The 71,761-nt window shown below is 46.1% G+C and overlaps 1 protein-coding gene and 1 long non-coding RNA gene across 3 annotated transcripts; one reads left to right on the top strand and one right to left on the bottom strand.

Moving 5' to 3' along the window:
• Positions 1-2,599: 2,599 nt before the first annotated feature.
• Positions 2,600-19,496, bottom strand: Gdf6 (growth differentiation factor 6). The gene is made up of 2 exons (XM_050119183.1): positions 18,396-19,496; positions 2,600-5,601 (listed from the first exon to the last, which is right to left on the bottom strand). The coding sequence occupies exons 1-2, from the start codon at positions 18,802-18,804 to the stop codon at positions 4,652-4,654; spliced, it is 1,359 nt and encodes a 452-aa protein (XP_049975140.1). The 5' UTR covers positions 18,805-19,496; the 3' UTR covers positions 2,600-4,651.
• On the top strand, positions 19,366-30,596 carry LOC126486748 (uncharacterized). 2 transcript variants are annotated; one of them, XR_007588187.1, is made up of 4 exons: positions 19,366-20,578; positions 21,273-21,412; positions 26,893-26,970; positions 29,084-30,596. It is a non-coding gene; the product is annotated as an uncharacterized lncRNA (long non-coding RNA). The 2 variants fall into 2 exon arrangements; XR_007588186.1 differs by having other exon boundaries at positions 19,366-21,412.
• The last annotated feature ends 41,165 nt before the right edge of the window (positions 30,597-71,761 follow it).

A 71,761-nucleotide genomic window follows, 5' to 3' on the forward strand; every position in this document is an offset into this window, starting at 1 on the left:
ACAATTACTTAGCTTTTAATATCTTTTAAAGTGTGTGTGTGTGTGTGTGGTGTGTGCATGCACAGATGGTCCTGGTGTGTGTGCGCATGTGTGTGTGAACAGATGGTCCTGGTGTGTGTGTGTGTGTGTGTGTGTGTGTGTGAGAGAGAGAGAGAGAGAGAGAGAGAGAGAGAGAGAGAGAGAGAGCGAGCACTCTGGAAGAGCAGTGCATAGTCCTGAACACTGAGTCATTCTCTCCATCCTCTAGAATGGAAGAAAAGCTGACTCATTCAGACTCATTCAACTCGTGTTAAAGAGATATTAGGCACACATTTCCTTGAATGTGATTGCTACAGCTAGATTTGTAAACAGAATTTGTGAGCACATTCATTTAGTGTACTCCTTAAGCGCCTGGGGAAGGAAGACCATACATTCAGGACCAGCCTGGACTACATGATGAGAACTTTTCCCAATGACAAAGATGAAATAAAATGCTCATAATTGATTTTTTCATTACACAAAAATTCCCCTGTGACAAGTGCCTCCATTCATCCATGTATCATCAGTGACCAACTGGTTTATACATTGAAGTTTCTAATGTGTTGCCGAGAATTCTTTATTATAATAATAATTATTATTATTCAGAGGAAATTAAATGGAGCAAGGTTTTTCTAAAAATGCAAAATCACTACTGTTAAGAACTAAGATATGTTTACATCTTTGGATAATTCAATTAGCTTCTACAAGTTAAGGCATAAGCTTTCTAATAGAGGGAAGAATGAAATCTAACTTGTGCAGAAAGGGAAAATTGGGGCGGGCATGTATAAAGTAAGGCTTGGGGCTGGAACTGGGAAGTCAGGGGACTTGGGTATTTGATAGAAATGTGAAAAATTCTCGGTTCCTTGGAAAACAACCTGCATTGACATTGATTCCATGGAGAAAAGTTTAAACACCCTTCTTCTATATAACCAATCTTCTGCAACATCCTGTTTGTAAATTGATCATTGTTTTGTTAACCAGAACCCACAAAATCACAACCAAGGCAGTGGCCACATCTCGGAAATGCCAGTGCCTGGGAATGACCTAAAGGATCACTGCTTTTGGACAGTGCAAAGCTAGCAACTCTGGGTAGTGTAACTCCTTTAGCATTCTTCAGCTGCCTTTGTCTGAGCTGTCACCATGTGCAAACCAGTTGGGGCAACGTGCTACGAGACGCAAGTGTTGCTGCAAGCATTGCTGCTAGCCCTGCGTGGCAGCTCCAGCCAGCAGCTGCCAATCACCAGTCCTTTAACACTGTGGCTAACTATGCATTCTCATGCCGGCATCTGGGCACCAGTAGACAGGAACATCCTTGGGGATGACCCCAGCTAAGACTCCAAACAGTAGTGGAGAGGGTGCCTGAACTGCCCTTCCCCTGTAATCAGATTGATGACCACCCTAATTGTCATCATAGAACCAACTGATGGAAGCAGATGCAGAGATCCATAGCTAAGCACTGGACCAAGCCCCCGAAGTCCAGTTGAAGAGCAATGATATGAGCAAAGGGGTCAAGACAGCTGACCCGAGCTAGTGGGAGCTCACAGATTCTGGACTGGCAGCAGGGGAACCTGCATAGGACTGAATTAGGCCCTCTAAATGTGGGTGAGAGTTGTGTGGACTGAGCAGTTGGTGGGACCACTGGCAGTGAGATCAGGATTTATTCCTCGGGCATGAACTGGCTCTTCGGTGCCCATTCCCTGTGAAGGGATACCTTGCTCAGCCTAGATACAGTGGGGGAGGGCTTTGGTTCTGCCTCAACTTGATGTGCCAGACTTTGTTGACTCCCCATGGGAGGCCTTATCCTCTCTGAGGACTGGATGGTGGGTGAGGTGGGAGAAGGTGGGAGGAGAAGGGGAGGGAGGAGAAATTGGGATTAATATGTAAAATAAAAAAAGATCTTTTTAAACACAAAAAATAAGTTTTAAAAAAGAGAATATCTTTGGGTTCCATGGTTCAGAAGACTGAGTTGAACAGCCACAGCTTGACCGGATGGTCAAGGCAGGCTTCTTAAGTTCTCTACAGTTCAGTTACTCTTGTACAAAGAGTTTAAAATGATACCTACTTGGTGGGGTTTCTGAGTGGTTAGGGTTAACACAGGTTCAACAGCCCTGTGTCTGACTTACGGTGAATTCTCAGACTTGAACTTGTCCACGAGTTCCCCAATGAGCAGCAAACACCAAACAGAAAAACACATTGTCTGTACTGCCTGCGATAATAGTCGATGTGGGCTGTAATCAGTAATTAAAGGAACTGAGCAGAGCAACTAACTGCACTGCATGCAACTAACTGCTGAGCATAGGCTCAGCCTGCAGGAGGTCCTGGCCTTGATCCGGAGACTGTGTGATGGGGCTTGGGTTTATCAACGGTGTTAACAGCGTGCCAGGGTTTGACCTTAATTTTATGAATAAAAAAACTATTTCAACAATTATTGAACAGTTTTGAAGAAAAATAATGCTCATACCATTGGCCTTTAAAACAATAGTGTCTTCCAATTGTCTGGTGTGAGAACAAAACACTGGGGACAATAATAGCCTTTAGATAATGATTTCTATAGATCCACACAAACCAGGCTCAGTTATTAAGGGGAAAATGAGTTTAATAAGATGGTATTAACCAGATTCTGCATCATCTAAGGAAGTATTTCATAAAAATGTTTTGGATATCAATCGACCTCTGGCAACGTTAGTGTTGTCAAATTTTGTATTATAGTGAGGTAGACAGTTCCAAAAGAAAAGCTCTCCGTTAGACAGATTTAAATTTTTATAATAATATTTAAGAAAACGATAACATTATGAAAGAATGAAATATCTGATTAATGCTTAACTTTGTACAACTCGAATATAAACTTTAAAAATATTAGAACTTATAACATTTGAGTGCATATAACGTTTTGTACATTAAGATGATTGCATGGCTTCTCTTGGCATCTGCAGTCATCTTAAATAAACAAATATATACAGCCTCAACAGAACAACAGTGCATCCAAAGCAAATGTGCATTTAAGTCAGTTCTCCTGGACAAGTCTTGTCTCTTCTCTCTCCATTATATTACCACGTATTAGCATTTCCACCCTTTCCTCGACAGTCTGCAGATCTCTGACCCAGACAAGCAACAGGATTCAGATAGGGAGAAAACAAACCAGTCGGGGCACCCCAAAACCTTCGGCAAATTTTAACACACCTTTCTCCATTTAAACTATCCCACAAACAAGGCTGAGGCCACCTACTTCTCAAAGGTAGACCTGGGTAATGTTTAAAAAATAATCCTGGTCCAGACTGAGGGAAGGAAGGAGGTCTTGACTACCTGGGAGCAGGTATCTCCTGCTTCCTTCTGGTTTCTTTCCTTGAGGCCTGTACCCCAGTTTCCACCCCAAGCTCAGTGTAACCCTTGACTCTTCACAGTATCTCATTACTATGAAAAAAAAAAAAAACCACCTAACTGGTAATTACAATCTAAAACAATTCTCTAGGGGGAGCCCTGGGCTATTGCTGGCTGGTAATCTCTCAGGAATGTCAGAAAGAGGGGAGGGGTCTTAATTTTTAGAAACTTCAGAGGCAGAGGCTCCTGGCCCTTTCATCCTTCCCTTGCTTGGGGCCTGGCCCTTTATCTCCATCCTCCTCCGGGGCCATCATCTCCCCTCCTGATGGAGCCCGCTTCTTAGGTCTTTCCTCCTCTTTCCTTCTTACCTTAATTACAGAGTTCCCACCCCTCGCCATTAAAAAAAAAAAAAAAAAGTTTCCCTTAGAAGGAGGTGCTGGAATTTTGACAAATTCTGTTTAAAGAAAATCAATGAGAAACAGACAAGACGAAGATCTTTTGGGGTGGGCTCCTTGGAGCCTTGGGTACTGCACCTCCCTGTCACCGGGTCAGAACTGGGCCTTGTGGTTTCTCATTATCCTTCACGGGGTTCCACAGGGACTAATTCCTGTCATTCCATCCATACCAACTCCTTTCCCCACCAGCAAAGGTAAAGGCATCCGGAGGCCTGAGTCCACAGCAGTGGCAGCTCCCAGTTCCCTGTGCTGGCTGAGGCCAGGACAGAGCTGATAAACTCATGGGAGAGCAGGGCGGCAGCTTGGGCCCAGGTCTCTGGGGCTCTCAAAGGGCAAGATCCCTCCCTACTCCCTGTTCCTTTAACCAACTCTCCTAATACTTCCTGCGCAGAAGTCAAGGGCGTCAGCTATGACGTAGCTGGAAAGACCCAAAGACCCCACTTTCTCTCACAGGAAGAGGCAACAAGTCCGAGATGCGGAGAAAAGCGATTGGTTCTTTCTCTCGTGTCCCCACCCCCTTCCACGGAATATTTGGGAACAGATACCCATCTCTCCTCCACCTTCCATCTCCTATCAAAATCAAGGAGACACAACAAAACCCAAAGCCATAGTAATAAAGAAAAGGAAAAGAAAACAATCCTTGTCTAGTCTTTCCAGGGTGGCCAGGCAAAGTGTAAAAAAAACCCTTAGCTGCTTCTGGGTTGGCGAGTGGAAGATTCTGGGAGGGCTGGGCTGCCTCCTCTCCCACTGCTCCTACTTCTATGATGTCCCCGACTTGTGGCCTCTTCAGGCCAGCTCCAGCTCCGTCTCTCAGCAGTCATGCCTCCCTCCATGGTCCCTGGCTCCGGCGGACGACACCGCTACCTGCAGCCGCAGGACTCCACCACCATGTCCTCGTACTGCTTGTAGACCACATTATTGCCTGCGTCGATGTACAGGATGCTAATGGGAGTCAATTTGGTAGGAACGCAGCAGCTGGGCGGGGTGGAGCCCGGGTCCATGGAGTTCATCAGCGTCTGGATGATGGCGTGGTTGGTGGGCTCCAGGTGCGAACGCAGCGGGAAGTCGCACACGCCCTCGCAGTGATAGGCCTCGTACTCTAGGGGCGCGATAATCCAGTCGTCCCAGCCTAATTCCTTGAAATTCACGTGCAGGGGCTTTCTGCTGCAGCGCAGCCTGGACTTCTTGCCGTGTCGCTTGCCGTGGCGGCTGGCGAAAGCGGTGCGTCGCCGCCGGCGGCCGGGCGAGGGCAGCCAAGGCCCGGCGTCTGGGGCACCCGAGGGCGCTGGCCATGACCCCTCGGTTCCCGCCGCCTCGGCAGAGCCCAGCTGCTCGCGCATCTCGGCGAACAGATTCTTGCGCTGGGATCTGGTGAACACCACGAGCAGGGCGCGCTCTTGGGGCGGCCGCATCCTCCGTCCGAAGCCCAGACTCCGCAGGTCCGGAGGCGGTGGCTGCTGGGGACCACTCGCTCGTGCCTCGGTATTCCCAGCGTCCAGCTCACCCCAGGCTGCCCTCAACTCCAAGCACAGCTGCTTCCATGTCTGAAGGCGCAGGCCCTGCCACACGTCGAAGACTTCCCAGCCGGTCTGAGTTGGTTCCTGACGATCCAGGGTCCTGGTGTCCAACAGCAGAGGGGACAGACAGGGAAAGAGCTGCAAGTGCAGCGGTCGGGCTGGTAGCCCCGAGGGCGCTAGGGGCGCCTGGCGATAAAGCCTCAGCTCTGCGCCCACCAGCTCTTCTTTGTCTGAGAGCGTGGACACATCAAACAAATACTTCTGTCTCTGGAGAGGAGTGTGCGAGAGATCGTCTGCGAGATTAAAAAAAAATTACAGTCAGTTTCACTTACCAGGATATCAGCCCGGTGCTCTTCCGCAGTTCCCAAGAGGAAGAGGGAAGGAGGAGGCAGGCAGCTAGGGAGTCCAGTTCGGCTGCCCAACCACCTCCAGACTCACTGCCTGGACCATACATACACTGCTTGGGGAGGAACCAGACCCAGACTGGACCCCCACCTCAGCTCAGCTGCTGCCTGGGACAAAAGTCTGTACTCCCCGTCAAGGCAGCTTCCCTGGGCTCCCCCTTAACGGGCTGTGTAACCAATAATATGTCCTTGTGGTGGCAAGTCTGGGCTGCCCTCCCCCAGCCCTACTGTGCATGGACTCTAATCATTGATGCTCAGATATTACCTCTTCCAGTGGGCTACCCCAGACCACTCTACCCAAAGCAGCCTTCCTTCCTGGGCCACTGTGGCAGGGCCTTGGCTTATCATCTTTCTGGCAGTTGAAATCATTTACAATTATCCCCTCTATGCTTGTCACAGGGTCTGTCTTTCCCAACGGCCAGACACCCTTCATCAGTCCACAGAAACGAAGACGGTAGCAAGTCCTTCCATACCACAGACCCAGAGCCCCAGGCGCTGGACTTAGAGTACACACAGGTCAATAGGTGCAAAAGTTGTAAAGCATATGGAGAAACCCTGTCTCGAAAATTCAAAAAAAAAAAAAAAAAAGTTGTAAAGCAGTGGTTTTCAATTTGCCTCTCAGGTGTCGGTGTCTGCTTATCAAATTGAATCAGTATCTAAGGACAGGACCCAAGCGTGAAGCTTTTGTGTGCTTAGTTGTGAAACTGTTTCCTTTAGATTCACAAGTGATTTACAGGCACAGTCATTCTACAAACCTGCTAGGCCATGGTCGGATTCCTACCCTCTAGGCAGTGTTGCTGGGGCATTTAGGCCAGGCAGGATGGAGACAGAAGGAAGAGTTCCTGTGTCAACTTCTTCCTTTCTTTTCCAATCTTTTTCTTCCTTTCTTCCAACAGATAAAGCGTGGGGACGGAATGATGCACGGACTAGCACGTCAGACTTACATCCCTGGAGATCTTTGGTACATGGGAAATAGGCATTCCTGGAAAGAGCAGGCCTCAGCCAGGGATACCTAGTCCAGGCCACAGCAGGCCCCACCCCTTTTCCCCACCATCCAATCAGTCCCAGGCCACAGAAGGCCCCACCCCTTTCCCCACCATCCCATCCGATATTCTGTTTTGCAATGAATCCCAAAGATTCATTCCTTGGTTACAAGTAAGAGAAAGACATTTGTGATACACACAGACAGGCGGACTTTAAATTCCAAGGCAAATTCTTTCGAAGGAAGGGAAAATTGGATTCCTTTCTTGACACATCTGTGCATGCAGCCAACATCACTTCAATGTGCAAGGCGGAAAGCTAAGCGGATCCTCCTGGGCCGCTTTCCCATAGAATGTTTACAGCCCAGCAAATCCAAGAATCCCCAAAGCCCCCCGCTCTCCCCAGAAGCTAGTAAAGTTTGCATCCGTTTCAATAGAAAAAGTATGACCCAGTCCAGCCCAGCCCTGACTGCCTGTCCAGATGTAACCTGGGGACACATACCCCAAGGATGCTGGCTCTGGAACCTGAGCCACACCAAGCCGCCACTCTGGGCTAACTGCTGGCTGGCTGCCTCTGAGGCACCGGCCTCCACCAGAGAGAGAGAGAGAGAGAGAGAGAGAGAGAGAGAGAGCGCTTTGAGAAGGGTTAGGGAGGAGGAAAGGGGGAAAGCTGCTGAAGTTGATTTATGGAAGCCAAGACCATCAAGCCAACCAGCGGGGAATCAACACATGTTCTTTTTCTTCCTAGAAAGCTGTGTCCTACAATGGTGCTTAGCCACTACCCAGATTTCTGTACTTGTCACTCTGGGCTTCACTGCCCTGCTCAGTCTGGAATGAGAAAGACACACTGCAGACACACGCCGCTCCAGCTACACACTGTGAGGGCTAACACTGTTCAGACCTTGCTTCCCATACACAAATTGATAGGGTAAGTAAATACTGCTCCCATTTCTATGGTGGAAAAAAAAATAAGACTTGGGGGGGATCGATTTTCTAAATTAAGTAATGAAGTAGGGGGCAACACTTAGATCTACTGAATTCCAAAGCTTGAGCGTTTGGCCGTGAGTCCCATTGGTACTGTGTGCCAAATACAGAATTCTAGAAGCAACCAAGAATGGTTAGGGGCTAAAGGGAAGGGGTTACAGATCAATCTGTTTGTAGAGCTTGCTGGAAATAAAACCTGACCTCCCTTGGGAAATCATTTCCGTTTGTGTGTTCATAGTTTGATACACTTGGTCGCTGGCTAGAGAACACAGGCAGGCACAGAGAATAGTGGCCTTTTCTTTCTCTCTTTTGAAACATGGAGAGGACAGCCTTCTTTTGTTACCATTTTATTGTTTCTAAGGATTAGCTAATAAATGGTTAGTCTGCACAACTGAGCCAAAACAGAGACCTGAAAACTCTTTAGATTCTTCAGCCTTGTCTGGTGACCTGCCTTACTAAACTATCCTATAAAGTCTATTCTAGGACTCAGGAAGGAACACAAAGGTCACCTTCAGACTCTGTCTGTTCCCCTTTCTTCCTGTACTAGTCTACCTCGGATGTAGGAGGTCCTCCGTCTATGTGTTGTTTTTATTAGTTAATGAATAAAGAAACTGCCTTGGCCTGTGATAGGGCAGAGTAGAGCTAGGCAGGGAAAACTAAACTGAATGCTGGGAGCAAGAAGGCGGAGTGAGGAGAAGCCACGTAGCCCTGCTGGAGACAGATGCCAGAACTTTACCCGATAAGCCACAGCCTCAGTGGCGATACACAGATTAATGGAGGTGGGTTAATTTAAGATATGAGTTATCCAGAAATACGCTTAAGCTATTGGCCAAGCAGCATTGCAAATAATATGCTTTCTGTGTGATTATTTTGGGGCTGAGCAGATGAGAACAAACAAGTAGCCTCTTACTACATACCTCATGATTGGAGGGGTGCTACCTGAATACTTAAAAGTCACCACCTAGATGCTGGCAGATTATAACCACCTGGAATTACAGCTCCAGGGACACGCAGTGCCTCTGGCCTCGGGGCACCTACACGCATATGTATCAGATGTATGGGTGATGTCATCAGATAATCGCATTCCTTGCATAAATGTGCACTGTTGGTTTCTAAGTCTATGGCACTTTCTCTCATAAAAAGAATTCTCTGCTTTAGTCTCTAAATTGGAAAATGATCAGTAATTCACCACAAGAAGCTTATGTGGGATTCCCCTCTGTATTCTGTGAATACCATTGGTTAATGAATAAAGAAACTGTCTTGAGCCCGTGATAGGGTAGAACGGAGTTGGGTGGGGAAGACTAAGCTGAATGCTGGGGGAAGAGGGTGGAGTCATGGAAAAGCCATGGAGCCGCTGCTGGAGACAGATGTGCTGAAACTTTGCTGGTGGGCCAAAACCTAATGGTGATGCACAGATTAATAGAAATGGGTTAAATTAATGTATAAGAGTTAGCCAAAAAGAAACTAGAGCTAGTGGGCCAAGCAGTGATTTAAATAATTAAGTCTCTGTGTAATTATTTCAGTTCTGGATGGCCATGATGAACAAGTGGCCCCCTCCTTACAACAAGATGCTTCCATTTGCAGCAAACTAATTTGCAACAATTCAGCTCTCACTTCAGCCAACTCTGTGTTCTAGAATATCAAATGCATAAAGCTTTCTAGATACAATGCAGAGATTGTTGCTGTTGGTCCTTTCATTTTTCTCCAGAAGATGAGTAGAAAAGAGAAGGAAGGGGAGGAGGAAGAAGAGTCAGATGTATCCGAAGGAAATCCTTCACAAGTAGCAAATTGGCAAAAATACAATAAAACAGGCAAAGCTCATCCTGGCACTTCCCATGTGGGGTGTCTGTGACAAGGTATCCGCTGTAGTCCAGTCTAGAGTAGAATTCCCCTTAGTAGTAATGTGGTTACATTATCAAGAGCTCTTAGTACAGAAGTTTTAAAAATTAAAATAGAAGGAAGATGTTAATCAAAAATATATTTCAGTCAGAATCAATATAAGAAGACAAGGCTTTTAATTTTAAAAAAAAAAAAAAGGCAGGATGGGGAGCAATTATGGGAACAGACTTTCTTAGGCAAGTGCACAAGGCTAAGGTAGGCAAAGGAAATGGATGAAAGACTCCAAAGACAGATGCTTAAATGGAAAGGAAAAGATGGAGCAGCCTGAGCTTAGATTACCAGGCAGCACACTCGACCAGTACCCACAGCTGTTTCTCCCTAAGGGGCTGCCTCCCAATCAACCCTCATAACATTGCTAAGACACTGAAACTTGTAGAGAGGAAGGGATCAAAACTATGTCTTCCCAAGACATCGCTGGTACCTCAGACAGCTTAAGTCCCTCTTGAGAACTGAAATTGGATTTGTTCCTGCCAGTGACCAGAGCCATGAGTGAAAGTGTGATTCTAAAAGGACCCGTAGGCCCTTCGCACACTGGCTTCTCATCTTCTAAATGAACCAGCACTTTGGATGGATGCTGGTCAGGCTCAGCAACCTCCTCCATCTGCCTGACAGTGTCTTCTGTGTCTTTGAGAGGCACAGAACCTGTAGCTGGTCTACAGCTCAGAAGATTCGTACTCTGTGGCCTTTCCCAATCACACATCTAAGTAGGATTAGGTCCTGGAGTGCACAGATAATCAATTGCCCATCTTTGCAAAGAATATTCCAGAACTCTTCCAGACTAAGCCTCCTCCTCGGCCCCCAGCTTATTGCAGACCCGGAAGCAGTTTTGATTGCTAACCGGACACTGCCTTTGTGCAGGGCTCATGGCACTCAGAACTTTGATGGCCTCTCAGACCCCTTCACAAGTATTCGCTCTGCTGCATTTTATATTCATTTGCAAGGATAAACTTCAGAACACCAAGACTTAGTTTAACATCTTGCAGCTTGTAACAGATCACACTAGTTCCAAGAGAAACCTCCAGTTCTTAGGACACACTCCTCTACATGGCTACGAGGAAGGAGAGAGAAGGGAAAGCCTGCCACCATTTACTTTTGGTTTTCAATGTGATCCATACTTGACTAGGCTACAATTTCCCCCAGGATGCATTGTGCTTTTCTCTATAAGATGGGAAACATCCAAGCTCAGTTTTCATGGCTGTGATGGAGTCACTTCTGAGGGGTATCAGATCCAGCACCAACCTGAAGTGTCAGAATCTGTCAAACTAGATTCTTCCAGGTGGAGTCAAGAAGTCCCTCCCTATGGTGTGTGCAGGCCTGTGGAGGTGATCTAAGCTGGGTCTAGATACAGTTACCCCCTGAGCAGTTGTGATCCCATCCTTGCAAACCCTGGCCCTTTGCTAAACATTCTCATTAAGAAAATGTTTTGGGGGCTCAGCAGTTAAGAGCACTGGCTGCTCTTCCAGTTGTCCTGAGTTCAGTTCCTAGCAACCACATGATGGCTCACAACCATCTATAATGGAATCTGAATCCCTCTTCTTGCAAGTGTAGCCTTGAGATGACTGCTTTTTCCTCTCTTTGGTACAAGTTGTGAAGTCTATTCTGTCCCAGAACAGTCATGGGTGGTAAGATAAGGATACTGCCTATGTGTACCTGAAAACAAACAGACAAACAAAATGACTCCCATGTTGAGGGAAGGGGGCATAGACATGAACACCTGGGTTGCAGCCCTGATGGTGGCATGCCGACTCTGTGAATCACTAGACTGTATCAGTATATATATACCGTTCACACTCTAACTGGCCCAACTTCTAGAGTTCAACTTGCCCTGTGTTTCAATTTTTTTTTTCCCTTCCAATCCCCAGAATGATCTGGGACCCATTCCTGAAGTCTCTTTTTGTATGGTGGATTTATGTTGATGTTGTTGTTGTTTTTCTCACATGTACCTGGGTCAGGTAGGGTCCCTGGCTAATGGTCTGGTCACCTGCCTGGAGCCTATAGAGAACGTCCAATGCTGGTACCAAGATCTGTTTCAGTAGGAAACTGTGAACCTCAGAAGGGGAGCCTTCTCTTACCTGACTGAAACTGAGCCGTTGATCCTCAGCCCAGATTTACAATGTGCTAACTCCAAACTCAGTCTTGTTCATTTCTGGGCAGAGAAGGACAAGAACCAGCCCCCTTCAGAGCACTGAGTATAGGCAATCAAAGCTTGGTTTTGTCTTGACAAATGAAACATACACTTGGGAGATGAGTGGCTAAAAACTCTTCTGGTCATAGACTTGACTAACCAAGATCAAGGACACTTACCCTGGCTTTTGTCTTTCACCTGCCTTGCTCTGGGCTCCCAACCACAGCAGCTCAGGTCTTAATTTAAGCACACACAGCAGATCAAAACCAATCTAATGGGTTTTCAGACAACCCTCCCAGCCCCCACTCCTCCTCTGTGAGCTGTAGGGGCAACCCGTGCCTCAGAAACCCAAGATGTAACTCCTTTCTGAGGACCAGAACAAAGTCGGCTTGTTGGAGGAGGCTTTTCCCACATGTGAAGGAGTGAACCCACAAAACGCCCTGAAGAAATGACACCACATCTCCTGGTAAGAGGGAGTAATGGGGGTTTGCAGGAGTCGTAAACTCCTGGTAGAATCTGGAACTGAAAATATGTCCTAGAATTTTGGGCTTCTGCTCAAAAGAAGAAAGATAAATGGATGTTCTATGCAGTTTTTCTTCCCAACTAACCCTGTAGTTGCAGGTTAAAGCCAAGGTTCAAAGAGGTCCAGGATGGTGCGCAGACTTTCAGGTTCTAATTCCCAGTTCCTAAGCCTCAGTGCTGGGCAGCGATGTTCAGTCTCTGGATTGCAACAAGTCGCTAATTTTGCTCTACCTTTCAACAATGTAGCAAAATGAGATTCTTGGTGTCAGCTGCAAGCCCCAGCAGGGCTTTTTTTTTTTTTTCTTTCTTTTCTTTTCCAGGTTTCCTCCCCACGGAGCTTTCAAGCTCCAGTCTACTGGGAAACGGACAGCAACTGGACAACCTAGCTCCCTTAGAGGCAAACCATGAGCACAGCTTCTTCTTGCCATGTTCAGTCTCCTGTCCCTATCCTCATTCTCAGCGGGCTCCAACTGGTGCTGCTGGCCCGCCTTTCTCTGCTCTTGTACTGCCCACTGGGGTCCTTAAGCCTTGCCCCGCCCCAGACGCCAGCCTCTAACTGTACAGCCCAAAGCTTCTCCCCACCAGGCAGCATCCAATCGCCTTTTAAACTCCCGCCCTCCCTCTCCGGAAAGTCGAACTGACTCTCCAACCTGAGCAATACCAATGGACCCATCTGGACAACTGGGAGCTATTCTAGTAATCAGAAGGCAATGTTTAAACCCAAACTGAACTTTAAAAACGTACAGAGTTTAGACGGGGAGTGTCAAAGGGTCTCTGCGGTGGGTCCTCACTTCCGCTTTTCATACCAAAAGATCTCCGACTCCATTTTCTTCAGTGATCCCACAAAATGATAGCTGGTGTCAAGTTATTCAATAGCAAAGGGGCCAGCAAACTAATACCTTTTATCATACTTGTAAACGCCCAGGAGTGGTTTGGATTGCCCAAGGTCATTTGGTGCAAGCGGCGGTCTGTCAGGAAGCAAAACTTCCTGTATCTGCCAAATTTCTATCATGCCCCGCCCCCCGCAACACTCATCCCTTAGAAGGCCTACTATGGAAGAGGTGTGCTTTCACCCCAGAACTCCTGGTGGGGGAAACGGATGGCACTAAGCTTCCTTTCAAAGCAAGACCGGCGTTCCCGACTCTCAGAGGATCCAGGGACAGGTGTTCTGGGCAGAAAGGATGGCTTTCGGATTCTGATCCATTTAGGAAAGGAGCAGTCCACAAAACCTACAGACAGGGTCCGTGGCTCGGAGGAATTTTGTTTTACTTAACGTGCGGAAACGAAGAAGGCTTCTGAGCACGTTTTTCTTCCCCTCCCCCACCAGCCATTTTACCCTGGGCAAAAGCTCCAAAGCCTCAAGGCTCCAGAAAGGAGGGTTACCTTTGATGCCGGCAGGCAAGCCTTTCGCGCCAAAAATCCTCCTACAACCTGCACACTAGCCACACAGATGCTAGGCCCTTTTAGCATCGTGCGTTTTCATCTTGGTGGCCCCTAAGTATCCGAAGACAGTAACGGTGCTGAGTACAAGCCTATGGCTTAGTTTGTGACCTTAAATGTACCTGAATCATTACAACCTAAAGAGGAAGACAAACTTTGGAGTTTAAGACTCCCTTGTCTTTCCCAGGGCTTTCCCCAGGGCCTCTGGGTTAATCCTGTTAGGGAAGATCCTTCAGTATGAACCACAAAGCCAGCCCTGTGCCTGGTCCTCAGCTGGCACCCCTCAGACTCACACACTTGCACGCTTAGCAAACTCTCTCCAAGGCTGTTTCTCTCTCTTTCCGGGGAAATAAAGCCTAGATTGGAACCTTCTGCCCAGCTTCCTCACTTGGCCGTCTGGTATGAATTAGTGTTTTTATAAGGGACTCAAACAAATCGAATACAAGGTCACCAAATAATTAACAGTTGCGAATTCCCTCCGTCCCCATTAAAATACTTCCCTGCTTATATTTCATTTTCCGTTTGCCAACGACAACAGGGTCCAGGCAAACGTGCTAGCGCTGCTGTGTTGATTACTGCATGCAGAAACCCACGGTTCTGCAATGGTTCTGCATCAACACAATATAGCAGGCAAACAGCAGGATGCAACGAAGCTCTAGCATGCCCCCCTAGCATGCCCCCTAGCATGCCCCCCTAGCATGCCCCCCTAGCATGCCCCCCTAGCATGCCCCCTAGCATGCCCCCCTAGCATGCCCCTCTCTCTCTGAAGTCTGTCTGTGCCTAGCACACCCCTGCTTCCTTGTAATCTTTGAACTGAAGATAACCACACAAACTAGTAAGCAACCCGAAGCAGCCACTCCTGGACTCACCTATAAAGGTATCCAGCCCCTAAAGACCCTTCTATCTCCTCTTGGGTGTTACCTGCTCTTTGCTGTCTTCTTTCTGTGAGCAGGCTTGGAACAACAGCACGCACACCACTACCAACTGTTCTCAATTCACAGTCTCTGGGAAACCTAGCTTATAGATGCATTCCTAGACTCACTTTGTTCCCTTTCCTCATCTTTGAATCCTTGAGTCTTTTTTTTTTTCTTTCTTTTTTTAGCTGGCACTTACCAAGCAATTGCATGGAAGGCTCTCTCTCTCCCCCCAGTCTCCACCTTCTCTCCTCAGTTCTAGTTGTCTGCCTTGACCAAACCCCAGGACCCTGGGACTGCTGGTCTTTGTGGTTTCATGAAGCCTAACCTGGTCCATCCTGACCCCTGTGGTCTCAGCTCCCCACCAAACACACAGATGCACCTCTCTTCTCCACTTCTCTAAAATAAACTTTGAGGTATGGCCCGTAGTTTGCGCTTCTACTCAATAAATACAAGAGAAAGCCAGGCACAATACATATTCAAACCCCTGCCTGGAATGTTCCCTGAGAACTCCTCATTGGACCTTTAAGTACTACGGAAGAAGATTAAGCCGGAAAGAAAATCCTGCTTTTATTTGTCTTTTACTACTGTATCTCATCACGGTTCCTAGAAAGCTCCTTGCCCTTACCCTATCCATATAGTGTCCTGCGTTAGCATTCAGCGCCTACATTCTGACCCCAGTCTCATGTCTAATCAGTTGTGTGACCGTGAGCAACTCCATTTCTCTAGTTCACCTCTAAAGCAACGCAGAAACGGTAGCCGAGAATTAAATGAGTTCTTTCACGTTATAGCTTTTAGCATAGGACTTGGCCCACACTGAAAGGTCAACCTATCGTGGCTACTGCTATTTACCATTCCCGGGCGTTTTCAAAGCTTTCAATAAGGCCGTCTTGGGATTAATGGAACAGGGAGGAGCACTGGGTCAGTAGAGGAGGCCCCGGTGTTTCTGTGGAACCATCGCTCTCTTTGCTCACTTGGCGCGGGGCTTGTTACTGCCCTCCCAAACTCAAACACCAGCTTCAGGTTTAACTTTTAAGTTCTCCGGTAACGAGACCTTTAACCAATTCTGTAGGAGTCTCTCTCTCTCTCTCTCTCTCTCTCTCTCTCTCTCTCTCTCTCTCTCTCTCTCTCTTCTCTCGGAGCTTATGAGCCCACTTCGAGGCTCCTCCCCTCGAGGGACCCTGGCTCCTCGGATCCCAGCCTACTACTCTGTGGCGATTTAAACCTCCTCTAGGCAAGGCGCCAAGTGAGCACGACCAGCTCCTCTCCTGGCTGGCCCTTTTCTTTTTGCCTACCCACTTGGGGGTTGGGGGAGGGGATGCCGAAGAGTTTGGCACGTTAAGAACCCCCGCGCGCGCGAGAGGAGCGGAAGTCTTCACCAGAAGCCCGGGATGCGCGGTTAGTGGGTCCCTTCCATCACGGGAGACTAGACACCGTTTGATGTGTTATGACATGAACCCTCAATTAGATCGCTGAGTTGAAACACTCCAATCAGGGGCCCAAGGCTAAGCAAGCCCCGGAAGGTCCAACCCGAGGTCACCGCCGGTGACACATCAAATCAAAATCAGTGAGAGGGAAAGTGAGGTTTTCCCTTTATCAAGCTGGGGCTGCAGCCAGCAATCCAGCCCCTCCTCCGCGCACCCCTCCAATCCCTCTCTGCCCGCCCCCCAGCTCCTTTACACCCGCCACAGGCAGCACAGCCTTCCAAGTGCCCTCGCAGTCCCCACACAGTTTCCTTCAAGCTCAGAGGACGAGGAGAGAAAGCCTTCACAGCTACCCTCACGGTGGGTCTTGGTGCACCTAACTAGGGACCTCTGACAGCCCTGTGCATGCATTCTGAGGTTAAACCCACAATCCTGCTGACCTCGCGGCGTCCGATGGCCAGGGAACAGTGTTCCTTTACTCCCTATTGCCCATTTGGTGCTGGAGGAGCCTGAGGGCTCCCAGCACGGTGCCAGGGTGTGTGGGTACCTGGGGGCAATCAAGGGCTGAAGAGTGCTCGAATCGTGCAGGTCTAAGGGCCCGAGAGACAGCCGTTCCTGCTTTCCGAAATTCCAAGGTCCTCTATAGATACCTGGGAACAGCCTCCACTGTCCCTTGGTCTTGTGCCAACTTTCAGGAACTAGTGAACCAATAAGAGTGCCTGCCTGGGGTAGGAGAGAAGACCTTGTCACTTCCCAGGAAAAGAAGAAAGTACCCAGTCTCCTGCTAGCCTAGGCCTCTAGGATTTCTTCCCTTAGAACAGTATTCTGGGACCTTCCATCGCCTCTCCTCTTAGAAACACTAGGAGGTTTACTGAGACGTTGCTGGGGGAGAAATTGCGCTCCAGCAGAGGTAGGAAGGCATTGGCGTTGAGCTGGAGAATCCAGGTACAAGACCTTGTAGCAGCAACACGAAGAAGCCACGTGTTTTCGTAAAGGTGACTTTATTATCCCTAAAATCGTCATAAAATACGGCGGCGTTAATGTGCCGTCGAGTCCTTTCAGCAGCTCATAACCCGCTGACCTCGGATTGCAGCTGCATACCTGGCAGGGACTAGAATTTTGGCTGAGAAGGAAAGCAGCTTCCAGGGACGGCTGGTGACTGGAGACCGAGTCAGGCTTGGGGCAGGTGGGCGAGGGGGACATTAGCCCACTCTGGAAAGGTTCGAGAATGTGAGGATCATCAAGGCGGATAGATGTAGCTGCCCAATTCTGGAGCTCTTGAGATTCTGGATACTTTCACTGAACCTTAGCCTGCGGGTTTAGGAACAGGCGAAGCTGAGCCTGGGGGTATGACAAGCAAGGACTGCCTAAATCTCTTAGCGCCTCTTACCTTCTAGGTACCTTCCCCCTCTGTCCACCCCTCCCTTCCTGCTTTTTCTGAATTACGTTTTCTTCTCTAGAAGCCTGTGGAACTTTCCCCAATATCTGAGGTTTAATCAGAAGACATTGGCCACGTGGTGGATCAGTGAGGAGAGCAAGAGGGGGAAGTTCGGAAGCCTATAGACCTGTGCATCCAGTCTGGCGCAGGGGGTGAGGGTTGGGTCCCCAGACGCTTAGAGAGAAGAGCAGAGTGAAGTCTGTCTGAGAAAGGTGGATCCGTGGACTCCTGTGGTACCCTAAGCCCCAAGAACCCCACGCTTTCAGCGGTCCCTGGTTGTGCCAGTCCGGTGGACTGCGGCTTAAGAACGATCAGGTGCGCGATACTACAGGAAGAAGAAAAAGAAAAAAAATGACAGGAAAAAAAAAAAAAAAACGGTGCCAGAAGGGACTAGATGCCTATGGGACTGATGTCCCTCACAACCTGCACAGGGCTCCAGAAGAACTCGCAGGATTGCTGGATTAAGGCACTGCCTGTCACTGGTCCTAGACTCCCCCGCTCCCTGGACTCTGCCGCGCTTTTCCTTGGGAGACAGGAGGCTCCACGCTTTCTAACGCCCTCACAGATGCCCTAGGGCCAGCATCCCTCATGGGTTTTTACCACTCGGTCCCTCAGTCCTTTCTCTGCCCCTTCTCCATCTCCCATCATTTGCCCACCAGTTCCCTCCCTCTACCCTTCCTCCTCTAGCTACCAGACCAGCAACCACCACGCTGCTATCGGCAACAGACGAGAAAACACGGATGGAAAAGGAGAAAAGTGAGAGCGTAAGGGGAGGACTGCAGACTGGAGCAAATCCGCAGCTGCACTCGGAATTTTGGACTTGCGAAAATAAAAAAAAGGGGAGGTGTCCAAAATGGGTTGGGAATTCACAAAAGCAGCCTCTTGCCAGAGCCCGGGCAGCGCTCTGGCTGAGGAGCTCCAGCGGGAGAGGAGTCCGGCGCTTTCTTTGCCACTTACCCAGTCCTCTGTCTACAAAGCTAGTGATCGTATTAGCTGACTTGGAAGACTGGAAAAAACTGGCATTGATGCCCAACTTCTCGGCAATGGAGTAAGTCCTGTAGATTGACAGCATGTACTCGTGGGGCACCACGCGCGGGACCCTGCCCGGAGGCTCCTGCCCCTGAGACTGTGCAGGCGGCCGCAGCCTGAGTTCGCTCTGCCTCGGCTGGTGCTCCTGGGGCGTCTGTCCCTCCGCACTCTCTTGTGGTGTCCTCGGCATCTTCCCTTCTTTGCCGCTCCTCACGCCCTTGGTGGAGTCCAGTTCGGTGGAGGAGGACGAGGAGATGGAAGCCTGTTGGAAACCCGGCAAATCCCAGAAGAAGCTGATGAGGAAGATCGCCAAGAGCAGGACCCTAGGAGAGTCCATGGTGAGCCAGTGACTGAGTTTCCCGGAGAGGCAGCGGCGACAGCGGCAGCGGCGGCGGAGGCGGCGGCGCCGGGCGCGAAAGGCACAGAGCAGCTGGACAGCGGCGGAGGCCGCGTTCCTCCTGCAGACTCCGAGTGCGGGGAGCCGGGCAGCAGCTACACAAACCGAGGCCCTGCCACGCCCCCTCCCGCCCCTCGCCGGGAGGGGGGGGGAAGAAAGGAGGGAGAGCGGCACGGCGGGGAGGGGGAGGGCGGCGGGTAGAGCGGGCAGGAGGTGTGGAGTAGGGGGCGGTGGTGGGCTGGGGCGACGGCGTGGCGCAGCGCCCCCTCGGAAGGCGTGCGAGCTGCTCCCAGCGAGCGCCCGGCGGAGTCGGGAGCGCTGGCAGGGAGAGCGGGGACCAAGCACCGCTGTCCCTCGGCTGGAGAGCCAGAGCCCGCACGCAACACCAGGGGCCGTCTGGCAAGGGCGGGGAAGCCCACCCTCCGCAACGCTGCCCCGCCGCACGCCATTCCCGCCAGCTGCCTGTACTTTCCTGGGAGTCAGCGGCCCGGGGACCCGGGAACACGGGAAGCTGTAGTGGCAGTGGCCAGAGCTGGCTCGGAGCTGGTGCTTCTGCCGCCGGCTGCGCGCTGGCTCGCAGTAGTGGTACCTTCTCCGCTCCGCTTCAACTTCAACCCCCAAGTCGGCGTTAGCACAGCCAAGGGCTCAACCTTGAGCCCGGGAGGGCAGGCGCAGGGGCCAATCCTTCACAGCCCCATTCTCTCGATAGGGTGCCGCCTTCCACAACGCCCCGCGTCTATTCCCGACCTTGGAGGTCAGGCAAAGGCCACCAGTCTTCAGAGTTTGGAGCGGTGCTCGGAGATGCTCGCTCCCCTGCAGGCCCCAGCCTCTTCTCTTGCAGACCCCAACGTCTGGTGCAGCTGCTGCTTTTCTCTTTCCTGTGATCCCCGGCTTCTCGGGGCCCCCTGGGAGCTTGCTTCCCTCTTCTTCTGGACCCGTACTTCCCCTTCCGTTTTCCTGCTGTTTCCAGGACTTCCTTCTTCCTCAAGTTCCTTCTCATCATTCCTATTAGATACCTCTTCCCCCCTGCCCCCCACAACGTCGCTGGCCTGCCTGTGTTTCTTCTTGTGGCCTCCCAAGTCTCTGTTTCCCACCCTCTCTTCCCCCACCAGACCCCTCCCTTCGCAGCTCAACCCCAATCTGTTTCTTTTCAGTTCAGCCTCACCCCATCACGAGTTTCCTTTATCTGTCCCCAGATTCCCAGTGTCTTCCCCGCCCACCGCCCCGCCGGTTCCCGGAGCCTGGACGCTGCTACACTTGGCAGCTCAGGGCTGCTTCTCTCACACAGCACTCTGGACAGAAGTTGTCCGTAGTCCCTATGGGGTGCTCAAACACCAGCCTTAAACGTCCCGCTGCAAATCATCCCACTTCCAGGGATTTAAAAATGAGGAAAGAAAGAAAAAGACTCAAAGATAAGTGAATTTTCCAAGGCCACTCAGCCAAGGGTAGACCCAGGGAGGAGTGACTTGGCCACTTTGTGTTCTGGTTTGATCTGAGGTGGCTGTTTCTCTGTGGGTTCTCGGCCCAGTCCTGCCACCTTGCCTTCCCCTCCACCCTTCTTTGGGATCCTGAAGGCCTGAAAGCAAGGGGGGGCAGTTCTGCTTTCCCCTCACTTTATTCCGACTTCCTTAAGGTCAGAGACATGCCTCTCACCCTGGACACCTGCCGCCACGCCTCAATATGGCAAAACGTCCACAGGGAACCTTTGCGCCAGGTATGGCTCCATGATGTTTGCAGACAGTTTTCGCTTCATCTTCATAACAAGCCTGAGATAGAGGCTGTGTTGTCTCTATTTTACAGGCAGGGAAACTGAGGCCCAAGATCACACTGCTCCAGAGTCTGTACGGGTCATTGCTAGACTTTTGAGAAAGGCTGCTTTCCTCTTGCTAGCCAACCCATTGTATGTCGGCTAGGGTTAGTCAGCTCATGCCTGTCTGTCTTGGGTGAGAAGGTGCTTACTTTAGCCCCATCCTTCCTCTTGCTGAGATTCAGATGATGTATTATCATATACCAGCTTAAGGGCATGACAGGAGTGGAACAGAAATTTTAAACAATATTAGGCAGATATTTAGCCACTCTCAAAACGACCTGGCTGCTCATGCGCCTTCATTTTTGGTGCACACATCCTTGTCAGCGCACTGTTATCCAGAGAGGGTATCCTTGGCACTTAACATAAATACCAAACGCATCTCCTTCCTTCCTCTTCCCCTCTCTGCATCTTTCCTTCCGTCCAGCTGCACCCCTGGGTGCTTATGCTGCCTGTTGGTCAGCATTGCCCCTTGCTCCTGCACCCTGACCATGAAGTGACATCCAGGACAGTGGATGGCATCCTCCTGGGGTTTGTCTGCATCCTTTCCCTCTGGGAAATGACCACTTGTGCTTTATGGGGTCACTATTTTCTTTTCTAGTACTGCAGGGTCTGCGAATGACGAGCCATGAGAAGCTTCTTGTTTAGTAACCATGTTTCTTGCCTGTGAAGGCAGCCTGCATCTCCACTCATTTTGCCCACAGCACCGCCACTGCGAGTAACCAGCAAACAGGACGCAAGGTAATGCAAGACAGAAATCCCATTGCCTGTGGCTTACAGCTTTTCAAATGACTAGACAGTCCATGGGGAAAGGCAAAAGACAGGGACCACAAAGGACATGGGTGGGCTCCTGTGGGCAGGATTACCCCAGGGCGGATGTTACTCTCTTTCATTGTTACCAGCCTTGGATCTGTGTGAAGAAAGTTTTGCCAAAAAGGCCATGGTGCTCATTTCACAGGTGAGACAAATCAACACCAAGGGCTGGAGATCACAGGCAAGTCAGAAATAGAACCAGGAGCCAAGCCATTCAGACTCCTAAGACAACGTTTCCTATAGTTAAAACCTCCTACGTCCAGCATACTTTAAACAGAAATTCACCTGGTGTTAACAAGGCTTCAGTAAGGCCATTGCTCCAGGCCCCCTCCCTGGTGCGTGTGCATGTGTGTGTGTGTGTGTATGTGCGTATGCACGTGTGCATGTGTGCGTGTGTGTGTGTTGTGATAGCAACACTGTGAGGAGAAAACTTGCCAGCTTTGCCTTTAGGTTTCCTCATTATACACTGAGTCTTTAAAATATTGCTGTGGAATTTTGAGTTTCCAGCCTAGTCTTAGATTCTCTGGTCACTTCTTCGGCACTTCCCTCTGGGAGGAAGATTTTGAAACAGTGAGGATTTTTTGACCTGCATGGACCAAGAGGTTCTGGTGAAGGCTTGGTCCTGATAGCCTTCATACCAGCATATGCACCACCTGCAGACATCTACGGTGTCTCCTGCCCCCCTGTGGTCGCTTGGAAAATTGCTACTCACAGGCAAGACTGCTTGATAAGGACTACTGACCCCAATTAATATCTTTTAAAGACATTGTTTAAAGGATTGGGAGATCACACTTAAAGTGTACATAGAATTTGGCAACATTAATAGATTATATAGATATAATATATATACACACAGAAATACAGTATCAAAATCAGATGAAATTGTCACATTTATTCCCATCTTAAATTTGTGCTCTTACAGTTCTTAAATGATTTTTTTCACATTGAACCAGGGAAAAAATTTTCTCTTAAGTGAAGAAAAGAGCCTTTTCCCAGTGGGGATGGCAAGGGTGATAAAAGCTTCTAATCCCAGCACTCAAGGAGGCAGAGGCAGAGGCTTCTCTGAGAATTTGAGGCCAGCCCAGTCTATGTAGCAAGTTCCAAGCCAGCCAGGACTACATGATGAGACCCTGACCCAAAACAAACCAAAACACCCTTCCCTTTAATTATTTAATATTTTGAAGTATTATTTGAAAGGAATTTGTTTTTAAAAGGCACCTGACCTATTAGTATGGTAGTGTAAGTCCTACCCTGTAGAAAGGAACCCTCCATGACTGCATGAATGGACTCGCTTCCTTGAGGCACCGCCCTCGTAAAGACAGGATTAAAATATAAACACTCTCTGGCAGGATCTGAACTCATGTTTTACTATCACAAACTTCTGTCAACCTAGCTAGAGTTAGTATCCTGTAAATGACCCTAAAGAAATGAGATTTAATATGGGTAAGTCTGGATTACAAGAAGGTAATTACTCAGATGGCCATAGAGGGCAGTGGATTTAAAACTGGATGCCTTTGTGTTCCCGGAGCTCCCGAGCACTGGGATTAACAGGCAGTTCTGGGACTCCGTGTTCTCTTGAGTGTGAACATTTCTGCCTTACTCTGTTTGACATTCTCATAAAATCCCATCTTAGACAAGTTCTCTTTAAAAAGTAGAAAGTAGCCAGGCGGAGGTGGTGCACGCCTTTATTACCAGCACTCGGGAGGCAGAGTCAGGGGGATCCCTTTGAGTTCAAGGCCAACTTGGTCTACAGAATGAGGTCCAGGACAAGCTCCAAAGCTACAGCAAAACCCTGTCTCGAACCTCCCCCCCCCCAAAAAAAGAAAGAAAAAGTAGAAAAGAGTTGAGAAATGACTCAGCAATTAAGAGCACTTCCTGAGGCTGGATGGTAGTGGCACACATTTACTCCCAGCACTTGAGAGGCAGCTGTGGTCAGGTCGGCTTTGAACTTGAAGGCGGGGGGGGGGGGGGGGGGGGNGGGGAGTGGAAAACAGGTGTCTCCTATGCTCTGTGATGGAAATGGAGCGACTCAAAAGATTGAGCTCAGCCACTTCTTGGCTATTGAAACTCAAAACATTCCCACTTTACTATGGTAGTCCAAAAAATAAAGTTTAAACAATTCCTAACAAGCTTTGTCAACCCTGATGGAGGAGAAAAAAAATGTATGTCCTCAGTCCTTTGTGCACAGGAAATCAAAATACATCAGGAGCACATATAGGGATGCCGTAATGAAACCGCTCAGTGCAATCCATACATAAAATCAAAGATCAGATTGAGCAATGAGCGTGAATCCACACCGATGCAAGCACAGTAATAATAGTTAGGTAGCCAAGTATTTTGTTTTTTTTTTTTTTTTAAATACCTAATCGTTCTCTGTTAACTTTAGCCACCCTTGATCTTTATACTTTTGCTCTGAAATTACATCTAAAATTCTTATCATTGATCTAGTTTTCCTTGTCCTCTTAAAATGTGGCTTTTTGGTAACTAACTTCTGTAAAAGGCTAAATTTGTTTGACACAGGGAGTTTTACTGTATTTCCCTGTGAATTTGTGGCAACACTCTCTTTCTGTAATGATTCAACATGTTTTATGTCTGTCCAAATATTCTAGATTAAAACCACATTGCCGCTGGCTAATAGGTATGGGGATACTTGAGTCGGGTAGATGGAGCACCTTCTCAAATGAGCATGCAGGGTTCTTAGGAAAGTCAAAGTGACTAAGTTCTAGGAATGGTTTGATTCTTGCCAAATCTTGCATCGAAAAATTACAAATACATAGGAAGTTATCTTTCCTGTTTAGGATCAGATTTAGTCTGAGAAATTACTACCAACTTTGTAAACATTAAAATAGAAGCAATAAAGATGTGAAATTCCACACAGGGGATCTACAATGTTTGGATAATTACAAGCACATGGCTACTTTACATGAGATTGCTGTTAAAACGTCTATTTACTAGGGCTCTGGGAAACCAGACCTTCTCGGGTTAAGGTTTATTTACATGGCTGAGAATACGACATTGACTATCAGTTCCTCACAACTATTTTTGTTTCAGAACTCTGAGCAGCATTAGCTGAGTGAGGAGAGCCCATATCCTTTATGCTGTCTTGTCTCTTAACACACTGGGCTTTAATGGGGTGGGGAGGACCCACAGAGCAACTCACTCTTGAAAGTGTGAAATGCTTCCTCTAACAACAACAACAACAACATCCAACCAAACAAACTAAAAAGCATATATTTTATGCTGCTATTTAGACCAGAATCCTGCACTGACAAATTTTAATATACCCTATTTATCACAAATGGTTGATGTAGTATTTTAAATGCATCCACTTTTCTGTTTGTTTTGGTTTGGCTTTTTAGACCATCTCCCTGTTCTGAAACTCAGTATGTAAACCAGGCTGGCCTCAAACTCTATTCTATTGCTTCTGCCTCCCAAATCCTGGGATTAAACCTCTTCACCAAAGGCCCGCCCACCTGCCCTTTAAATAGTACTTCAATGTATCTGTTCCCAGAGTCATTAAAAATAAACTCAGAAGTGTCACAGATTCATTAACAATAAGATAAGCACCTTAATTCTAAAAAAAATGGTTGAAATTTTATATGAAATGAATAAAACATATGATTTAGGCATTTGAAAAGTAAGTGCAAGCCTTACCTCAACTCAAAAACCCTTCTACTCACGACTTTGCTTCTCAGATGCTAAGATTATGAAATATCACAGTTAAAAACTGTAATAAATTGGTCTCGAAAACAAAGTACAGAGATGGGAAGAAGGCTACTGGCTGCCAGCAGCTGCAGGAGGGAGAACATGGAATTAGTGTTTAATGGGCACAAAACTCCAATTTGGGAAGATGAAAAAGTTCTGGAAGTGGGTGGTGGTGGTGTCTGACGTTACAACATCCTCCATGGTGCATGACTGGGCACTTTAAAATGCTTGTGACAGCCAAATTGAAATTATATCTAACCTTAGGCAGAGAGAGCGAGAGCGAGAGCGAGAGCGAGAGCGAGAGCGAGAGCGAGAGCGAGAGCGAGAGCGAGAGAGAGAGAGAGAGAGAGAGAGAGAGAGACAGAAAGACACACAGAGAGATCACATTCTAGCTGGGAAGTAGGGATATACCCATCATCTTGGCACTGGGAAACTGAGGCAGGCATTTTCTAGTCAAGGCAAGAAGGCTAGCTTGGGCTTCATAGTGAGTCACCATCTCTAATAAACAGAAAGTATGAAGGTTTAATAGAACCCAGCTCAAGAAACACCCACTTGCCAAAGAACAAACATGACTTAGGAAAAGGGATTCAAAGCTGATTGCTTTTCTAGTTTCAACTCTGTTGTGAATTTTTCAATTTTGGTGGTGGATAAGTGTATCTAAGTATATTTGATAGAAAAAGGGTAAAATCCAATGTGAAATGCCATGGCTTCCATCTTGAATGATGATGCTAACCATATGTTAGCATAGTTTAACCGTAGTCTTTGAAGATGGTCAGTTTTAGTATGTGATGTGTAAAAGGAGACTATGCTTTAATTTCCCAGCTTACCAGACACACATAATCACACAAAAACTAAATTAATTGCAACGTTTGGCCAATGGCTCAGGCGTATTTCTAGCTATCTCTTACATCTTAAATTAACCCATTCCTATTAATCTAAGTATCACCATGAGGCTGTGGCCTATCAGCAAGGTTCCTGCGTCTTTCTCCTTTGGCAGCTACATGGCATCTGCCTGACTGTGCCCTCTTTCTCCCTGCATTCAGTTTGGTTTTCCTGCCTAGCTCCAATCTGCACTGCCATAGGCCAAAGCACCTTCTTGATTAATCAATGGTAATAAAACATTCACAGCACACAGAGGGGAATCCCACATCGATGATGTTTCTCATTTGCATCATTAATTTAACAATAAAATTTAAAGTAAACTAATACAAAATAAGCAGAAATGTCCACTTGTTAAAATAATGTGCTGAAAAGTCAGAAGTGTTTGATTTCTTCGTTGACCATTTGGGCTCTGTCCTCACAACAGACCGTTAATACCCGTGGCTTTCTACCTGATTAAAGCTCCCACATTGAAGTCTAGAGCTTAGGACCCATGGTCCTTTGTTGTTTACCTTTCCAATTGAGTATACCCTTGTGCGTCTTCACTTTCTGATCAAATTAAGAATTCCAATGGCAATGTGCAACTTTAAGTGTTCCCCACTGGGTCAAACAAATATCACACAGAAATCTACATCCTCTATATTTATAATGGTTAAGATTTACATGCAATACACAGTTTTAGGTGTGCCCCTCGGGGCAGGGCACACGTGTTGTGCTTATCAACCCACATGATCTTCCCGATATCCATACCACTCTCTCTTGCCTTCTTCATCCCGTGTGGCAAACAGCATGACTCACCCATAATTTCTTCTTTCTCTTCTTAGCAACCTTGGTTGTTTTGCATGTTTGTACAGGACTATGTTTGCCAAAAACCTTGCCCAACTGTCAAGGCAAAGATGAAGGTAAGTCTGGATAGATGTCAGGAAGCATCTACCGCCTTGTGTTCCTTTCATCCGTCCTGGAGAGATTCCTGCTTCTAATCTCAGCCGGTTTTCACGGAGCACACCAGTCACTGGGGTGGAATGTGGGGCTGCCCCAGTCCTCAGAAACAGGCTCAAGCCCGGCTGCATACAATGGTTATCTCTCAGCCTGAAATCTAAGGAGACAACCCTGGTTCTGGGCCTACGTGGTTGCAGGGTTGGTCAGCCCACCAGCTCTCCCTCATCCTCAACAACAGCGTGAGCTCCCCACCACTGCCCTGGCAAGTTCGCCATACATAGCAAGGAGCAAGGGGTGGGCCCGCTCTCCTGCTCTCTGGACCTCAGGGCCAGCTTACCCACCCCACAGCTCTCCCACCTGCCACCGAGGGGGACTTCTTTCTTTCTTTCTTTCTTTCTTTCTTTCTTTCTTTCTTTCTTTCTTTCTTTCTTTCTTTCTTTCTTTCTTTCTTCCTTTTTTGTATTATTTATTTATTTATTAAAGATTTCTGTCTCTTCCCCACCACCACCTCCCATTTCCCTCCCCCTCCCCCAATCAAGTCCCCCTCCCTCGTCAGCCCAAAGAGCAATCAGGGTTCCCTGCCTTGTGGGAAGTCCAAGGACCACCCACCTCCATCCAGGTCTAGTAAGGTGAGCATTCAAACTGCCTAGGCTCCCACAAAGCCAGTACATGCAGTAGAATCAAAAACCCATTGCCATTGTTTTTGAGTTCTCAGTAGTCCTCATTGTCCGGGAGGGGGGGGATTCTTTTCTTTATTCATGCCACCTTATGGCAGATGAAGGNTTTTTTTTTTTTTTTTTTGTCTCATGTGTTCTCCAAACTCCAAACCCCTTCATATAGATTCATGCCTTTTCCTAAAAACCACATTTGTCCCACTGAAGTATGAGTTTCACAGGACAAATTTTTTTTTTCGAAAGAACCACAGAAAAGAAAACCTTAGGAGAATAGGATTTAGAGAAATTCCTAACCACAGGGACAAGGAGCAGCGCAGATCAGAGAAAGGCCTAAGACACCATGGGGTTCAGTTGGACCCAAGCAGGCCAATCAGGATGGCGGTCAGGCTCCCATTCTGGTTTCATCTCCATAGATGCTTTGCGTATTGCAGGCTTGCTGGCCTCAAATCTTCACTTACCATATGGACCAATGTTGTCCCTGTCTCATTCACAAGCTACAGTGAGAATTAAAGGCGGAGATGTATACGAAAGACACATAGAACACCAACCGGTGCATAGAAGCAGCTCGTGGCCTATTATTTGAAGTGTAGATGTGAACCCCAGAGTCAGGCCATACACAGAACCTCCTAGTTAGAGCTGGGATGATGGCCCCAGGCCTCGGGGTCCTGTTCAGCCCAGGAGCAGGATGGGTGCCCTTGTTGAAGTTCATAATAAATGTGTCCAGGAGGACCGGACATGCCAGGAGAAGGCGTGAGCTCTTGAAAGATGCTCTCTCTAGCTGCTGCCTAGCTGGGCAGAGTTAATTATTTAATAACTAATTTTGCCATTGTGGCAAACATTCTAGGTCTTTCTGTGGGTTGGGTTAGATGGTGGATCTATCATTAATGGTGTAGGGCTGTGTAATGACTAACAGCTTTGACATGGAAGGGAAGAGGAAGGATACTGTGTGCTTTGTATGCAAACAAATGTTCTCTTGAAAACTGTTAAGTCAGACTTCATACACGTGTGTTATGTTTGGAGTGCCCCCCCCATTTTTTGAGACAGGGTCTCTCACTGTAGACCTTGTTGTCCTGGAACTCACTGTGCAGATCAAGCTGGCCTCAAACTCGCAGAGATCCCCCTGCCTCTGCCTGTCCCTGCCACCTCCTTCCCCAGAGCTAGGATTAGAGGTCTGTGCCATCATGCCTGGCTTTGTGAAATTCTTACCAATAGATATAGATAATTAGTTTTAATGATTTCTTTAGAATGACGGTCCCAACATTTTTTTAGCTTACATATAGCTAGAAATTAAGAAGCTGGCAAACACTGATTTCTTTGAAATAAACACTTCCACCAGCAGAGTCCTTTTTGTTTTGTTTTGCTTTGTTTTGTTTCATTTGTTTTTTTTTTTTTTTTGAGACAGGGTTCCAGCAAAGTCCTTTTCTTTCTACCCAGCCTCTCACCTAGCTCAGCCAATGGTGTGATTCCAGGGAGAGAAGACCATTGGCGGCCCTCACCAGAGCTTTCAAATGTCCACAGGACAGGTTGCGCTGACCACATGATGGATAACTGAAAAAATATTAGCGGCATCAGCTTAAATGAAAGGGGGATTAAAGGCTGGAGCCGGCACCTCCAAGGACAGCGCTCACCCAGAGAAGCCTATTAGACAAGCTGCTATTTCCTTAAAGGTTGCCTGCAAAATGTGCAGACCGACAGAATGTTTACAGAAGCCTAGGACTCCACCAGCTAAGGTTTACCTTTAGCAAATCGCCCTGATGACGATAATCGCTACAGCCCCGTGGTTATCTTTCTTCCGTGGCTGGAGATGAAAGAGAAGCAACCACAGAGGCCAATTAATTCAAGCTGCCGTTCTCCCCCACAAAGAGCGGGGAGACATCTTCATGGAAACTGTGCCATGTGAGGTTTTTTTTTCTTAATTCCAGACTCTTTTATAACTCAAATATGTAGACAGAAGATTCACCTTGGTATTTCCAGCTTGTGCTCATCCGTTTGCTATGTTTCAAATGCATTGGTCTAGAAGAGCTCAGTTCAGATGCGAGCGCTCCAGGGCAGCTGACTTGCTTGAGACTCAGGTTGCTGGACAACTATAATGAATTTAGTGAACGAAATCTGCGGGAGTCCTTACAGAGCGCCATGGAGAACTTGTGAGTCATTGGCCAACTGTCTGGGTACTGGTGACTCCTCTTTAATATTTAATCCTCGCAAGTCTGGACTTCGGCGGGAAACGATCATTTACCCCTTTCTGGCATTTGGGGATTTCTTGGAGGAGGATCTCCCCGAGCCTCCTCTTACTCCATCATTGTGCTCCTCCCTGCGTTTCTTCCAGTGGTCTTCTCACTTGGTGACCTTGCCTGAGATGTAACTGGCATCCCCTTGGCCCCTGCTTTCCCCTAGCGTACAGGCTGACATGTCGGACAAACTGCATTGCAGGTGGAGGGAAGCGAGGCAGCCGGGTCTCACTGGTCAGCTCACACACAGTATTAGAGGTCTTCGTTTTCAAACAGTCCTCTTTGAGGCACTTCCATGATCACACTGGCCAGCTCTACTCTCTAACCCAGTCTCTGTTTCCCGATTCCATTCCCACCCTTCCCTCCCGAGAAACTCTTTTTGTTTTAATTGTGAGTTTTTATTACATGAATCGCATCAGTTCTCGGTTTCTTCCCCTACCGGTATCACGGAGACACAAAACACATGGCAATGCCTTTTAGAATGGTAGAGTCGACCGCCATGGCCAGCCTACCCTTACTGAATATGGACTCTTGCAAATGTGCTAAAATTGAAAGCTTATGGTTTCCCTTTGAATCAGGCTAAATTCCTGGAAAAGACACATTAACCTTGATATAAAATATGCTATCCAGCTGGGAATATAGCTCAATAGAAGAGTGTGTGTCATGTGCACAAGGCCATGGGTTGGATTTGCAGCATCAACAAGACAAAAAAGAAATTTGAATATTAAGAAATATGATGTCTAATCTGTGGGAGCCAAATCCGGACACAGCCAGATGCTCTAGGGGTTTGTTTCTAACAGCACATGCTCTCTTCTCATTCTTATGGATATTTAATAAATATCCTAATCTCAGAAGCTAGTTGTAAAACCATGAAATGTTTCAAACGTGTCTCAAGAGCTTTCCGAGCGAGGAAACATGTGCTTCAACCCACAGGCCTCTTTGGCACTCTCCTGTCTGTTTGACAGTGATGTGTTAGCCGGGTACCAGCGGCACCACCACCGCTACGGGATGAGGTTGGGGCAATCACCTGTGTTCCTTCATCATGGCAGAAGAAAACCTCGTAAACCAGCAGCTGTGGCTGAGCCCATACACTCCCTGTTACATTCCCCCGTTCCAAGTTCTTCAGGGAAGAGCCCGCCCTGTCTGGTGCATGTGCACAGGTTCTCTGAGCAGAACACCTTGACAAATGCCACCATTCTTGAACTGTTCTGGCTGAGTAACTCAGCAAGGACAGGAAAGATTCAAAGGCTAACCCCATTATGCAGCTCCCTCAATCCCACACTGAGAAGTCCTTTCTGAAGACAATGGATTTCAATGGTCCATGCTCTAAGTCATAGGTGAACAATTATGTTCTTGGAGCTCATCAAGTAATTAGGACCAGGGGATGTAGCATACTTGCCTTGTAAGGCCCTGGGTTGAATCCTCAGCACACAACACACCCATACAAAAAGATCAAATACTCTTTGGAGTGGAGTATCCACTTTCTCTAGTTCTCCGGCCACACCTGCTTCCCACCTTTGGCTGAATGGTTCAAGAATCCGAGACTTACTGAACACAAGGGAGTCCGCCTCCCCCCTCTCTCTTATGTTTTACTATCCACCAAGGATGTTGTGTATTTGGTTTAGTGTTTGTGCTCAGGCACTGGTCTAAACTCTGCCCTTTCAAACAGGATGTCAGGGTCAAGAGGGGCTCCCAGACTCACATATACACTGGGCCAAAATAAACTACCTGCCTTTGCCTTTATATGAGCTTTCTACAAGCCCTTGGGGGTCCTCTCTGCCCAGGAACTTTAGTTAAGTGCATCTCAACCTGTCAGAAAGAACTTAATTAGAATGGAAAGACTGTGAGTCTTATTTCTTTTTGTTCAAGAAATTGCTTTAGCCCTGATTTCTGGCCTCTTCTCAAACAACTCACTAAAGGGAGTGGCAAGAATATCTTTGCTCAGACACAGGGAGCTTGCTGTTACTCAGTGTGCCATCTCAGTGACAAGCAGCCCTAGAGAAATGACTTAAAGGAGGAAGGTTTATTTTAGCTCATGGTTTCAGAGGTTTCGGTCCTTGTCCATTCCCTCCATCACTGACAGCCTATGGGGAATCAGAACATCCTGTGGGCAGGCCAGCATGGGACAGACAACAAAGCAGTTCATTTCATGCCGGCCAGGAAGCAGAAACAGGATGAGAAGGGATTAGGACAAGATTGTCCTCCTAAGCCACCTACTTTCTTCAACCAATAACTTGTTCAGTATGTTTGTTTTATAAAGGATCAAACCACCAACAGCCCGAGTGCTCTAATGGTCCAGTTATCTCTTGCTGATTGACGCCACCAGCTACAAACCACACTTTCAACACATGAGCTTTTGGGGAATGGGATGAACCTCTTCACAGGCCATAGCAGTTACCCATTGCTCAAGGCCAACGGATGACTGTATTTACATACAGAGGCCTATCCATTTGCCTCTTCTAGGAAAGACATGGTCCTCAGAGACAGATCACAGATGCTAAGAGAAAACTGTCTCGGTCAATAAAACACAGTCGTCATGAAACTTGAGATTTCTTCTTACCCTACTACATTAAAACCAAACCACAGGGGCTGGAGAATTGGGTCAGTGGCTAAGAGCACTTGCTGTTCTTGGAAAGGACCCAGGTTCGATTCCCAGCAACCACATGGAAGCTCTCCATCTCCTCAGGCCAGGCATGAGGTACACAGACACGCATGTAGGCAAAGCACTCATACACACAACATAATAAAATAAATCTAAAAACCCTGTGCGTTTGTAAGTGGATTTCTCTACTATGTCTTTATTTTTCTCCCCATTTTTCCTGAGGGGTCAACTGAAACCCACATTAGGTCTTTGAAGGAGAAGTTTTAAGAAACAATTGTTAGGTTCAACTAGAGATGCTAACATGGGATAAGGTGTGTATGTCCAATATTTAATACTTTGGGAATCTTCTGGTTTTCTCCCCTTCGTCTTGACCTCCAATGTATTCCTACTGCTTGTTGGCTCAGTGTCAATTATTCCCTTTGATGACAAATCTCTCTCTCTCTCTCTCTCTCTCTCTCTCTCTCTCTCTCTCTCTCTCTCTCTCTCCTGTGTGTGTGTGTGTGTGTGTGTGTGTGTATGATCATGGATCAGAGGGTAGGGCTTGTATCTATTTTCCATTCTATCACTTCTTCCCGACCACAGGGAGTGTCTAGTGGTCATGCAATACCTTCTATCCTCCTTCAGTGCTGGTCTAGACGTTTAGAGGCTGTAGGAAAAGAGACAGTAAAGTCAAGGAAGACCTTTTGCCAACATTTTTCTAAATGGCCTCGAGGAAGATGGCCTCTTTTCTCTGTAATGAATCAGTTGACCAGGTGTCAGGGAAGAGCTGTCAGCAGCCTTGAGCGCTGCCTCTGAAGAAGGTTGGTGTCCCAAAGGAGAGGACAAGGACACCTCCTGTGGAGAAGGGGACTCTCAATGCACCCAATCCCTGCTGCCTATGGATCTTCCCTACCCCTTGTCTCTGAGCAGTTTTGGTTGGACTTCAGTCACATGGAATAAAAATACTCTTGACCCCAAGATTCTGTTTCCAGTTTCTGGGATTACCCTGGTTTGCGCGTATGGCATTGCCAGTCAGATAGGATGTTTTGTTTGCAGAACTGTTGAAGGGCAGCAATGTCGTCATCCTTCTGAAGTGACTCGGCTCTCTCTCTCCTTGTCTCAGCCTCACTATTGACACCCCAGTCCTTATCTCTTGGCACAGCCGCCTTTATGTATAGTCACCTCCCTCAAGACCAGGAGTCACACCAACGTGAGGATCATATCCAGTTCATCCCCCAGCAGGACGTATCTGCTCACAGTGGCAAGAACCAGTGTTAATTAAATGGCAATGGGCAAACAGCCTGAACTGTGGATTTTAAAGAATGTGGTTTGAATGAAAGCAGATGAAAATGAACATGGGAAAGCCCATGGGGCCTCAACTCTACACAAGAAACCACAAGCAACTGTGGAAAGCTGAGAGCAGGAGAAATGTCGTCTCCAGCAGGAGCACACCAATTGGGTATCCAATACCAGTGCTCAGCCCTGAAAACATACATATCCGTAACATTATATAGGATAACATAACATTATATAAGAGATATATATATATCACCAATTAAGGGAAAACAAGACATGAATTTGAAAGAGAGCAAGGAAAGGAATAGAGGAGGGATTGCAGGGAGAAAAGGAAAGGGGCAAACAATGTATTCTGCATTATAATTTCAAAAAAATAAAAGAAGTAATAAAAATAATTTTTAAAATGTGGTTGTGGTTTCCGCAAGATGACTCATCATGGAAATGCGTTCGTAGCCAAGCGGGACGACCTGAATGGCATGTCAGGGCCACTTGGGGAAGGGAGAGAGCTGACACATGCCAGGTATCCTATGACATTCACAAGTGACACATGCCGGGTATCCTAGGACTTCCACAGACATGTGATGGTGCAACCTGCCCCCAAACACGATAAAAGCTAAAAACTAAACCAGGCATTGTAACACTCATCTTAATCCCAGCCTTCAAGGAGGCAGACGCAGGCTGGCCTCTGCGAGTTTGAGGCCTTACACAGTGAGTTTAAGGATAGCCAGGGTTGTGGAGTGAGACCCTGTATCAAAAAAAAATATTAATTCATTTAAAAATGTGATGTTATTTTCAAAACAACCACTACCAATATTTTCTCATGAATATCCTGCTGAGACCTGATTTGATAGCTCTGCGCGTCTCATTTATGATAAACTTGATCTATTTACAAAATAAGAAAAGCTGTAGTGCAAAGACACACTCGCACGCACACACACACAGTCATATTCATATTGTAGTTTTTCACTTTCTTAATAGGTGCTTTCTCTATAGCCTGATTCTGGCTGTGGCCAAATTCACAAAGAGGAAACCTTCCCAAAACAAGACTCCAGACCAAGACACAGTTGTCCTTAAGAGAGGCTCTGGGAATGGGATTGGTCAGGGAGAAATCTTGTTGAGAAACTCTTGACATGTGCAATTTAAGGTAGGAACGATTCATTTAGTTTGTGTTCCAGAGAGTTCAGTCCATAGTGGCTTGGTCACATGTCCTTGGGCAGCAAGGCCTTCAAGGCTGCTGGAACATTGAGGTGCAAAGAGAGAGGGGACTGTGGATCAGGTGTAACGCCAAAGATGCCCCCTCTACCACCACCAAGTGACTAATTTCCCGAAGCTCAGTCCTAACTCCAGAAGTTCCCACCGCTTTTTCTCAGGTGGGAACCAAAGGCTAGCACACAGCCTGTGGGAAACTGTGGCCTGAGGGTGGCATTGTTTGCGGCGCTTCAGAGGATGGAGATTCAACCCGTGTTTCTGAGGTAATTCTTGAGCCAGAGTTCAAAAACAGCGTCTGGTTTAACTTGTCTGACTCCCTCACAGAAGGCTTGGTGTTTCTTCTGCTTAGAACCTGCTCTTACACCCTGAAAACTCTGCTCCTTAGAAAGTATTTAAACCAAACTTGCGAGGGTTCTGAGGCAGCTCCCTGATAACGACCTGAATGTACTGCAAAGGGCCAAGTACTTCATGTCTGGATTAAAACATTTGGCTTTATTTCAGGATGCCAGACCTGTCAGGTTTTTTGACATTGAGCAGACCTGCCGCCATGATCCCAGAAGCAAGGGAGCAGCGCCCTCTGGCGTTCAGACAGCAACAAGACCGTTTCGCCGCCCGAAGCAACTGAAGGCGCTGGTTTTTCAGGCTGCTCTGCAAAGAGCAAGCCTCCGGCACAGAACTGAGTCAGCTGGTCAGAAGAAATTGGAAATAATTCCCTTCAATTTAGATGGCTGAATTTGCAAACCGTGTATCTGTCTTCTGGATGTGCCCAGGCCCCTTAGGCTGTGATATGCTGTAGTCGACGCAGTGGAGCGCCCTCTGGAGGGGAATGTATCCACAGTATATACTATTATATATTGCGTGTAAGTTATTTATATATCACATATCTTATCATATATTATATATCACATATCATAACATATACTATTATAAATTATATAATAGAAATATGTAATAGATAATTTTTTTTCATTCTAGTGAAAAATTTACTTCAACTCTTGAAGTCCAAGGACTCAGAAGAGCCACGACCCTTCTCTAACAGAGCCAGAGTTTCTCACCACTCTGGAGAACGAGTCCTGGGGCAGGTGTCTGGCGAGGAAGACACAGAAAGCAGTTGTGTCTGGTAAAGGATGAGTTTGGTTACTTCTGCTTCATTGCACACCACTTCAAGATACAGGAAAAAAGGTGAGGGTGGGGGTTTAAAGAGATGGCTCAGCAGTTAAGAGCACTGGCTGCTCTTCCAGAGGACCCAGGTTCAACTGCCAGCACCCACATGGCAGCTCACAAGTGTCTGTAGCTCCAGTTGCAGCGGATCTGACACTCTCACTCAGACATACGTACAGGCAAGACACCAAGGCGCATGCACACACACACACACACACACACACACACACAGACAGACAAAATTCTAGTGGACAATTACGTAGTTATTTTAGGGAACCTAAACAACTGGGGAGCAAGTGCTTGCACCAGGCATCGAGAAGGTCACTCACTTAGCACTGCACCCTTGGCCTTTGGCCAAGCACATGCTTCTCCTCAGGACTTAGAATCTGCATCAGCAGAAGCTGTGTGCTCAGCCGAGAGTCTGTGAAGTGAGGAAGCAGCCATTCTTCACAGTGAGGAAGAGGGACCCCATGCCCCGAGGACAATGGGGGAAAACTGTTTCATAGGAACTGAATAACTGGCCTCGGGACTTCCTATTTGCTAAAATAGAGAGGAAAACATGGTTTGCTATCCAGCTGTTAAGGACACAACTACACTGTAGCTTCAAAAGAGAAGTGGACTTGTTTTGCTGAGGGATAAACATCAGTGTGTCCAGTAACACCCCTTGAGGCTGTTACCTACCACCTCCAGAAGGCCAACGGCAAAGGATGCTTTAACTATGCTAGGCAAACGCTCTACAGCTAAGCTACACCCAGAGGTACAGAAGATACAAAAGAAAAGACAGAGACACAGGATAGAGTCAGGAGGGCATCCATTAATCATGAGATTCACCACATGTTTATTTCACAAAAGCTTTAAATGCTTCAGTCCTGATGTGGGATACCCCTCTGTATGCTGTGAATAACATTGGTTAATAAAGAAACTGTCTTGGGCCTGTGATAGGGTAGAGCAGAGCTAGGCAGGGAAAACTAAGGTGAATGCTGGGAGAAAGGAGGCAGATGGTTGAACTGATGGTTAAAAACCGTCACACAAAAGGAGTTCATAGTCAAGCAAGCTCATAAAAATGTGGAAAACGCCCTAAGGTCCACCTTAGCCTTCCCTCCCTGGGTTTCCTCCTGAGTTCTGCGGCATTCATTAGCATAGCAGGAGCCCAGCCAACAGATGGTGCCTTACATGTCAACCACGATGCCAAATGCTGAACGTGCATACTGGATTTTGAAGTGGGTACAGATATTGTATCCCAAATACATTTTCAGCACTGTGAAGGGGAAAAAAAACCCACCTTGACTAAAAGTACTTGGGAAGAAAGGTGTTTATTTGGCTTAAACTTCCAGGCTACCAACCATCATCGTGGGAGGTCAGGACAGGCACTTAAGGAGAAATGGAGGCTGAAGCTTTGGAGAACGCTACTTCCTAGCCACTCCCAGGCGCAGGCTTGGCAACCTTTCTTATGTTGCCCAAACTGAACTAAAGCTCTACTTTCCCAGGTGTCTCCAGTTAATAACCAAGACTACCCACCACGTATTATTTATGAATTTCAATTAGCAAATAGTCTTTAGCATTTATTGGGTACCGAATGCCATTCAAGAGCTCCTTCCTATAACACGTTGGAGCCTCATAGTTACCGTATGCGGCTTGTCGTGTTGTATGAGGACCGGGAGCAAGGGAAGTGGGGTTAAACTATGTTTGTTCTACAGAGTTCGTGATTGAGAAAGGGGATGAAAATCCAGAAACGGCAACATCAAGAGGCTTCCCATCCAACAGACTAAGGCAGGATGGTAGAGTTCTTCCCCAAGGACTGTTAGCCTTACCTGTGCCTGCAGCTACTGCCACAGACTCCAACTGGAGATGGATGGAGGAGATGGCGGCCAGCACCGATTTTCTTCACTTCTCTGAAACGGGACAGTAACATCCCTATGCAAGGCTCTCTAAGCTGAGTCCCCAGCCCCAGACATGTCTCAGCTTCTCCTTCTCACCTTCACTTCACAGATTAAAACCAGCAGTGACTCTGTGACCTTCCCATACCTTAGCTGCTTGCCTCCTTCCTAGTCGGACCTCTAGGTGGAGCAGTGATACTCCAGAGGCTTCTGTCTGCAGTGATACTCCAGAGGCTTCTGTCTGCAGTGATACTCCAGAGGCTTCTGTCTGCAGTGATACTCCAGAGGCTTCTGTCTCCTCTGACACTTGGAGGCCTGTTTCTCCCATGACCCTCAGATCTCCCTCCCTGTGCAGATGGCTTCCAGGTGTTATTCTTCATAGAGACCATACCCCAAAAGGTCCCTAAAGAAGAATCTCCTTTCTCTATCACTCACTGGTCTAACGACAGACGGTAATTCTGTTTAGTATTCCTCTTCATTGCTGGGTTTTCCCATCACAATGCCAATAATTTGAAAAGAAATGACATACTTTTCTTTTTAATTAACATATTATTTGTATAAAATAATGGGTTTCTTTATATTTCCATACACACATGCAATATACATCAATTATATTCAGCCTACCATTGTCTCTTGCCCCTGCCCTGTTTTTCTCCCCCAAGCAGTCTCCCTTCTATGTAGCCTACTCTCTTTCTTTCAAGATTTTGTTTTCTCATATGAGAAAAATATGTGATATTTATTTTTCTGAGTATGATATTTTCCTTAGCATGATGCTCTTCAGCTCCATGTGTGCTTTTCTGCAGATGACATGATTTCATTCTTTGCAGCTGAGTAATACCCTTTTGTGTGTGCATACTACATTTTCTTTTCTTCTAATAAAAAGTTGTGGTTTTTTAAAAAAGCATTCAGAATGTCAACAAAAGAGAGGCAATTTATTTTTGCAATTACAAGGTGGTATTCAGGTCACAAAAGGGTTGTTTGCGGATAAACTATACCAGAGAATACTAAGAGGGAAGAGACTCCCAACTCTACATGTAGCTAACACATGTTGTACACTAACAACCCAAATAGATTTCCATGCCATTTCCCAGGCAAGGTTAGCCAGTGGCTACTGAAAACAGCACCAGGACAGTGTCACCTAAAGACACACGTGGAATGTGTTAACTATACAGAACCAGACTCTACAGGCTGGAGAAACAAACCTTACATAACCTTGTACTTTGGCTTTGCAGAGAGAGAGAGAGAGAGAGAGAGAGAGAGAGAGAGAGAGAGAGAGAGAGATATGTTTATAAGAGGATTAAATTCTTTATGGAAAAGGGGAAGACTGCAGGAAGCTATTCAACACCATCATCTTGTTCATCTTCATCTTTCTCAGGCCCTCTTTCCCCTTCTTTCTTTTCTGATCGTTTCCACCTTGGCATTTGCTTAGTTTCTACACCAGGTTTCCCATTAGCTCTGTAGGCAGCAACGTGATTTCTGTATTCTTCCTTCAGCTGAGCAGCTGCTTATCAGCCACTGCAGGAGGCTGCTTCTCCTGCCCTTCTGATGACTGAAACTATGGTTAATTTAATTGTCACCATGATGGTGGCTAGAATGACTTAGGAGACAGGCCTCTGAGGACACCTAGGAAGGTCATCTAGGGCATGATGGAGGTAGGTCTTGTATCTTATCTGTTGCTTTCATTGGTTAATAATAAAGAAACTGCCTCGGCCCTCATAGGACAGAAAATTAGGTAGGTGGAGTAAACAGAAGAGAATGCTGGGAAAAAGAAGCTGAATAGGGGAGTCGCCATGGTTCTCCCACTCCAGACAGATGCAGGTTAAGATCCTCCCTGGTAAGCCACCTCGTGGGCTACACAGAATATTAGAAATGGGTTAGAACAATATGTAAGAGCTAGCCAATAAGAGGCTACAGATAACGGGCCAGGCAGTGTTTAAAAAAATACAGTTTCCATGTAATTATTTCGGGGCATAAGCTAGCCATGCGGGCGGCTGTGTGCCGGGGACGCAGCCCTGCCGCTCCTAATGCAACAAGGGCAGATTAGGCTCTGGTTGAACCTGTGAGGCATTTATCTTGATTGATCCATTGAGATGGGAAGAGACGCTGTAACTGTGGGCAGCACCATTCCCTGGGCTTGGGTCATGGAGTGAACAAAGAGGAGAAAGTGGGCTGAGCACCAGAACACACCACGCTCTGCTTCCCAGCAGTGGGTGCAGTGTAGCCTGCTGCCTCGAGATTCTGCAGCCAGGACTTCCCGGCCCCATGAGGGACTGTGTCCTCAAACCATACAGCAGAATTAACCGTTTCTCCCTTCAAGTTGCTTCTGCCACAGTATTTTGTCACAGCAGAAAGGAAAAGTAACTACAGCTTACAATCCTTGGCTTGTTCTTCATCCGGGAAAGAAAACACTTGTTTAAAGAAGAAGAAACTAATACCCAGAGAGTTGAAGCCAATGGTCCACGGCCATAGAAGAAGCAACAGAGCCAAGATTTAAACCTAAGCTGTCAGGCTTGGAAACCCGTGTTCTTCAACGCTCTTCAGTACCACCTCCCTCAATAACTTCTCTCAGCTACAGCGATAGGAGAGAACACGAGAGCCTCGTCCAGGTCTGCTACGAAACCCCAAAGTTCAGGCTGTCACCAGCATGCTCCGCTCCCCAGGCAGTCAACAGAAAAGTCAACCTAACATTTTTCCTCCTGACCTCACTTTCCCATAAGAAATGAGTGTGTCAAGGGGAAAGATTCATGGCTAGAGGGAGGTAAGCAGTCTAATCCAGAGAGGGTATCTGCAGTAAAGTACAGAGGACAGGCAAGTGAGCCCCCCATTTAAACATTTAAGGGATCTCCATGAGTAAGAAGAAAAACATAGTCCAGAGCTAAGATTTAAGACCAGAGACTGCCGGCTCACAGGCTGGTAAATTTTTCTCGCACTAGGTTCCATATGGCAACAGCAAACAGAACCTCCGAGTTCTTTCATTTCTTTGGAGACCATAAAAGTCTACATTTGCAAAAATCAATATGTGTTTCCCTTCCTGCCATTCCACATGATAGACAAGCGCAACCCCCAGCCCTCCAATAGAAATTACACCGTTAGTGTAGATGGCCCCAGAAATCTGCGCATAGCAATGTCTAAAGCCATCAGGAAGTTTAATTTCAACATGCTCTTGTGTCCTGAACTAGACACTCATGGGAATGCACGTACAGATGGTTCCTGGGAAGCCTCAGGGACATCCAAGGCAAGGCCTGAAAGCGATTAGCGCGATATATTCCAGGAGAAATGTTTTGCATGGCCCTGCTGGAAGAGACTGTCATGAAACCCTGGTGAGACCTGCAGGCCTCCAGCCATGCACACCTGGCAGTGGCACCTGGGCAGCAGGCTGGGCAGCATAGTCACCCCAGGGGGAAGCGATGCGCGTCTCCTGTCTTTCAGGCAGGAGGAGAAACCCCCTTACAAGGCAGTGTGCGCAGGGATTCTGCACCCCAGATATGCCTTTGCAGGGAAGAGAGGCAGCCATGAAGACCATGAAAAGAGGGAGAGACGGAAGAAGGAAGGGAAAGAGAAAAGAGACAGGGTCCGTGAGAATGAGAAAGAGAGAAGAAGAGTTGTTTTGTATGCGTGCTTTGCTTCCATTCTTAAAGAAGTTGCCCAAAGTAAGGAAAAAGAGATGTTTAAGATACACTCCATTAAAGCTGAGCTCAGTCCTGGTCTCCATTCATGCACACACTGAAGAATTATCAGACCGCCCACTAGGAACTGTAGGAGCTGGAGAAATTAGCAAAACACCCTGTCCTGTGATGTTTATATGCTGAGGGTAATAGAAAACAATCAAAATAACAACAATACAAAGATATCACACACTCCAATGTTCAGTGGGTCTGTGTATCGTAAGTTAAGATAAACACACAAACACACATTGGGGGTGGAGAGCATTAGGGAACAGAAGGGTGTGCATTTAAGGACAGGAATTTGAGCAGAGCCCCAGATGGAATAAGTCTCTGGCAGAAACAACTTCTGTGGCTGAAGGGAATGTGAGCATAAAGGTTTTGGGGTGGAAATGCATTGGTTTGGGGAGGGGGGGAAATGCCCAGACACCTGAAAGTGTGTCATGCCATTCAGGAAATACAAAGGCAAAGTCACGACAGTCATGTCATTGACTCTAACATCCACACCCCACTTACTTCTTCTTACTAATGCCATCAGCACCGCACTCACGCAGTGTCTAGTGTGTAGGTAAGGTGGGGTGCCTGTGTCCCACGCATGCGTGCAGCAAATGGATGGCTTTGCAGTTGGGTAGTGGTGATCAGCTTGTGGGCATGCACAGGCAGAATGTGGCAGCCTAACACCACAGATGCACTGTTCATTAAAACACACACACACACACACACACACACATATATATATATACACACACACACATATATATGTATATATGTGGCTTGTCTTATATGCAATATAAAGTTAAAGTGACTATGAAAATGGCGGGGCAAGTTTATGCCTTTATATAATATGGAACTGTTTTTAATTAATTCCCAGCAATGCATTGAAGAGCAAGTACGACAAATATTTGCAAAGCAGTTCATGGCAGCCAATGGGCACAGCAAGATCAGTTACTCCATCAAAAGTACAGGAGCATGAAATCAATTCTGAGACATCCACAGGTAGCCATCGAATGTGCTGGTCTCACAGCCCTGACCCTACACAGTTACCGTGCATGCATTGTAAATTACTCACATCCTCAAAGGCAGGGCTGGTGCTGTGCTACTCAGAACAACCCAATGGGAGAAGTTAAGTCTCAAGGAAGAGCGTTTGGAGCTTTGGAGGGCCACAAATATACCAAGATGTGTTGTTGTTTTGGTATTTGTTATGTTTTGTTTTGCTTTATCCCTAAGAGCATATTTATCTGTAAAGAATGCACAGTCTAATCAGGGAACCCCACTGTCTATCCTTTCCTGTCTTGAATGGCTTCTGGAAACAGTGGCATGCCTGTAACTGATGCATTAAATGCACCAAGGATGAAAGAATGAATGGTGAAGGTACCAGGGGCAGGAATTATTGAAACAGACACATGAGTCTGAAAGCCAGGCACACAAGAGTGCTCAGGGAAAGACTATGAAGGAAGAGGGGGGCATTGTTCTTGCAGAAGAAGCAAGAAAGGAAGCGCATGAGGTGGGCTTCACAGAGTGCGGAGACTCCCGACCTAAGGACAATGAGGGGCTTTGATACAGAGGCAGTACAGCCCGGGGAAACACAAGAAACTTCTGCTGCAAGTTGGCTATTTCATTTCCAGCTCTGCTACTAATTGGTTTATGATTCTTGGAAACTCACACAGCCTCTCATTTTTCTAAACTGCAGGAAAGGAATTCTAACACTAACTCTATGCATGTTAATAGAAATGTCAACAAATTCTGTAAAATCATGCCACTGTAGCAATGGAATCATGTGACCCTAAGTGTGAAGAGAGACAGTGAGGCCAGACTGAGAGGAGAAGTCCCAGAGACTATGGCTACATGGGGGCGATGATAACCTTGTCCAAAGAGATGACAGTGAGAAACCCTAGCCAAGAGGACTGAGGCGGGAGGGAACGATTAGCAAGCAGACATCACGTCTTGGTTTGCTTCCTACTGGGATAAACACCATGACCAAAAGCAACTCGGGGAGACAATGTTTTAGTTCATCTCATATCTTGTAGTCAGTCATCATCTGTGGAAGTCAGGGAAGGATCTCAAGGAAGAAACCTTGAGGCTGAAATTAAAGCAGCGACCATGGAGGAACAATACGGACTGACCTGTGCTCTATGGCTCCTTCAGTTTGCCGTTTTTAATATACCACAAAGGACCACCTGCCCAAGGCTGGAGGCACCATCCCACATGGGCTGGACACCCCACCCCATGCGGGCTGGACTCCCCACATTAATTATTAATGAAGAAAACACCCCCAAAGACTTGCCCACAGGCCACTCTGATGGTAGCATTTTCTCAACTGAGGTTCTCTCTCCTCAGGTAACTCTAGATTGCGTCAAGTTGACAAACTAACCCACACATAAAAATTCCCTTTCAGAACTTCTCCCTGTTTGAAAAGATTCCAAAGCTGTGCTTAGAGGAGGAGGCTGTGTTCAGAGCATTTCTGCCCTGGCTGGTTTTGTGTCAACTTGACACAAGCTGAAGTCATCTGAGAGGAGGGAACCTCAAATAGGAAAACATCTCCATAAGATCATGCTGCAGGCAAGCCTGTAGGGCATTTTCTTAATTAGTGACTGATGAGGGAGGGCCCAGCCCTGTGTGAGTGAAACCATCCCGGGGCTGGTGGTCCTGTGGTCTATAAAAAGCAGACGAAACAAGCCTTGGAGAGCACCCGTCCATGGCCTCTGCCTCAGCCCTTGCCTCTAGGTTCCAGACCTCATTGCATTTGATGACAAGCTGTTATCACCTGCACAGGTGGCTGACCTGAGACAGAAGATGGTCGTAGCTTAGAGAAGGAGAATGCAACACAGTTGGTTTTTCTCTGGATGGAGCCCAGACCCTTTGTTTCCGGAGCTGTGCTGAAACGGAATTGGGGATTTCCAGGTGAGGATGGTTAGGAACAGGATCCAGAGAGAAGAGGGTATGTTTTATTTTAATTCGTTTTGTTACACACGTATTTTGTTCCCCTCCCCAACTTCTCCCTGATCCCTCAGACCCCTGCCCACCCAACCTTATCCTCTCCCCCAGCATCTTATAATAACAGAAACGAAACAAACCTCACAAAGTCAAAAACCAAAACAAAGAAACTAAAAGGAAAAAAAAATAAAACAGAACAAAATAGATGAAATAAAAGGCCCACGAAACAATGTTTATTTTGTGTTGGCCATCTCCGCCTGGGAATGGGCCTGGGAGGGACAGGGACACCACAATGGACCAGAGGGTCACAGTGGGGAAAGGACAGTGAGGGGCTGGGGCAGAAGACATGCTACTAAATGACAGTGAAAAGTGCCGAAGTCATTATGATTTTTTAAGATGGAGTCTCGGTAAGTTGCCTGGGCTGCCCTCTTGGTTCTAGCCTCCTCAACCTGTTGAGTCGCTAGGACTACAAGATCACGGCACAGTCCGGCTAAGGTTGGTCGTTTGAAAGAACCGGTGGCAATAAGAAAGTTTTGACAGACCATGTGCTAACAGTCTTGTTTTGACTGTGGAAAGATCTGTGATGAGTTACAAGGCAATGTCATCATCACAACACATAGGATTTATTTCCAAACGAGTAGGAAGACGGAGAAGATGGAAGAGGAGGTGGAGGAAGAGAAGGAGGAGGAAAAACAACAGTGGGGAAGGAGGGAAAGAGAGAAGAGGAGGAGGGGAGAAGGGGAATAAATGAAACCAATGGAATCATCACTTAGCAGAGTCTGCTTCATTCAAACATACTAGCACATCGGTAACAGTGCTTGGAAACTGACGGGACTGCTGCACTCAGGTTCCCCACAGTAGAACATAATCTGGGGAGAGACACAAATGTAGCCGTCCTAAAACAGGCTTTCAGCATCAGGGTCCTTGCAAGGGTCATTTAGTGGCTAGCGTTTGTACCCCACTGGTTGGGTATTTTCAGGAGGTTGTAAGGTTGGGTTTTTTTTTTATCTTCCTTCCTTCCTTCCTTCTTCCTTCCTTCCTTCCTTCCTTCCTTCCTTCCTTCCTCCTTCCTTCGTTCCCTCCCTCCCCCCTTCCCCCTCCCTCCCTCCTTCCCCCTCCTTCCTTTTTTCCATTGCTTTTGTAAAATGTTTGGTCACAGCAATAGGACACAAGGAGTAGTGGTGTTGCTGTGATGAACCTGATCATTTGATTTTTAAAACGGTTTGTAGAAGGACTGTGGAAGAATTTAGGTCTAAACCTAGAGAAACCCAGAATGCTGTAAGCAGAACTTAATAAATAAGGCATTTGGTTGGGAGGTTAGAAGCCCACAATGTCAAGAAAAAATATGTATACTAAAGACCCAGTTTCAGAGAGGAAGAAAGGGCACTATAAGAGACTAGGTTAGGGGTCATTCATGTTATCTTCTGGCCAATAATCTAGCTGCATTAGACTGTTCTGAAAGCTTTAGCAAGGCTGGTCTCAAAATTAGCAGTCTAATGTTATGTGGAGAGAATTTCAAAACAGGATAATACTTAGGTTGTGTCATGGTTTCTGTTCACTGCTCTCATCTAGAACTACAGATAAATAGATGATGCATAGATGATAGATAGAGAGATAGATAGATGGTAGATAGATGATAGACAGATGATGGATAGATAGATAGACAGATGATGATGATGATAGATAGATAGACAGATAGATGATAGATAGATAAATAGATAGATAGATGATAGATAGTAGATAGAGAGATAGTAGATAGATAGTAGATGATAGATAGATAGATAGATAGATAGATAGATAGATAGATAGATGAGAGAGAGAGAGAGAGAGAGAGAGAGAGAGAGAGAGAGAGAGAGCACACAATGGACAGAGCAGAAAGATATGAAAAGTGTGGTATGGAAAGGAAAGAAGAATGAATGAGTTTAAAGTTCCAAATGAATAGCAGTAACTGCAGCTGCAGTTGTTGAAGGGAATCAACCCATCAAAGAGAATTAGTCTTCTGCTCAGGGACCATTACAAAGATGCCCTAGGGCAACACCCATCCATAGGATCCTTTGTGAAAATGCAAAACCATTGCACAGCAAGCGCCTAAACTGAAAACTGTCCACATGACACTGGCTTTGTGAGCATGAACATTTAAGATCAAGGGGGTCATGGAACTTTGTGCCAGGGCTCTAGAAAGCCACCAACAAGTGCTGGGCAATGTGTGTCAGGGTCAGATACGCCTTAAGGAGGCTCTGGAAGGCCAATATGGGAGCTGAGAAGATAAAGTCTGCATTTCCTTGGGAACTGCAGGATGTTAAAGAAGTCAGGACTGTGAGCTGCTGGGGGAAGCCTGGAGAGGGAGAGCTACCCAAGGCCATTGGATGATTCCATCGTGTGCTCCAGATGTAAGGCAAGAGGCTGCAAAATTTATGTTTTCCTTGAGTAGATTTGGTTTTGATCAACCCAGTCTTTCCTTGTTGTCTTCCATTCCTCCCCATCGGAATGGGGTCATTTATTCTGTGTCATTATGCATTGAAAGCATGTGACTTTTTGGGTTTATTTTATAGGAATTCACATTTAAGAGAGTTCCTTAAATCTCAAAGATTTCATATTTTTGAATCAGGTTTGGACTGTTAAATAATATAGAAATCTAATTCATTTTACAGTATGGGATAAATGAGATTTTGACCCCTAAGGTTACCATGCTATAATTGCAGGGTGATATTTTTTGGCATCAGGTCAGCAAGGCGGAGACTTGTGATGGTTAATCTTAATGCGAACTTGATGGGATTTAGACTCCTGATGGAATCGCAAGTCTGGCTTTTGTCTAGAAGAGAGTATTCAGAAATGCTCAACCGATATACACCCTGAGTGTAGGCAGCATCATTGGGTGGGCTGGGGTCCTGTACTGACTACAAAGAGGAACAGAGGAAGAACACAAACACTCATCTCTCCCTTCTTGATCGCGGATCCACTGGGACTAGCTGCCTTCTCCTCCTGCTGCTGGGAGACTGTCCCCACAAACTGGGACCCCAACTGAACCCTTCCTTGAGGTGCTTCCTGTCATGCGGTTCATCATAGCAGCGAGAAAACAGCTAATACACTGGCCTAGACAAGTTGTTCCGCACTTCTGTTTGTGTCCTGAATGTTGGCACGCGCTGGTCCGTTTTAAAAATCATTACAATGAAATATATGATGCAGGCTAATTTGATAATAAAGAAGTTGATCAAATTCACAGTTTTGGAGGCTCTAAGTCCAAAGAGCACAGTGCAGGCCAGAGCCCCACAGCAGGTTGCAGAGCGTTGTGGGAGGAAGTACCACATCTCCCGCAAGAAAGCAGAGAAAGGATGTGACCGAAAGTAGCACCCGCTAGGAAGAACAGTGCCTCTAGTGAGAGGGTAACCCACTCGACCCCATCTCAACATCACTACCGGGGTGCTAAGCATGTAGCACAGGCACTTCCAGGGAGACAGCCAACATCCACACCATGGTAGCAATAAAGGTGAACTAAATTCCCATCCATTTATCCCCATATCATTGAGACTTAGCAAAAAATAAAAAAAAAAAAGGAGGGGCTGGTGAGACGGCTTAGTGGGTAACACCTGCCTCTTAGGATTAATGACCTGAGTTTAACCTCCAGAATCCCCTGTGGGAGGAAAGAACTGACTTCCGAAAGTTATCCCGACTCACACACGTGCACGGTGACAGGTGCCACTCACACGTGACAGGTGCACACTGTCTCTCATACACCACACACACACACACACACACACACACACCACACACACCAGACACACACACACACACACACACCACACACACCAGACACACACACACACACACCACAGCTTTAAAAAAGAAAATAAAGGAAGAGGAGACAGGTTTGCGCTAGAAAGGAGTTTGTGGCATTGGAAAATAAGGGCTAGGACAACTACTTCCCAATGTGGAGGAAAACTTAAGGAACGACCAAGTGGACTGGAACATTTTAAATCACCAGAGCAAAGAATGTGACTACAGCAGAAACAAAAGATGGGTGAAGCGGGAGGGAGCAGAATGAGTTTCCCTGGTATCTGCTGCCCCTGACAGACCCAGTAAACATGGCTGACTTCAGCATCCTCGCTCCCCGCAGGGTTTTAAAAGCCTGTGCTGGACTATATAGCTCAGGGGCCAGCTTTGCATAACACACATACTCCACAGACATTAATATGCTTGCTCGGGTAGTCAAACAAATACACAAGTCATTGAAGGGATTTTTTTTTCCCTTTACAAAAGCTATTTAGCCGAAGGGGAAGCCAGTTTCATGTCTAACTGGAATTTGTTGAATGTTCATCTTTACCTGGCCCAGAGCTGTGCCAGTGCGAAACCAGGGGGAGAGTAATTCTCTGTCTATTCGGTGGTTTAAAGGCAGTCACGTCAAATCAGCAAGTATCATTTTCATAGGGACTCAATTCACTCTCACCAAGTAATTCTAGAGTCAGGAATCTTTCCAAAGAATTCCTGCTGAGCTATACTGGGATAAAAACCTGGCCCATGGTGGATATAAGATGGCAATTTTATTTAAACAGTCGAAGATCCTTGGGTCTCTTCTGGCTGACTCTAATTTTCTCCTTGTCTATATACTTTGGACACATTTTCACCTCACTCAAAGAGAGTTTTGCTGCTTAATCTGCTTAATCGTCTTTCCCCTTGACACCTTGCCCCTTCTAGAGAATGTTGTTGGAACATGGGATGACTTGCGCAGTGGTTGACGCATTTCATAGAAAAGTTATCACCTATAATTCCTGCCACACGTCCCTGAAGTTGGTGCACCGGCCAAATCCTGTACCCCTCCAATTCTACCATTTCCCAGAGGTCAACGTCAGCTGATAAATCTTTGTGCTTTGAGTTTTTCGACTGCAAAGGGCTTTAGCATCACGGCCCCCATATTTCTTTGCCCAGAGTGACTCGTGACTTTAAGAAGCTAAGTGACAGAGGCTAACATCAATTTATTGTCCTGCCTGTGTTATTTCTCTGGCAATCATGGGCCAATAAAAATGCATGGCAGCAAATTTTAACTTGTTTTACAAAGTATTTCTAGTTTAAGTCTATGACCATGCATCAGCCATGCACCAGCGAAACGAACCTATCATGAGACCTCGCCATCAAGGTCACTCCGAAATAGATTGTAGTTTACGCTGTTAACAGAGGAAAACACAGATTGCTATATTCAGCCCCCCCCCCCAAATAAACAGGTGTGTACTGCACACCAGGCTTGGTGAGTCATGATGGAGGCTGTTTTTTCCTCAGTGAGAGAAGGCGCTTATTATGACTATGCATTTTAAGACTATGGGAAAGGCATTTCCACGACCTTGGACATTGACAAAGGGACCCACAGGCAGTGTCTGAGCAGAGAACCTCTCCCTGTTTCTATTCTCTAGGGTCAGCTCAGAAAATCCAGGATTGTGAATTTTCTCACTACCAGCCTCTTGGCCAAAGTTAAAAAAAACAAAGAAGAAGAAGAAGTCCATGTCCCTGGGAAGGAACGACATTCACGATAAGGCATATCCTATCAGCTATGCCAGCCTGGACCTCAGCCCTTGGGGAAACTCATCCTGAAGCCTCCCTCCAGCAGGGCTCTGGGCTTTTCTCCTTTGCTGCCAAATAACTTGAAATCGAAACTGTGTCTGCTGCCTGAATTGTTCACCTCACTTTCTTGCCCTTCCAGTCCCTCTACAGCACCTCCCGTTGTGGGATCTGATCACGTCCCTTTTCTGGTTCCCATGGGTGTAACCATGTCAAGCCCATCAAATTCCTACGGTAAATCATTCATTTCTGCATCTGTAATGGAAAGTTTGCATGTGTTAAGTGGAATCTAGCACACAATAACCACCCAAACCACATCCTACTACCTCATAATCTAAATAGTTTGTAAACATCTTTTTTTCTTCTATTGAAAATAGTTTTTTTTCTTCTGTAATATATCCTGATTATAAGATTAGACTATCTTTCTATTCCTCTCAGTTCTTCCTCCCCTCCCATCAAGATCCACCCCATTTCTGTCTCTCTTTAGAAAATGAACAAGCTTTAAGGAGATAATAATAAAAAATAAAATAAGATAAAACAAAAACTAACACATCTGAAGGAAAAGAGACCAAGAGAAGGCACAGGAGACAGATATGATGTAAGGACTCACTTTGTTCACAAATGCAGGAATCCCATAAAAATAGCGAACTGGAATCCATAGAATGTACCCAAAGGACTTGTAGGGTAAAATAGAGAGAAATGTTTCTTAAATGAATAAAAATAAGAAGATAAAATTAGAAAGAAAAATAAAAGCATCCTGACATCATGTTGTTGAAGACATCATACTGTCCTTTCTCTAGAGTGTATTTTTGATTCTTTTTAATAAAAAATCAATTGTTTATACATGTGTGGATTTACTGTTTGGACTTTCTATTTAATTCCATTGATTGACATGTCTGTTTCTGTGCCAACACCATGTTGCTTTTATTACTGTACCTCTGTTGTACAATTTGAGGTCAAGAACGGTGATATCTCTAGCAGTTTTTTTATTATTCAGGAATTTAGCTATCCTGTTTTTTGTTTTTGTTTGTTTGTTTGTTTTGGTTAGTGTGTGTGTGTGTGTGTGTGTGTGTGTTTCCATGTGAAGGTTATAATTGTCCTTTCAAGATTTGTAAAGAATTGTGTTGAATTGTTGATGGCTATTGCACCAAATCTATCGATGGCCGTTTTCACTGTGTTAATCCTACCAATATAAGCATGGGGGCTCTTTCCATCTTCTGATACCTTCTTCCATGTCTTACCGTTTTTATCATCAAGTTTTCCACTTGCTTGGTGAAAGTCCCCAGCGTACACCACCTGAGGCTGTTGCGAAAGATGTAAACAGCTTTTCTTACTGGGTCAGTGTCCTAGCAGCAGCAAGACCTGGGTGTGGCTCAGCTCGGCCTCCATCTGGCCACGAAGCAATTAGAGATTTCTCACTCTGTTTGTGTCATCCACAAAAGAGTTGTGTTAAAGTTGTATACAATTCTGTTAGGTGCCCCCGATACCAGGTCATCGTCCCAAGCTCACCCTCTTCTCCCTCTCTCTCTCTCTCTCTCTCTCTCTCTCTCTCTCTCTCTCTCTCTCTCTCCTCCTTCTGCTCCAGCTACATTGCCACCATCATGTCCCTTCCGACCCCAAAGCCTTCTTCTCACCCTCATCATTCTTTTGTGTTTTGGAGTTTCTTCTCATGGTTCCTCTCTTCGGACACTTGTACCTAGGCAGTCTGTCTGCGTAGCAATACCACCATCCTTCTTCAGCCTCCGACCTCTCCCTGCTTTGATCCTTCAGGCACTTTGCTCCTGCTCTCTTTTCCAGGTGGAGGTTAGCTCCTTGAGGAGAGGGATTCCTTGGTTCTCTCTCAGTTGAATTAAAACAAGATAACAATTGCCTAAGTTCATGGCAAGTGAAGGGCAGTCCTGGGAAGTGACATTATCACCTATGTTCTTTCTTCTACTTGATACCTCTCCTGAGAGGTTTAAACCTTTGTTTAAACAAATGGACATCCAACTAAAAGTTCTGTAATGAATAAAGTGAATCAAAGCAGAAATTTTAATTTGTTCACCTAAGTAAGCTCTTTTATTTCCCTGATTTGAAATTTTATTTGTCAGGTTCCTTTTCAAGGGAAGTGAAACAAGAGCAGTTGTGATGGTAAAAGCACAGTCCTTTCAAGCACTTGTGAATACCAGGGGCTGCACACTCTGTAACAGCTGTGAGGTTAAGGTCATTGCCACAATTTGCAAAGTAGCCACATCAACACTTTCTTCAGTGAACTTGTTCTTTGAATTCTTTCAACTTGATTTTAACCATTTGTAAATTTACTCTTTTCAAAATCAAAGGGATTTTAGATAGTCTCTGCCACCCAGCTCTCTGCTGTCCAGCTCTCAAGGGAAGAGGCCTTGTTCTTGGGCACACTCTGTCTGTGGTGTGTCCTCTGAGTGTGAGGATTACAGTATCACAGAGTTCTTGTTCAAACTGTGCTCATAGAGGCCCGCTGGGAGCCTGCCTGGGCAGTGTGTTGCCAGAGTAGAGACTTTTACGCAATCACTCATGTTCGAGTCTTCTCCATTCTTCTGAGTCTGCAGTCAGTTCCATTGCCAGGTGAGTCATCAACCATTGTGATCCACGTGCTCAGAGTCATTTAAGGACAAATCCAGAGACAAGTATCCCGAGTGGGGACACTTGGAGGGAGACAGCTGTGACTCTTTGACTAATAGCCAGGGCTATCATGCCCATATGAGTGTTTCTAGTGGGTAGTACTGTCAATCAAAACAGAACAGTTCAAACCATTTGGTGTATATAGGCAGAGAAGAAGCTCTTGATCCAAGTTCAGTTTGGGGAATGTTACATGGAAATGCCTATTGGGAACCCACATGGAGGTGTTGAGTAGTAGCAGACTGATCAGTGTGGAGCCCATGTGAGGGGTTCACTCTGAAGATATGAGCCAAAGAGTTAGCAGAACTACCTGGCCTCAGGTTCAGATACAACCTGTGTGCTGGTCCTCTCAGTCCTGTTTCTGCAGTGGCAGCCCCGCTCTTCAAATGGCTCAGTCTTACAGCCATTCTCTACCCTACCATGCACTAGGTCTATCAGACACCCTCTTATCTTTGCCTTCACGATAATTCCACAATCTGGCCCCTGTGGTGGTTTGAATGAGGACGTATTCCATAGGCCCACGCGTTTGAATACGTGGTCTCCAGTTGGTGGAACTGTTTAGGAAGGATTAGGAGGTGTGGCCTTGTTGGAGGAGGTGTGTCACCAGGGGCGAGTTTAAGGATTTCTAAAGACTCGTGCTGTTCTTCCTGTGCTCTCTGTCTCTGTCAAGACGTGAGCTCTCAGCGGTTCTGCCACCATGTCTTGGCTCCCCCATCCAACTCTCTGAAATAGCAAGTCCAATTAAATGCTTTCTTTTATACATTACCATAGTGTTTTATCATAATAGAAAAGTAGCTAAGACAGGCTTTTTCTCAACACTTTAACTCTTGCTAACCTTCTATCACTATCAGTATTCACATAAACTTTATAAGGGAGACTGAGATGGAATGCAGAAGCTGGTGCATACAGGGCAAGCACGCTACCACAGGATACACCTCTCTCTGTACCTCACTAAACTCTCAGAACAACATCTAACTGATCCACCATTTCTGTCCCTCTCCCCGAATGACAGCATGATCCTCATCAATATTTTTAATGGAAGTGAGATCACATTGCTCCAAAGTTCACCGTTCTCTAATCATTCTCTCTCTCTCAAAAGACAAGAGAAGTCCCTTAGCAAAACCTTGAAGGATTTTTTTTTATTTTTATAAGATTTTTGTAACAATTATCACAATCTTAGAGACTTAGAACTACAGCCATTTATTCTCTCATGGTTCTGAAGGACAGATGTCTAGAAGTGAGGTGTGCACAGTACCATTAAAGATTTGGGAGCTCCAGAAAGTGGGCAGCGTATGCTTTGTTCTCCCTGGGGCCTCCCTGGGGCCTGCTGGTGTTTCTAGTTTGTGGCCACATCTCTCTGGTTTCCATCATCTCTTCTATGTATCTGTCCATAAAAGGGCATTTATAATTACATTCGAGGCCCACCTACATATCCAGCACGAGCTCCCCAAGATCCCTGGTTGAACTCCTTCTGACATGTAAATTCCACAGAACAAAATATACTTAGGTTTTAGGAATTAAAACATAAATATGTGTATTTGGGCATAGTTGCTATTTATTCCCCATCAGCTTCTCCATGTCTGTCTCTAACACAATTCTGGCCTTTTCTCTTTGGATGTTACTCTTGAGCTCTCCTTTCCACACTCATTGGCTTTTTTCCAGTCTTGTCTAACCCAATTTCATTCCTACCATGTAGGCTTGAATATTCTAATTCCTCTGCTGGGATGGGATATAAATATATATATATATCCTTGATTACTTTAGATCCACAGCTCTGTAGGCTTAGAGCTCCACTTGGGTATATATGCCCCTATTTCAGAAGGGTTCATCGTATTAGTGTAGAAGAGAAGTTGATCAAACATCAATCTTGGGAATACTTTTAAAACCACTTGGGAGGCAGAGGCAGGCAGTTCTCTGTGAGTTTGAGGCCAGCCTGGTCTAGAAGAGCTAGTTCCAGGACAGGAACCAAAAGTCTCCTTCTTCTCTTCCTTCTCATTCTCCTTCTTCTTCTTTTACCTGCTAACCAAGGTATGCAGCATTGCTCTCTGCAACTTGATTCTTGCATGTTAGTGGACTTCCTGGAAGAGCAATTTTATGGTGCTAATGATTTCCTTCCTTTTCCCCTCTCATTTCTCAGATCTCTACTCAAACCAGTCTGAATTATTACAATGGAGCAAGGAACTTTGTGAGCTGGAGGACAAGCGGACAAACAGAGGCTCAGAAATATGAGTGTGGTGGTTTGAAAGAAAACGACCCCCAAAGGAAGTGGCACTATTAGAAGGTGTGACTTTGTTGGAGTAGGTGTGGCCTTGTTGGAGGAAGTGTGTCACTGTGGAGGCGTGCTTTGAGGTCTCATATATGCTCAAGTTAAACCCAGTGCAACAACAGTTCACTTCCTGTTTCTTGCCCACCAAGATGTATTAGCTCTCAGCTCCAGCGCCGTGTCTGTCTACACACCACCATGCCCCTCCCACCATGATGAAGAGGAACTGAACCCCTGAAACTGTAAGCCACCCCATTATATGTTTGCCTTTATAAGATTTGCTGTGGTCATGTTTTCTCCTCAAAGCAATAGAAACACTAAGAGAGTGAGCTAGTTCTCATGTCTGCTTTTCCCTCTTTTCTCTTAACAAATGCTCTCTTAAGTACCTGCCACAGGAATTCCAATGTCCATCTCTCTGTAAACTTGCCCAAACTGATGATGTTGGTCTTCTCTGGGCCACCAGATTACTTTCCGGCCTATGTGCTGGGCACCCCTCCCCCTTGGAGCCATCCACACATTGGTTAATTTGCTTCTCAAACTTGTGTTGGGTAGGAAGTCTCTGAGATACATAATTGCATGAGAAATCTTGCTATCTGCCCTCCTGATATTTATGGGACATAGGGAGAGTTGGAAGGTATAAGAACTTGACACACCCAATACCCAACCTTACCGTCTCTTCTCAGACTCCTCTTTCCTTTTCCAACTCAAGAACTTCCCTGGCCACAAACTAGACATTTATAACTTTGAAAGCTCCTCTTGTTTGCTTCATCATTCTCAGTTCATCTTTATTATTGCCCTTGAAAGTTGTTGTCTTGAAATGAGTTTAATTACAGTCCCTAAACTCCCATCCTTACCTGTATTTCCTTCAGGTGGGTTTTGTGTGTGTGTGTTTAAAGATTCCCATCCTGCCCTGTACAAGGATGACTGTGGGCAAAGAGCTGCACTTTGTGCTTCGTTGGCATTCGCTTCCTCCTATCTTTGATACCCTCCTCTCATCAGAGTTCTCATCTGGGGGGGGGGGGGTTTACAGTTACCAAGACTTCAAAAAGTCTGACATTTTGATTGTCCAGAAGTCCCAGCAAGCCATTAAGACAGGTTTGCTGAGGCCAGGCCAAAGGGAGAGAAAGAGAGATCTTTGCTGCTTCGAAAGATGCTGATGGAGCTATTCAGAAAGGGACTCTAAGGATTCTAGTTTAAACAAACTCTAATAACAAAACCCTCCAGCCAAAAGCGAAAGCCGATCTTCCACACGAGCGGTGCCAGCAATACCACCTTCGCTCCTTCGGCGCTGCTGCTGACGCGAAGTGACGCATCTCCCACTCAGCCTGCGAGAGAGCGAATCAGTTCCCTTTGAATTCAATCTTGATTCAAATACTTGTCTCTCCAGGGAGAGACAAGAGCAGTATTTCAGAAACGGGAGCGCCCAAATGCCAAGTTTCTGTTCTTTTACTGTTCAAGTTTTGGCCCTACAAATTCGGTCTCAGTTCCATGTTTTTTGCTAAGCTGGTTTGTCTGGCAAAAAACGTAATGATGAATACAAAAACCCTGAGGTCAGTCTCACTTTACTCAAGAAACTACAGCCGGGAAGCTCAGCTTTCCGCGGCCAAGAAACCTTGGAAGCCACTGATCTGCGGATGACAACAGGAGGCAGAGATATGGGCCAGATAACTTTTTCTTTACCAACACACGAATCTAGGACTTTGCCCTCTTCAAATCGCAAAGCACAAAAGGCGCTTTGTGGATGACTAGGTGATCAGGCGGAGGAGGAGAGGGCAGTCCAGGTGACCCACAGGCAGGTCCAAGTCTGCTCTGGAGCGGTCACTAGGCGGTATGACAGTCCTTTCCCCTTTATCAGTTTTTACTCTCTGTCTCATACAGGCAGTAACCCCCTGAGAGAACAGAACAGCAAGAGAAAATGGGGTGCAGGAGGTACAGGCTGAGTCTAGGAAGAATTGATAACAGGCTCTGAAGTCAGTCTGGAAGAATCTATGTTGACTTCTAGAGACCCGGTTCCACTGTCCCCCTCACTGGTCTCCAGGCCACCTCTCCTTACACCAGGGTGTCACGCCTGAAGTATGTAAAATGAGCCCCCTTTCATCATAGGCGGTCACTCCTTTAAAATAGAAATGAAGGCGTCAACACGTTAAGAGGATTCTGTTTTGCCGCGGGAAACTTGAAGGTCGGGGTAAGCGGTTTTGTGCTGTGTGACCCTGTGAAACTTTAGTAGCAGCAGGTGTTAATTAGGGGCCCAATAAGTGCCTGCTCTGTGAGCCTGGCTCCAGAGTCATGACAGTGGTGTGGAATGAGACTTTGTGTAACTCTGTGGCCACAGGCACACGGAGAGGCCGAGCGCCCGCTCTGAGGTCACACTGCTGCTGATCAGCGGCAGAACAGGGATTCAGCTCAGGCGATTGACTAAGGAATTCCCACACCGACCCAGTCTGTCCCCTGAGGAAATGGACACAGATAGCCAAGTGGTCTGGACAGCGCCAGCACATTCTCCTGGGTGAAGCGCTTCAAGTGAAGGCTACTGGGAACGACGAGAAGGACACGAGGGGAGGGCAGAGATCACAGCCACGCCAGGACACAGGTGCCATCACAGCCAAGCCATCACAGAGACCTGGAGGCACCGCCGCATTGCGCCGCCAATGGCCATGCTCGCTCAGGTGGGAAACAGAAACATGAGCCACCACCAGCCTCAGCATGGAGAGGTCCAGTTGCCGCTGCTCTGTGTACATCTGTCTGTCCGCCAAGTGGTGATCCAGTGACGCGCAGTTTGGATTCAGTTCCCGGACAGGAGGACAAACAGCTTGATGATCGTAGCGCCCGCAAGATTCGTCCTGTCTGTTCAGTCAGCCAACTCTTTCAGAGATCAGCATGGGTTTCTCGCTGTTCTGGGGACAGGAAAACCCATGAACAAGGCACAGCAGATGCCCCGTCCAGTGAGGCCTCTTGTGGGTGTGTGGAAGGCCATCTGTCCTCTCCTTGTGCCACATGGTAGAGAGCAAAGAGACAAGAAACACGCTGTCTTGTGGTTTTTACATGTGCTAATCCAGCGGTTCTCAATCTGTGGGTCGTGACCCCCATGGGGAGTCACATATCAGGTGTCTGGCATATCAGATGTTTTCAATACAAATTATAACATAGAAAATTTACAGTTATAAAGTAAAAACGAAGTAATTTTGTGGTAGGGGGGTCATCGCAATATGAGTGACTGCCTTTAAGGGTCTCAGCCTTAGGACAGTTGAGAAGCACCATGTTAATCCTTTCACAGGGCTCAGGACCTAATTTCCTCCCTGAAGCCTGTCTCCAATTACCAATGCAACAGGTTAGGGTTGCCACTGATAAATTTGTGAGGCAGAAACACCTGTATGAGAGGCCATCCTGTAAGTCTTCACCAGACCGGGAAAACAATGGAGAGAGATAGCCGGTGCAGATCTGGGTCAAACTCAGAGCACCTCCCCCCAGCTCAGCATCTCTCCCTCCTCCCCAGTCTGCAGAACCCAAAACCCCTTTTCCCACTGCTCAGCACCTCCCCAAGCCTGCAGAATCCAGAACCCCTTCCCCACTGCTCAGCACCTCCCCAAGCCTACAGCCACCATGTGAAACTGCTTCCTTCCTCCTCTCTATTCCCAAATGCCCAGCTTAATGTTGCCATGCCGTCCATGGACAGTTTAATCTGTTTTGTTGCCAACTGTACCCCAATATCACATTGCCTGAAGTGAAGTGCCCAGGTGGAGCTGTGGAGTTCAGACCATCCCATGATGCCACAGAAGAAGATCTGCTTGCATCTCCTCCCACAAAGACCTCTGAACTTCACGCAGTGTTTCTATGGAGCTGTCCCGAGGACTGGCAATGGACGTGGTGAGCTATGGCTACTCCCACTCCAAAGGGGCATCCCGAGTAGACATCATTCTGGAGAAAGGTTAACATAAAGGCTTTTCAAACTATCAGAGAGAGTAAGCATACTTTTCTTTTACACGTCTTAATTTTAATTCAAGCACAATGGCAAAACTTAAAGAAACCCAAGCATTTGTCGAATAAAAGTCTCTTTCTGTTTAAACAAGGGTCCTCCCAAAGCCTGTTCACTCTTGAATCTCATCTTCAGTCCTTGAGAATACATAGATGTTTTTCTCTTAGGACAACTGAACTATGGAGCTGAGTTTAAGTCCATCCAGACCAAGAACAAGTTCCAAATCGAAGTGTCAAGGACTGACGCTTCTTAAGTCCACCACGTCATAATTTAAAACACTTGTTCTTCAGCGAGTCCATGTTCTCCCCCATTGCCCAGATCTGCAGATAACAGCTTCAGCAAAAGTACGGGTCAGCCAGCTAGGCAGTGGATTAGGACTCAATATCCAAGATAATAAAATTCAGCATCAAAATTTCAGTGTGACTTGGCAAGAAAAGACACTTTGAAAGGGGGAGGAAAAAAAAATGAAAGAGTTTCTGCCCTGAGGTGATTGTCCCTTCTGGTGGTCATCTGTTTGTTAACCCAACACTTGATCCTGCACATGGTCTCTGGTGGCCTTCACCTGCCCAGCCAGTTCCGGCAGGAAACCCCAACCCTGGATACATCCCACCTGATGTGTGCCCTTTGTAAGAAGTTCCAGTCACCAAGCAATCAAGTTTTAAGCAATCGAGTCCTGCTGTTTTCAAGACAAGGGCATTAAGACCCAAGCCTTGTGCTAGAGTGTGATCCAAGACTTATTCTTCGGCATCCAAACTGCTCCCAGATTTTCCTGGCCGTGGAGCATGGGGACGCAGAAAAGCTACTTTCTGAGAGGTAGGGATGTAGTGTCGTTTACATGGTGGCGAAGGGGCAACACCTCGTGTGCTGGAAGACTTATTTGGGGAGTTTCTGACAGCAAGCTCAAACCCAAACCTGTCACGGATGATGATTGTTACAAGGAGGAGGGATTTCCAAGGCACAAGTTAGAGAGGAGCTTGTGTTCCAGGAAGATGAACGTTGTTCTGAGGCAGAAAGACGGTGAAAAAGTAAAGAGAGTGAGCTTAGAGTCGCCAATTCCAGATATCTCAGCGGCAAAGATCTGAGAAAGGAAAGGCCATCGGGGCTCAGAGAGGTTTGGGTTTCTTAAATATAGGAAATATAAGTTTATCAGTAATGATGCTATGACCCTTATTAACTAGGAGCATCAATCAGGCATATCTACCTTTTGACACTGTGACAAGCAGCCATTTCTCTTTTTCTACAAAGTTCATGCTCAAGAACAATCAAATTAGGGCCGGGGTTGGTGGTGCACACCATTAATCATAGCACTTAGAAGGCAGAGGAAAATGGCGCACGCTTTTAATCCCAGCACTCCAGAAGCAGAGGCAGGTGGATCTCTGTGAGTTCAAGTCCCAGGACAGTTAGAGTTGCTACACAGTGAAATCCTGTCTCGAAAAAAAACAAAAATAAATAATAAATAAATAATAAAAATAAAACATGCAAACAGTTACAACAAACACTTTAAGCACGTTTGCACTTCTGTGTTGGGACACTTTCAAAGTGATTCTGGGTGAGGCGAGTCATGGAGTAGACTTGCCTGGGAGATGATTCTAGAGGTGAATGTCTGAGTCTCTGTATGAGAATCTTCAGAGTGGGTGTGGGTGCTGTGAAAAACACTTCTCAAGTGGCCCTTATGCTTGTTCTTAGTGAAGTAAAAAAGTTTACTACCTGATTATTTTCTATTTTATCTTTATAGTACAATGGTTTCTCGGTATCACTACTTTTTTAGAAACTGTGTTCTAGTTAACTAATAAACAATTCGTTGAAATCGATTTCCTTTATTGTATCTTCAAGGCCTAAGATTCCATCTTTCAGCTCTTGTATTCTGTTGTTTAAGTTTGCATTTGTAGTTCCTGATCATTTACCCGGATTTTCCATTTCTTGATTTCCCTCAGTTTGTGTGTGTGTGTGTGTTTTTTAATTGCCTCGGTTTTGGTTTTCAAGTCTTTAACCATTTTTTTCCACCTCCTTGATTGCTTTTTTTTTTTTTTTTTTTGGTTTTTTTTAAGGGATTTGTTGATTTCTTCTAATTTTCTGGTTGTCGTTTCCTCCATTTCTTTAAGGGAATTTTTTTCATTTACTCTTTAAGGTCCTCAATCATCTTCATAAAGTTATTTTTAATGTCATTTACTTCTGCTTCATCTGTGTTGCTATTCAGGCGTTTCTGTTTGAACCACTGGTTTCTGTGGTGCTGTCTTGCTCTTTATGTTGTTGAGTGTATTTTTACCCTGTGGTCTACCCATCTCTTCCTCCAATCAGAACAAGTAGGACCTGTATTTCAGGGGTCCCTTTTCCTCTAAATGGTGTAGTTGGGGGCTGTGGTTCTGCTGATTGCTTCCTTATGAATAGGCAGAGGAGAGCCTTTGGTGATCATTACTCCAGGCACCTCCAGGCCCAAGGCTCAGCTGGTCACTCCTCCTGGTGTTGGAGGAGCTGTGGCTGAGGCTCCAGTGGTCAGATGACTTCTGGAGGCCTCTGCTGTTGTCCCGGCCCACAGTGTTGCTGCTCACGCTTCTCCTCTTGGCCTTCTGGCCAATATTGAGTTTTTAAGGCACCTTTGTTGAAGAGATTGTCTTTTATCCATGTATGTTTTTGACATACACTAGATGCTTGTAACCACACGATTGAGTTCTACATCCTCTACTCTTGCGACAGTGTCATAATTTGTATTACTATGACTCTGCAGTATATTTATTTTGAAATCAGTTACTATGACACCTCTATGCAGACATTACTCTGGCTAGTTTGGATTAGTTTGGCTATTCGGGGCCTTTTATACATCACACGAACTTCTGTGAGAGGGGGATTAGTGATTAAAGACCACTCATATATCAAAAATGATTAGAAATAAAAATGGAAAAAAGAACGTCAAAAGTGTTATAAAGTCAACTACTTAGGGTGGATGTGGACATAGTAAATAAACAAGGTATTAAAAAGGCAGAAAAAGAGAAACGTGCGGGAGAAGCAAGGATAAGTCTAATAAAGGAAAAGGATGTGTGGGAAGAATGCCATGGTGAGAAAGAAAAAAAGCAAGAAATGGAAAACGTAAACAAAGAAAATAAAGACTTCCCAATGTGGTGGTTGGAATGGCCCCAGTAGGCTCACATATTTGAATACTTGGTTCCCAATTAGTGGAACTGTTTGGAAAAGAATTGGTATGGTTTTGTTGGAGGAGGTGTGGCCTTGTCAGAGAAGGTGTGTGTGGGGGGATTTACTTTGAGGTATCAAAATTCCAAGCCAAGCCCAGTCTTGCTCTCTCTCCCTGCCTGCAACTTAAGGGTCATTTGTGAACTCTCAGCGACTGCTCCATCACCTGCCTGCATGCTGCCGTGATCCCTGCCATGGTGATAATGGACTCAGCCTAATACTACTTTAAATTGTAGAAAAGGAAAACACAGGATAAAAAAGAAAAAAAAATATCTAAAAAGGGGGAAACAAAAAGAGTTACAAAATAACAAGTTACAAAACCAAAACTAGGTAAATCCATCAAAGAGAATAAAAATGAAAAAAAAAAACACAATAAAGTAAAAATGCTGCCAAAAATGTAGAAAAATGGAGTTCATAAATGTGGAAAGATAAGAAATGGGATAAAGTGTCAGAGCAGCCTCTTTCTCAGTTTTTGAAATGTGGAGACTTCCATTGCTACTCATGAGGAGGGGGTAGGTCAGTCACCTTGTGGGCTCCCATCATCTATGGTTTGTGCCTGTGATCAGCCAGGGTTGCGTAAGTCTGTGATGTCTGCCAGAGCTGTCTTCACGTTAGCGGCATCTCTTGTGTCCCAGGAGCTTCTGCTGACCAGACTTAGCTTTGTGTTCTCAGAACTGGGCAGGTTTCCTCACCCTCCTGATGCTCTCCAGATCATAGTCTCTGAGGTGGCTAATTTTCTAGCTTGGGGATGGTGCCCAAATGTGTTGGGAGTGTGGGAAGCAGCCAGGGCACTGAGATCTTACGGAACACGTGGCCTGCCACTCTATTTTTAGGGTCATCTTGGTGTTAATCACTATGTGGGAGTCCCTATGCTCTATAGCACCCAATGGCAAGGAGATGGCTCCAGAGGTCGTTCCACTGCTGGCCTCATACTCAGCGTGGTGGGACCGCAGTAGTCTCCATTGACGAGACTGGCTCCCTGGAACCTAGCACAGGTTATACACTTCATTGCCTGAGCTGGGCCTCCTACAGTCGCCTATCAGGATGGCACCCAACCATGGCCCTCCAAGTCACATACAGGGTCAAATTGGGATCCTTCTTCACTGATGATGCATCACAAGAAAAACTATGGGCTCACCAAAAGCCACCGTTGGATTTGAGGTTTGGCTGAGACTTCTGGTCTCCGTGCAGGAGCTGCAGGGCTCATCCTCTGGACAAGAAGTCCACTTTTTGATCTTGACCAACAGCAGAGTGGGCAGAGCTCTGGCCCACTTGACTTTCCTTACTATTTCTCAGCACTTTTCTATTGGTCCAACACTGCCTCTGTGAATCTCCCGAGCCTCTGACTCACTCTCTGGATTGAAGAGTCTGTTCTTTCTCCACCTGAATCTTCTCCTTAGTCAACTTACACACAAGCAGTTTCTTATCAGCTGTCTTACCTACGGGCATCCATTATATTTGCTTTAAAACATATTTTCAGCAAAAATGAATATTCATTGCACTATGTTTCTAGGTGTTATTTGAGAATATATATTTTTTAAAAGTAAATGATACTCTATCTGCTGTTCTCCCATTGTTAGATGATAATATCATCTGCAGTAAATACCCTTGGACACAATCCTTGCAATTCTATATCTACATCTATCCACCAATCAAATTATAAATACATTGCATTAGTAACTTTTCAACATCTACGATAAAATTCCATGGCCAAGGCAGCTCATATACTGAAGAGTTTATTTGGGCCTTATGGTTGCAGCGGGATAAGAGGCCATCACCACCAAGGTGGGCAAGTGTGGAGGCAGCCAGGCTTCACAGCTGAAGCTGGAGGCTGAGAGCTAAGCTCTCATCTTGAACTACAAGTGGGAGGCAAAGAGAGCAAAGTTGGGATGGGCATCAAAGGCCACCCCCAGGGATGCATTACCTCCGATAAACCACACTCCCTGATTTGATTTTATGTTCATAGATTGATGTGGGAGTGATTTCTTAATAATAAAGAAACTGCCTCGGCCCTCATAGGACAGAAAATTAGGTAGGCGGAGTAGACAGAAGAGAATGCTGGGAAAAAGAAGCTTAGTGAGGAGTCGCCATGATTCTCCCGCTCCAGACAGACGCAGGTTAAGATCCTCCCTGGTAAGCCAGCTCGTGGGCTACACAGAATATTAGAAATGGGTTAGAACAATATGTAAGAGCTAACCAATAAGAAACTGGAACTAGCCGGGCCAGGCAGTGTTTGAAAGAATACAGTTTCCGTGTAATTATTTCTGGGCATAAGCTAGCCATGCGGGCGGCTGGGTGCGGGGGACGCAGCCCTACCGCTCCTATTTCAACAATAGATGTTCTGCTTGAACTTATGTCTGTGCACTGTGTACATGTCTGGTGCCCTGAGAGGGCAGCAGAGGGAACTGAGTCCCCTAGAACTTGAGTGACAAACAGCTGTGAGCCACCATGTGGGTGTTGGGAATCAAATCCTGGGTCCTCTAGCATAGCAGCCAGGACTCCTAACCACTGAGTCACTTATCCGGCACCCCATATGTTCTTCTAAAGATTTTTTGCATCGTATTCACAAATTACTTTTGAATAAGATCTTATTGATCTGTGTAGCTACCAAAATCTATCAATACGGGAGCAGTTGTAGTCACTGCATGTTTTTAAAATGTATTGTGTAGCTTTGATTTATTCACTAATTATACATGTCCCACTTAGTAAGTTTATCTTAATGCCAGCCTGATAAAAGCCCCAAGTGTCCTTTAATAAGTTACCCAAAGAGGAAAGACCATTGTGTGTGTTATCATCTTGTCCTACTTCTGGCCCCAGCCCAGCAGCTCCTCCCTCAGGGAGATACCATCATCCATCTCCCTTCCTCCAGTGAGCAAGTTCCACATGCCTGTTCCATGTGCCTTTGGCACAGCCTTAACATGGCATAAGCCCTGCAGAGAGGCAAGTTCCTGTTTTTTGGTACCAGCCCCTTGGGAGTCATCTGCATCTCCCTGGCATTGGCAAAGACAACTGAGTCCAGCTTCACCAGCTACATATTCCTATTGGGAACTTTTGTCTCATGGAAACAAAATGCCGGCACAGGGATAGCTGAGAAATCACTGGGTCAGGAGGGTCCAGTTGCTCTGAGGTTGGTCATGTGCGTCAGCTCTGTTCCAGCGCAGGACAGCAGCTGGATGCACAACCTCTGCCCTGGCCCCCCCATGGTACGCTGAGGAGCCGCCCCTCACAGGTGAATATGGTGCCTTCATGGCTCAATAACTTAGCAGGCACGATTCAGCAAAGGATCCTAACCTGAAGAGATGATCCTGGGATTTTACCTAGGCTCAACAGAACATCAAGACTTCTCAGACCAGAATGACGGGATAGGAAAGATAGGTAAACAATGGAAACATTTTGAAATGATGAAATTTGAAAAAAAAAAAATTCGATGAAATTTGATGGAATTTGATGAAAAATTTGGAAAGGAATGTTGATGGCCTCTGGATGTTGGATCAAGGAACAGATTCTTCTGAAGTCTCAAGTACTGATGGCACTCTGGATTTAGCTCTGCAAGGCTCATTTGGACCTTCCAGCCTCCACAACTCTAAACTCAGCACAGATTTTTACTTACATTGCGTAGTGTCCACTGAATGTCACTCCCCTTCAGTCCCCAGCTCTGGGCCCCCATAACCATCCCTACTTAACATGAAGAAGTTCTTGCTCTGAACTGGGATTCTCTGCTTTATGGACCTTTTTCTCCCCACACGCAGTGAATTCAATGAGGAAAAAGACAGCCTGTGACCCATCCCTGGGCCTCAGCACATAGTACCACATATGAATAACAGCAACTGTGTGAACAACTTAAAACCTATTTGTACACAAGCGTGTCTAAAGTTGGAAATGGTTTATTGGAAAGAAAATTTGAAAAGATAAAGAAACATTGATATTAGGCTCTTTTTCTCTAGACAATGAAAACCACACTTTAAGAAAAAAAGTATAATTAGCTAAAAGAAAAACCCTGCTCTGATTTATGGTAGGATTTTTAAAAAGCTGACTAGACATGCACTATGTTAGTTAAATCCCTTGTATGGAACTGAAAGTAGTATGTGAAATTCTAAAGGGAATTAAAAGTGTCCATCCCTGGGACAGTGGGCGTGGCCGTGTTTCTCACACATCAGTGTTTCTGTAGACACTCCAGTGGCTGCCTGCACAATTGTGATGGTCTGCTAGAAACCAGCTCGATTTGGGCTGATGTGGCACATGCGTTAGAAATACTCAAGTCTATAGGCTCCCCCTCCCTCACACAACAAGGAAACTTAAATGATTTCACCCCCTTCCCACCAACCACATTCCAGGTCTAAATTGTTTTAAGCTTTTGGACTTGATCCCATAATAGTTCCATCATACAAGTGCAAGGGATATTCTCCGCAGTTCTGTTTGTAACAGGACTGGATGGGAAACAACCCAACTGTCAATCAACAGTCAAGTGGTTGCATAAATTATGGTCCATCTATAACCCAGAGGGCTATGCATTCCTTCAAAAGAATGAGGTTGTTTTATTCATAGTTCTTGCTTTTTAATAATATTTCACTGCTCAAAACTCTCCTGGGATTCCAGTTGCGTTTATAGAGACTCTAAAACCCTTTCCCTAATCTAAAATGCCTTGTGCCTCCTTTCCTGACCACAGGACCACTCTCCCCTCCCCCATCTGGATTCAGAATCCTGGCTTTCTATTTTGCCGACTCCTTAGCAGCTACCCCGATCATTCCTGTCCTAGGTCCTTTGCGCTCGATGCTCTCTCAGAATATTTCGCCTAGATAAGCGTTTCTCTGCCTTAATCATACGTTAAAACCACCTGTACCCAAGGCTGCATCCCAAGCAGTCAACTCCGTCTTTGAAGTGGTCTCCGGATTGGTCATCTGGGGCTTGTTTGTTCGGTTGGTTGTAAGTTCCTTGCTGATTTCCCTGTGTGGCCTAGCTTGAGAACCAGGCTGACTGCTGTTGGTGGCACCCTCCAGCACTGAAGGCATAGTCAAGCCATCTCATCAGAGAAAGTACGCACTATACCCTACTTTTAAAACTAAAGATTCCAATTATCAGGTGAGGTTTAAAAACTAAATCAGAAGCAGAAGGCAGTAGAAGCTAGAGTTAAACGTGTAGCTGTAAAGGTGATTTAAACAGCACATTGTGAAAGCCCTTAAAATTCAACTAAAAGCAGGCCAAGAACTAGAAAGCTTTTCAAAAGAAAATGGAGAAATGGCCGGCAGGTACACAAAAAGGTGCTTAAGACACCCAATGATTAGAGCAATGGAGAGAGTACCATGTAGAGACACCTTACATAACTGTTAGGGTGGCTGTTATGAAACACACGAGAGATGGTGAGTGTTGGTGAGGGTGTGGAGAAGTGGAGACGCTTTGTACGCTGTGATGGAGATGTAGATTGGTGCAGCCATTATGGAAAACCATGTGGATGTTTCTCAAGAAAATATTTTGAGTAGAACTACCATATGATATAGCAATTTGCCTTCTGGGTATGTGCCCAAAGGAAGCAGAATCACTATCTCATAAAGATGTCTACTTCCCTGTGCTCCGTGTAGCATAGTTCTCAAAGTAGAAAGGATGCAGAAAGAATTGGTGTTTGATTAAAGATGCATGGCTAGTGAAATCATGATGTGCATTGCAATGGAACAAGATACTGCCATTTGCAACAAGAGAAACAAACTTGGAAGACATTGTGTTTAGTGAAATCAGCCAGACACAGAAGAAAAGTCTGTGTAGTCTCATTTATACGTGGAATCTTAATAAACGAATGCGCAGGAACAGAGGGTAGATGGTAGCAGGGCGGGAGGGGAGGTAACAGGGAGGAGCATGTCAAAGATGTGCAGTTCTGTGGGATTAATTGGCCTAGAACTCTGATGCATAAGACTGGGCTAGTGTGGGTCTAACGGGATGCCAACTTGACAGGCTCTAGATTCCCCCTGGAGACAGACCTCCGGACATGACTAAAAGGGAGTTTCTAGGCTGTGTTAACTGAGGCTGGAAGATACTCTCCAAGTGTAAGTGGTACTTTTCTCTAAGTTGGGATCCTGGACTGAACAAAACGTAGAAAGCGAAGGCAGACAAGATGGTTCAGCGGGAAAGCCTTTGTCACGTAAAACCAGTGACTTGACTTTGATTCCTGGAACCCAAAAGGGAAAGGAGGGAACTGGCTCTCCATGGACCTCCACATGTGTTCCTGCACACACATCATACACAGGTCTGCAATTTAGTTATAACTAGGACATAAGTTTTCAAGACGGGTAAGTGTAGATGCACAGTAATCTGCTGCCTCAAGCTCCCACCGTTGTGTTTTCTCTACTATGAGGGACTGCACTCTCAAACGGGGAGCAAAAATAAGTCAGGAAATCCTGAAGTTTGTCCTGTCAGGTACTTTTGTCCCAGAATGAGAAAGGTAACTAACATATATACGCTGTCTTAGTGAGGGTTCCTATGGCTGAGAAGAGACACCATGACCACAGCAACTCTTACAAAGGAAAACATTTCACTGGGGCTGGCTTACGGTGTCAGTCCATTACCATCATGGCAGGGATCATGGCAGCATGCAGCCATGCTGGAGTTGAGAGTGCTGCACCTTGCAGGCAACAGGAAGTTGACTGAATGTCACACTAAGAGAAGCTTGAGCAAAAGAGACCTCAAAGCCTGCCCCCACAGTGACACACTTCCTTCACCAATATACCCCTCTGAATAGTGCCACTTTCTTTGGGGGCCATTTTCTTTCAAATCACCACATTTCACTCCCTGGCCCCCAAAGGCTTATAGCCATTTCATAATGCAAAAAATAAATAAATAAATAAATAAATAAATAAATAAATAAATAAATGCATTCAGTCCGACTTCACACCATAGTTGATAACAGTCTCAAATTTGTTTCAAAATCCAAAGTTCAAACTCTTTTTTGAGATGCATGGTAATTTCTTAACTGTAATCCCCTTGTAAAAGTCAAAATAAAAAAGCATATCACATACTTCCAACACATAATGGCACAGGATATACATTACCATTTTAAAATTCAGGGAAGGGAGCATAGCAAGAAAATTCTGAACCAAAGCAAGACTGAAAACCACCTGGGCAAGCTCCAACCTCTGCATCTCCATATCTGATGTCAAAGTGTTCTTCAGATCTCCAACTCTGTCCAGCTTTGTTGACTGCAGCACACTTCTTCCTCTTGGGCTGGTTCCACTCCCTGTTAGCAGCTCTCCTTGGCAGGTGTCCCAAGACTCTGTCATCTCTAACATCTTGGGTTCTCCAAGGCAATCTAGGCTTCAACTTCACAGCCTCACTGAATGACCTCTCTACTAGGCCTCCAGTCAGGGACACCTCGACACATGCCTGGCCTCAGTGGCTTTATTCCATAACTCCTTTTTTTCTATCCTTAACTCTAAAGCCAGCACCACACGGCCAAAGCGGCCAAGTTCTGCTGCTTTCTGCAGCTGGAACATGGCCCCTTGTTCAATTACAACTTCACCAGCTTTCTGTCCTCCACTGTCTGTGCTCAGCTGCCTGAAACTTGCTCTATAAGACAGGCTATCATCAGACGCAAAGATCTGCCAGCCTTTGACTTCCCCATGCTGGTATTAAAAGGTGTGCTCCACCATATCCAGATCTAAACTTTTTTTTCCAGTTTCTTTCCATAAAATAAACTTTCATAAAACTTAGCTATGAGGTAGAATCTTGTCCTGAGGTCACCACTCCCTTTCTTCCATTTCTTAATCTGTTTTATCTCCTTGAACACAGGACTTAGCTCCACTCCACTTCCTGTTAGTCTTTTTCTCCTCAAAACTTACTTTTTGTAATTTACCCTGCCCAGACTGCTCCTTTTCGTTATAAATCTTCATTAGAATTACCACTAAAAACCACATGACAAAGTCTATACCAGGCTGTTTTGAGATTTCTTCTGCCAATGGAATTAACCCAAAACTCTTCACTTTAGCCTCAGGCAGACTCTTCCAACCATGATTAAAAAGTAGCCCCTTTCTTTACCAAAATATCACAAGACTATTCTGTATGCCACATACTAACATTCTTCTCCTCTGTAAGCTCTTGAGTAAGGCCCCACAGCTCATCAAATCACATTCAATACTACTGTCTTCCATGTTCCTACTAGTATGGCCCATTGAGCAGTGCTTACGTATTCGACTGCTTTCATAACCCAAAGTGCCAATGTCCAAATTCCTTCAAATGAATACATGGTCTGGCCTATAACAGCAACTCCCCAGTCCCTGGTACCAACTTCTGTTGTAGAGTTTTTATTGCTGTGAAGAGACACCAGACCATGGCAACTCTTATAAAGAAGACATTTACTTGGGGGCTCAATTACAGTATCAGAGGTTCAATCCATTACTGTCATGGCAGGGAACATGGCCGTGTACAGGCAGATGTGGTGTTCAATCTGAGGGTGCTATATCTTGCAGGCAACAGGAAGTTGACTGACTGTCACACTGAGGGAAACTTGAGCAAATCTTGCCCCCACAGTGACACACTTCCTCCAACAAGACCACACCTCCTTATAGTGCCACTCCCTTTCGGGGCCATTGTCTTTCAAATCACCACATAGACATTGAAAGATTTGCTAAGAGAAGTTTCACATATTCTTACTAATTGCACACAAAAAGTAATTGTGTGTAGCCATGGGCATTTTAATTTCCAGAGGAAGACAGCATAGCAATATTACGTCAGTCAGAATGGAGACTCATTTGCTTCCTTTCTGACTGGGATCTTGTACGACTTTATTCACATCTCTGAGCCTCTCTGGAAAGACTATAATAAAGCTAGAAGTTCTTAAAGTCTAAGGGCGACCATAAAAACACAGTGAACTTAAGGTAATAACATTTACTTTCATTAAGCATCAGCTATGGAGAAAATGGGTGTCTTAAAAAACTCAATAGAAATATCATGGGGTCTGGGAATCAAAGGAAGCTTCTTTGGATAAACAAACTGTAGTATTAATTGTAAAGGTTGAATTTGGAGCAACAGAGAGAAGGGTAAGGGCCACCAGAAGCATGCCAGGAAGGAAGCAGGAAGAAGGGGGTTAGGTAGAGTTCTGTGGCATGTTCAGGATGTGAGAATTAAATTGGAGGAAAGAGCTTGTTTAGGGAGACAGTGCAGCTGTATGTCAAGATGGCCCAACCTTCTGCTTTCCATCACGTGGCAGGCATCTCTTTAGTGCCGGCATCACCTGTGTTCGACAGTGTGGAAGAGAGTCTGTGATGGGAAGCAGATCTGTCAAGGGCAGAAGCAGAGGTGAGAGTGGTTGAAGGCAGGATATAAAGGGCCATTTCCTTCCGGAGGAACTTGTCTGGTCTCCTGGAGGTTGATCCTGGGGCATGAGCTCAGACACAAGCTTCTAGTGCTTTCCGGGGACACACACGTCAAACCAGTTGCAAGTGGTAGCATTGGATACTCCCATGGGGAGCAATTCAGCTACTCTTGGGGAGATCACAGGTCCTGGCAGGAAAGGAGCTACACCCAGTCAGGCTTCCAAGGAAAGTCC

This window comes from Alexandromys fortis, unplaced genomic scaffold, assembly GCF_014885135.2.
Source record: "Alexandromys fortis isolate MF-2015 unplaced genomic scaffold, M_Fortis_MF-2015_v1.1 scaffold_18, whole genome shotgun sequence".
Taxonomy (NCBI): Eukaryota; Metazoa; Chordata; class Mammalia; order Rodentia; family Cricetidae; genus Alexandromys; species Alexandromys fortis.

Coding starts and splice junctions, on each gene's coding strand:
- Gdf6 (XM_050119183.1), bottom strand. CDS start 18,804: ATGGACTCTCCTAGGGTCCTGCTCTTGGCGATCTTCCTCATCAGCTTC. Junction 5,602..18,395: donor CTTTGTAGACAGAGGACTGG/GTAAGTGGCAAA, acceptor TTAATCTCGCAG/ACGATCTCTCGCACACTCCT.